The following is a 72,089-nucleotide window of genomic DNA, read 5'->3' as shown; positions in this document are numbered from 1 at the left end:
AGGACCATAGGTATCACGAAATGCGAGGTCACGGAACTGGTTTTCACGCTCGGCAAGAGGACCTCTATTCTTGTCGGGCGAGGTCGTTTCCCTGCTCAGAGTTTGTAACTTTGGTAACTGCAGCTCCTACTGCCTTCTTGGCAGGTTTCACCGGACAGTCTCGAAGAAAGTGCCCTGAGTTTCCGCAATAGAGGCATAATTGCAACTGTTTTCTCCTTTCCCGCTCCTTTTGTGTTAGAGGACCTTTCAGACCCCCTATTTGCATGGGTTCCCCGGAGTCTACTCCTTTGGAAGGAGTTGGCGGTTTGGAAAATACTCGAGCATCAAACTTGGAACGATCGGCCTTCCTGTTCTGCAGTCTGTGATCTATTTGAACGACTAAGTCTATATAGTCCGAACAATCTTGTGGGGGATTCACTACTTGGGCTAACACATCTTTGAGCTCTCCGCGTAGACCTCTATAAAACAGCGTAATCCTTTTGTCCTCAGGCCAGTGAGTTTCCACTATCAGTCTGTTGAAAGACGCAATATAAGCCAAAAGGTCTTGATTACCTTGTCGCAACGAAAGAAGCTCATTGTCCAAGGCCTGCCCCTGTGAATGTCTTGCGAACAGTTTTTCCATACTGAGCTGAAAAGCTTGAAAATCATGGAGGACCGGATCATCTTGATTTACTAGAGGGATCGACCAGTCTGCCGCATTGCCACTAAGGTACGAAAGCACGAAAGCTACTTTAGCTTGATCAGTTGGAAAGGCTGCTGGCCGGCATAAGAAATGCAACCGGCACTGATTGATAAATACTGCAAACCTCTTTGGGTCACCAGAAAATCGTTCGGGCGGAGCCAGAGGTGCATTCCCAGGTAGGTTGATCTGCACTGGATTCATAAAGGATGTAGAAGGAAGATTTCCCCCAGATGCGGGTAACGGGGTCTGTCCGGCTTGTGACTGTAGCATATGTCTAGCGAGATCATCTGTTCGCTCCTTGGAAATAATCAGTTCCCTTCTTAGAGCGTTCGTTTCCTGACGGGCTGCACGCACTTCTGCCCTTAGTTCCCCAAGTAACTGGGCTAGATGGTCGGTATCCGAGGTTTCCATAGCGCCTGGACGGGAGTTTTGTGGTAGGCTTTGCGTTCTGTAACGCTCACCTGATTCCCGTAGAGGCGCCGGTCTTGACTGGGCGTATACCGTATCTTCAAAGGTGATGTGTAACACACGGCTGGCTCTTTGGGCTGGACCTCTGTGCACTGTATGTCTGGCTCGAAGGGTAAGATGTCTGCAGATAGAAAATGTGGGATTAATGAACTGGGTTATTGAATGTCTCTCTCTTCTTCCCTTTCTCTTCTCCTGTAGAACCCCAAAGGTTAACGCTCTCACCTTAGGTAAGTGAACGCCGTGCTCTCCATCTGCCTCGAGGCAGGGTGCTGTAACCAGTTTCTTCACTGGATAAGGGGAGCAGGCCTCTTGACTTCAGAGGACTGCTGTACGTCGTTTACCGCACGAACGGTAAGTTTCGAGTAATTCTAATGTCTTTAAGGTCTTTAGTAATGATGTCTCTTGTTTTGCAGGGTTCCGGCGATGGCGGATGGCGGGCTGAAGTGAGTTGAAGATGGAGCCCGTGTGATGAATAGAAGTGCCTGGAAGCACGTAAGTAAGCGCTTGTTGCCTGCTTCACGATGCGCTCTAACTGTCTTTTTATTTTGCAGGTACAAGTTCGGGGCGGCTGCAGGGTGCCGGAATACCCACTGGGTTAGATGTGGAAAGGAGTAATGGCACGTGAGTATTAAAGTTCCCCAATGTCTTTAAACGCACCTTGTTTTGTCTTTCAGATGCGGGATGCAGTGCCGAAGGCCTCCGGAGCGTGCAAAGAGTTGGTAAGCTTTTGTCTTTCAGATGCCGGAATGCAGTGTGAAGACCTCCGGAGCGCACGAAGAGTAGGTAAGCCTTTGTCTTTCAGATGCCGGAATGCAACGCGAGGCGTTGGTGACAGCCGATGGACCAGGTAAGTGAAGAGCTGTCACTGAAGACCGTAATGCTAACCTGTTCTTTCTTGTCTTTATAGGTGTTGCTGAAGACTGGATTCAGAATGGTAAGCCTTTTTCCTTAGGCCCAGGATCAGATGCAGAAGACACGATGAGCGTTTTGCTGCTGAGGATGCAGAATAATGCAAAGCAAGATTCATCCATCTGGTGTGGTTTAAATAGCCTCCTGTAGTGCTTAGGTGTCTCCTTCCACAGCCACGCCTAGGTAAGAAAAGAGTTCCTGCTTTCCAGAAGAGTTCCAGTGTTCTGAATCTAGGGAGTGGCTCCTGCCCCACCCAACAGGAAAAGTAGTTCCAAACAGAAGAGGATCAGAGACTCAACTGGCAGGCAAGTAAGCAGCATGGTCTGCTGCAGGTAAGTCCACCCAAGCATTATGAGCCCGGCGCTTCCAGCACTGGGACTGGGCATATTTATGAGCCTGGTGCCACTGGCGCCAGGACTGGGTCCAAAAGGTCCCAATTGGGACTGGTTGGCACTCGGAACCTGGGTTATGGATCTGCTTCCAAGGGAGTTGGGAAAACCCTGACCTTTTGGAAGCGTAGATCATGACAGAGTGTTGCTTGTCGAAGTGCTCATCACTATTATTTTTCGCTGATGGCCTTTGTTCGTTGACATGTGTTTGTGGATGTCCTCCCCTTAAAACAGCTGGAGTTTAGGTGCCTTTAAATGTCTCTTTGACAAAGAGTGCTGTGTATCCTGCATTATGGTTAGTGGGTCCACCCCTATATGGACATCACCCCAACAGGTACAACTATGGGGATGGTTATTGACCATTTGCTGGCCTCATCCTGAATATCTGTGCTATTGATGCTGTGCGTTGCTGGGGTTTATTGGCTGGGAATGGCTAGCAGGATATGACAGGTATTCTGATTAATGAATGGAATGTGGTGGCATACCTAAAATGTTGTTTGCTTAGGTCACACTGTGCTCGGTAGAAGGAGAGTAATGGGCCATGGCTTGTTCCATTCATCTTGGACTAGGCATTATGGAACTTGTTTATGGTCCTCATCCCAGTTGAGTAAATAGAGACGCAACAGAGGATGTGTTGTTCCATATTTGATGTCAGGAGCTGAAATGGTTTTCTCATGTGTGTTACTTACTGCAGGAGTTGGTCTTTGCAGAGTTTTGTCACAACCCACAACAAGTAGTTGCTGTCTTTAAGTGCATTCTTGCCCACAGATATGAATCTGTATTGAGAGAGACGTCAAATTTAGCATTCTTTGCGTCCAACCTTTCTATTGACTATTGGACTTCATCTATGGGAAAGCACTTCCATTGAGTGACTCCTAGATATCTCTTGCACCCTATACATTACATTTAGTTTAGGAATTATTCTGTTGCAATATCGCTTGCTGGTGTGGCCTAAGAGTACCTCTGACCTATGTCCCTTATGCCAGTTGTATAGGGAGAATTCAGCACACTTCCTATGTAAATCTACATCAAGCAGAGTGACCATTATGGTAGTGCTCTCATATATTTATAGAACCTGTGCTTTAAGAACGGAGGCTCTTACTATGTTAGCACAGGACACTGAGGCAATACTGCCAACAAATCTAAGTAGATGTCAATTAATCAAAGTTGCTCCCATAATAGAAAAATATGTGTTGGGTTCAATCTGTGGCACTTTTGGTAAGATTATGGCATAATAATGCTGCAAAAAATAATGTATTTACTCTCTTCGACTCTACTATCTGCCCTTTGCAACCAATCCAAAACAAGACTGCAAGACTTATCCTTGGCATCAAACCCAGGGACCGTATCTCTCCAGCACTGAAATCTCTCCACTGGCTCCCAGGGGCTGCAAAGATCAAATTCAAGACCCTTTGCATTGTCCACAAGGAATTCTGGGGCCCACACTACATCCAATGCTCTCTTCCAAAATACCTTCCTTCTCGAGCCCTTTGCTCTACTACCTCCAACTCTCTAAGGGTTAGACACTTCTCCAGGCAGAGAGTGAGGGGTTGATCTCTCTCCTCTGTAGGTGCCTCCCTCTGAAATGGCCTCCCTGCCCCTTTCAAACTTGAGCTGGACCACCTGAAGTTCCAGATGCAGCTCAAAACTTTCCTCTTCTCCTCTGCTTTCTCTCTCTCCCTCCCCTGCTGACCTACCTGACCTACCTGTCTGCTGTACCAACTGGTTGCTTGGCTACCCTCAGAGTCTTACTGGGTATCAGGCTCTTTCTTGCTCAGTCACCCTTACACTGCCTCTGGGCCTACCATTCACTTAGGGGCTGTAACTTTAACCCTTCAGTCCCTTGTTCTCCTTGCACTACCCAGAGTTGCGCTGCCCTGGCTGCAGTTACTCCTCCTTTTTTCCCCCTACCCTCTCCCTTGCACTGCCCCCTCCCTTTCCCCTTGCACTTCTTGTTCTCGCACTTGTACGATCTGAATGACGCATGACCTAGTAAGATCGCTTGTGCTGTCCTCCCTCTGTCTTCACTTTTATTTTATTTTTTAACTTTTATTTATTTTGCTTGGCAGCAAAACATAGGCGAGTTACACACAAGGCAAGTACAGTGTAATTACAGTATAAATGATCCAGGCATACAGTGACTGTTTCCAATGTGGTCGTATCCTTTAGATACATAAGCGGAGTAGATGTGAGGATGGAGGAACTTTGATTCATGAGGGGGAACCCGGGCGAGAGGGGGTAACAGCTGGGGATAATGCATCTGATGCCGCACTGCAATCGGACATATAGGATCGAAATTTAAGCCAGACATCCCTGGGTCTTGAGTGAGTGGGTTGTAGTAAGGACTAGGTTTCTTCAGTGTCCAAAGCCCAAGTGATTGCCCTGAGCTGTTGTGCGTGAGTGGGGTGTGTTGGGCGTAGCCAGCAAAATAGGATGGATCGCACTGCAGAAGCATACAAAGGCCAGCCAGTTTTTTAGAGACCCGGGGTAGTTCGGGGAAATCGTGGAAGAGGCACCTTATTGGGGAGGGGACGATAGGGTGTTCAAGGACAGCGGACATGGTTGAGCACACCATACCCCAGAATTGGGTAAGGCGGGGGCAGGACCAGATAATGTGGATATAGTCGGCAGTATCTTGGCCACATCTGGGGCATCTTGGGGAGTGATCATTAAGCATGAGGTGCAATCAGCTCGGGGTATAATGGAACCTATGCAGTACCCTAAGATGAATCAATTTGAAGCGGGAGTTAAAGGATACCCCGTGTATGCGAGCGCACATATGGTCCCAGCGCTCGTCAGTCACCTCAACCCCAAGGTCGTCTCCCCATGCTCGCCTCAGTTTAGTAAAACCCGGGGTAGATCTGAACCATGGTGTACAGTCTGGATATCGCACCCCTAGTGGGTGTGGGGGAAGTCAGCTCTTCAATAGCAGGGTCGTCTGGCGGTATCGCTGGGAACATGGGGTATTGTTGTTTAAGGGTTCTACGGAGGGACAAGTACTGGAGCCACACAGACAGCCCCCGTCTCATAGACAAAGGGAGGTCCGGCCATTCGGTGAAGCTGCCCTGCTCGAAAACGTCACGGATCAGCTCATATCTCGCCTCGGCCCAACGACGCACCACTGGCGGTGGTACTCGTGGGACTCCTGGGAGATAGTTCCATAGCGGGCGGTTGCCATGAAATGGGTGGGCAGTGCCAAACAGTTTCCAAGTTTTTGTTAATGCCAGAGACGTGCAAGCCACTGGTTCAAGTGAGCCCGGGGCTGATGGGATGGGTTGTATCACCAAGGAATGGATATCCCGGGCGCTAACCGTTAGTTTTTCGAGTCTGACATGTGGAGGGGGGTCTGTCGTGATAAACCAGTGTGATGTGAATTGGATTTGAGAGACCAGCCAGTATTTTAGAAAATCAGGGGCCCCAAAACCACCACCAGCCATCGGGGTAGAAAAGGTTCTGAGTTTAAGTCGGACTGCATCCGAGTGCCACAGGAAGGAGTTGATCGTGCGAGTCAGTGCTCGAAAGAAGCCCTCGCCTGGCCATAGGGGGATGTTGGTGAACCTGTAGAGTAGTTGGGGCAATACTATCATCTTCAGTATCCCTATTCTGCCTGCAGGGGAGATCGGTAGCTTACTCCAGGCCAGAGTCCTGGTCGCCAGATGCGTAAGTTATTGTTGGTAGTTCTCCTCGAAGGTCGACTCGAACTGTTGAGTAACTTCTATCCCAAGATAGGTGATTTTTGACTGAGCCCACGCGGACCCCAGGGTATCGGGAGGAGGGAGAGTGCAATCTGTGAGTGGGAAGAGAGTGGATTTTGCGCAGTTCACCTTGAGGCCCGAGATGTGACCGAAGCGGACAACATCCTCCAATATTGGGAGTAGATTGATGGAGGGAGAACGAATGAAGAGAAGTGCATCGTCGGCATACAAGGACACTATATCAGCCTGGCCCGCAGTTCGCAGCCCTCTATGTGCGTGGGACTGGCGTAACATATCGGCAAAGGGCTCTATTGCTATGGCGAAGATCAGAGGAGAGAATGGACAACCCTGCCTTGTCCCCCTAGCGATCTTAAAGAGCGGTGAGCATCGGTCTTCAGTGCGGATCCTGGCTACCGGGTCCGAGTAAAGCAGTTTGACCCAGGAGAGAAAGGTGGGTCCAAATTTGCACTTCTCGAGGACCCGCCAGAGGTATTTCCATGAGACTGAATCAAACGCCTTTTGCATATCGAGTGTGGCGGCCACCGCGTGTACATTGGGACTTATTCTGCTAATTATGTTAAAGAGGCGCCTCAAGTTTAAGGAGGTGGAGCGTCCTGGGATGAAGCCTGCTTGATCTGGGTGGATAATGGATGGCATACAGGGAGCAAGTCTTGCCGCTAACAATTTGGCATATATTTTAACATCGCAATTTATGAGCGAGAGTGGACCGTACGAGCCGCATTGTGCAGGGGGTTTACCAGGTTTGAGTAATACAGTTATTGTGGCTTCGCGGAGTGATGGGGGAAATCTGCCCGCCTCCACCGATTCTTCCCATAGAGCCATTAGGTGAGGGAGTAGAAGAGATTTATAGTGCTTGTAAAATTCAATCGGGATGCCATCAGAGCTGGGTGCCTTCCCAGAGGAGAGGGAGTCCACAGCATCCGAGAACTCCTCAGGGGTGAGTGGAGAATCGAACCCTATGGTCTCAGGGGAGAGGGCCGATAGGGGGAGGGCATCGAGATAAGAGTAGACTTCCGCCATCGAGGCATCATCTGCGTTGGAATACAGGGCTTCATAAAATGTAAAAAATTCTGAGTTGATATCCTGTGATGAGACAGCCAGAGAGCCATCGGGCCTCTCGACCCCAGGGATGTGTGGAGCACCTACTTCGCGGCAAATGAGCCTAGCAAGAAAGTGGCCAGGACGCTCGCCCTCCCCATATTTCCTTGCCAGGCCAGGTTTATCCAAGAATTTTTGTTCACGATCTGCTAGAGACCGAAATGTGTCGAGTTCCACTCCTATAGCTGCTGGAGTTTCAGGGGTTGGGAGTAATGAACCTTGGGCCTCCAGAGTTGATAGTTTGGATTCGCTTTCAGCAATGTCCCTCCGGATCGTTCTGAGGATGCCACTTTCCTTGGACAGCGCTATGCCCCTAATGTAAGCGTTAAAGGATTCCCATAGAGTAGCTTTTGAGGACACCGAATCAGTATTTATTTCAAAGAACTCCTCGATAGCCACCTCAAGCTCGGAGCTTAACAAGGGGTCGAGGAGAGAGTGGGGTTTCATCCTCCAGTGTCTAGTACGGTCGCGGTCCAGGCCCCATCCCATGGTAATGGTCACTGGCGAGTGGTCGGATTGGGTCCTAGGGAGGATCGTTAGTTGTATCACATTTTTTATCAGTACATCAGAGATTACCCATCTATCATTTCGGGAATAGGAGTCGTGCACCGAGGAGTAGAAGCAGGAGTCGGGGTAGAGGAGTCTCCATGCGTCAACCATAGCGAGGCGGGGAAGGGATGACAGTGCGGAGTAAGCTGCCTTGGTGAGTTGGCAGGGCCTGGACCCAGATCTGTCGAGGTTCACATCAAATATTGTGTTAAAGTCGCCCCCCCAGAGGATTGGAACTAGCGGGAAGCCATCGAGAAGGGATGTGAGATGTTTATAAAATTCAGGGTCATCTATGTTAGGGCCATAGATATTCAGAAGGACCACTTCCCTGTTCTGGAGCGTGGTGTGGAGTAACACATACCTGCCCTGGGGGTCTATCTGTGTGGATATAAGAGTGAATTTAAGACACTTGTGGATAAGAGTCATAACCCCGTGTAGAATTCGGTAAAGTATCTTTGGGGGCCCCACGTTTTGGAAAATTTCACACATTGTTCGGCACAGGCATGTGTCTCCTGCAAAAAGAGTATCTTGGTCCCATGACGTTCGGCCTGTAGCTGGAGTTGTCTCATTTTCTTATGATTGCCCAGTCCCCGCACATTCCAACTCATGAAAGTCAGGTTATTTTCAGTCATCGACGTAACAGTGTTCGTATCAAGAGAGTGTTGACATCCGATGGACCAGTTTAGCAGCCCTGCGGTCCCAATCGTTCAACATTACCCTGTGTTCTGCCCCTGCTGCCAATCCAAGCTTTTTATAACATAACACCCAACATATCCCACCCACATCCCTCCCCCAACTAGAGGAATGACAGTCCCAAAACCCATTAACCAAATCCAAACCAGTGGCATCAACGCCAGGGGGCCTGTGAGCCGGTCTGGTGGCGCTGCTGCGGGCCGGAGGCAGATCAGGCTAAAACATAGTGCCTAAAGAGAAACTTTGTACGTAACTTGAAGAAGGTATTGCACGCATTAGTGTGGCACAGACGTGTAGTAGTGAACCAAACTGAACTTGTTGAGGAGTAATAGGCTAATATATTCCTGGCACAGAGGTAGTCAGTGCAGGCGACCTCTCGACGGGACAGCTTAATAGTTGTAGGAACATGGTTGGAGGGGAGGTTCAGCCTGGAAAGTGTTTGTCGATGAATCTGGTGGCTTCCTCTGGGATTGTGAAAAAAAACACCTGGTTGGCATGCTCAATGCGCAGTTTAGCAGGATATAGCATGGAATATTTAATTCCGTGGTCTCTTAGCCTTTTCTTTACCGCCAGGAAAATCTTGCGTTCCCGTTGGACAGCCACCGAGAAGTCGGGGTATAAGTGTATCCTTGCTCCACCCAACAGAAGATCTCCCTTAATTCTCGCGGCTCTGAGGAGGGCATCCCGGTCTCGGAAGTTCAGAACCCTAGCTATGATGGGGCGTGGAGGCGCACCCGGCTTGGGTTTAGCTGTCAAGGCTCGGTGTGCCCGCTATATAGCAAACTGTCGGGAGAGCTTCGGGGAGTCGAGGAGTGACAGTAGTGTATGCTCGACATAGTCCTCCATCGGTTCATCGATACCATCCTCAGGGAATCCAATAATGCAGAGGTTGTTACGCCTCGATCGGGATTCTAGGTCCTCATTTTTCTTCTACACCTGAAGAACTCAGTGGGAGAGCACGGAGACCTCTGCACGCAGGGCACCCAGACCATCCTCGGCGGAGCTCACTCTTGTCTCGACCTCTGACACCCGACTGTCGGTCCTCTGATATGGGCCTTGATGGAGGATATGGTGCCATTCATGTCGTCTAATTTAGAATGGAGTGTAGTGAAACCCTTGCGGATGAATTCCATCATGTTCTGGGAGTCCGGGGAGACATGGGATGCTGAACTAGTGGGGGCCTGCTCAGGCACTTCTCCAGCCGATCTCGACGGAGTCTTTGCAAAAATGTTAATGGGGCTCTGCTTTTTCTCTGCTCACTTGGTGATTATGGCAGCGACAAGGCTCAAGAGGAGTGAGTGAGGATTTATGGCACCTTAACCAGTGTGGGAGGGGGTCTAGCCAGATACTGCACGCCGGAGGACCGAGCCGTGCCCCTCCGCAGGAAGTAGTCGCTAGGGGAGGCAGTAGGATATTGTATCCGCCCCTCCAATGAGACGGGGGTCCCCTGGATTGTGTAGTAGGTTGAATTGGTGGGTTGCAGTAGGCAGCCCTATTTGCTTATTGTACCCCAGTGGGAGGCACCCAGAGGATCGGGCAGGTGGACGGGGGGGTCCGATGACCGCGCTCACGCCTCTATACTAGGTGTGGCTACCGATGAAGCCTGTAGGATCCCAGGCTGTAGCATGCTGAAGATGAGGACTCCAAGCCACCTGTGTATCAGTAGTAATGCGCAACCACTGTTGGTCACCAAAGACGCAGTGTCCCAATTCCGCGTCACTAGAGGTCAATGACTCGAGGATCAGGTGTCCAGTTGCAATTATAGGGGGTCAAGGAAGGCCACCTCGCCACCTTGTTGTGTTATCCGCAGGAAGGTTGGGTTGTGCACTCAATTGACAATGGATCCCATGACGCCATCCCAGAGGAAGATGATGTGGCCTACGGGAGGTCCCAGCCAGTGTATAGGGCACCCAGCCAAGGAGGGTAGAGGGCCGCAGCAAAGCAATCAGGGACTAGCACCCCTCCAGTCACAGTACAAGAGTCCAGTGCGGTCTGAGCTGCATGTAGATGTAGCGGGAGGATTAGGATGAAACCAGATTGCAGGGGGCACCATGCGAGGTGAAGGAGTGGTGCCGGGATGGGGACCGGGGCACAGTACGCCCTCAGGTGCAAGCCGTCGGGTCCCAGGGCATCCCTTATCAAGTGTGGGCGGGTGGTGTCTCCCCTGGGCAGTACAGCCTGATATTATTATTCAGCCTCATGGTGAGGGATTGATGGCAGTCAAGCTGTTGGTCCCTTTAGGGTGTGTACGATTTAGTGCCCATTAAAGGGGGTACTTGGGGATTTTTATCACCCAGGTACCTTATGGGTGCCAGGGATCCGGTATCCTAACCCACGTTGACAGGGGAGCGCGGCACCTGGTGTCAGTCGGTGTGCCACAGCTCCACCCCGGGTGTTGGAGTCTCGCCGATGGTGGGGGGGAGGCCACCCACCGAAACCGCTCACGCTGCCAGGGGAGCGCGGCACATGGTGTCAGTCGGTGTGCCACAGCTACACACCGGGTGTTGGAGTCTCGCTGACAGTGGGGGGGAAGCCGCCCACCGAAACTGCTCACATTGTCAGGGGAGCGTGGCGGCCGGCCAAGTGCAGGGGCCTCGCTGACGGCGGGGGGAGGTCATCCACCAGAGCCGCTCGCTCATTGAATTGCAGCCACTGAGGGGGGAGGGCAGGATACGACCGACGCAGAAACGATCCGCCTCCCAGAGCGGGCGCCGGCCCACAAGGATCAAGGTCCGCTCCGAGGTATGCAGCTCCGCCGGCCGCTCCAACCTGCACCGGCGGTGTGGGGCCCCAGCGTCCGCGCAGTCCGCTCCTGGTCTCTGCTCGTACGCGGAATGGTGGGAGTCTCCCACCGTCCAGCGGGCTTCCACAAGGGTGGTGGGGCGTCTCGGGAATATGAGACGAATCGACTCATCTCTCCTCCAGCGCCGGATTTTGATGCGTAGCCGCGCAGCCGCTGGGGGATGGTCGTGGCAGCACCCGGTTCCAGGGTTCCCAGCACCGTTTTCGTTCGGGATTTGGCCCGGGTGATCCTTGGGCCAGCAGCCTATGAATCCTAGCAGTCTGGTTCACACAGTTAGACATGGAGGCACAGGATCAGAATCGAGTGATCTGCCAGCCGCGGAGCTCGCAGTTCAGGCGGCCATCTTGCTCGGCCCACAACAGGGCCCCCAGGGCCCCCCCTCCCTCTTCTCTGAATTGTCTTGTCACGCCTAGAAACACTAGTGTACAGACACGTTATAAATTACTTATCATATCATATCATATTCGTTGCATTTATTTTTTGGTAATTATTGGCACTTTTTATTATGTGCTTTATAATCATGGTTTTATTTCCTACAATTAGTGGTTTTTAACTTATGAAATGTCTGTTATCTGTTTTTACACGATGAAGAGTTGTATTTATTATGATTATTTATTTGTAATGCGCTGGTAGCCTGAGGGGATCAGGGCGCTCATTCACACAAATTCACAATCACATAGACGAGACAGTCAGGAGATCTAGAAGTAGCCCAGCAGGTGGAATAGGTTGGTTGGTTACTCAAATAGTAGAATTTTTAGGGACCTGTGAAAATTCCTTGTTTTCATCCTGTCTTAGGGTCAAGGGAAGTGAATTCCAGATTTTAGCTGAACGGACGGGGAACAATCTTCCTAGACTATTGGTGTGTTTGAATCCAGGGTATTTAATCTGTGCTAAATTTGATGAGCACAAGGTTCTGGAAGGATTGTGGCATGACACTAGAGATTTTAGGTAGGATGGGGCAGTTCCGTGAAAACACTGATGGACCGGGGTGGCTACCTTATGGTGTATGCGTGCACGCACCAGAAGCCAATGTAGGTCTCTTCCGTGATTAGTGATATGATCCCTCCTAGGAATTCCTTTAATGATGCATACAGCATAATTCTGAATAATTTGGCATTTTTGCAGGCATGTGTTGTTTGCACCGATTAGAAGAGCATTGCAGTAATCCAACCATGATAGTATGATTGCAGTAGCCATAGTTGAACAATTCCTTTCTGTAAGGAAGGGCCCGATGTTTTTTAGGAGTCAAACGTAGTATGTGGAATTCCTGGTGACCTGGTTGACATGAGTTTCAGCACTCAGAGAGGGTTGGGATAGGTGCCTAGAGTTTTTATCTTGCTTAGAACTGGAATGTTCTGGATTGTGAAGCTCAGATAGTCATGGGGCAATTTGTATCTTGTCTGCAAGGATCTGAATGAGCAAACAGACAATGGCTAAGAATTGTGGGGACATAAGGAGGATAGTGCAGCGAGAGCAGTGCTGGGTGCAACAGAGACAGGTGGGCTTCATGATATATGTGGCAAAGATGGACGAAAGGGGCAGAGGAGGTGATGTGCCGTCTCAGAGAAATGAATGCACTGTGTATTTCCAGATGCACATCAAGTGGGCCCAAGAGACTGGTGGTACACAAGAGTGGGTCAGTGCGTCCAATTTGCAGACCTGAAAATATTGTATGGAAGAATATGGTTTAGAGCTGGAACATGGTGGCACATTAATTCCGAATCGATGTGCTTCAAAGGCTGAAGTAGTAGGACTGGCCCTTGCCCCCCAAATGTTTCAGGGTCTGTCTGTGGCAATAGCATTGCAGGGCACAAGCCTGTGGCTGTTAACCTAATCAGTGATGTGCCTGAGGACTGCAAGTCACCATCAGGGGAATCTGCCTTTTTCTAAAGTGAGTTTCTGGTGGCGTGTAAGGATTTTGCACATGGTAAGTACACCTTCAGAGTGGCATCAGTTGCTTGAAAATAGAAGGCGAGTGTTAGGGGATTGTGCTTTACCGGTCTGGGGCGGCTCAAGTAGCCCCCAAAGTGTGGATGGAGCTGAATTCCCTTGTGTGCTTACCCCCTCCTGAAGATAACAACCATACCTTATGCTCAAGCCCCGTGAGAAAGCCTTCAATGAAGACTACAGTTGCTGGAAGGCCGAGTGGCTGCTGCAATTGCAATGCAGAACTGATCTGTGGTCGATGCCTATTTACCCGCCAGTGCGATCATTTGCTGAGAAAAGAGAAAGTATCAAGGATGAGCTTCTCGCTTACCTCGCATGGAGACAATCAACCGATGGAATCCCACCAGACCTGGTGACACCCAGGCAGTTAAAACGACTGCAATCTACATACATACAATAATAATAATGAATCTGAAGATGTTTCTTTCATTTTCTTGGTGACAACTTTGTCGCTGTGCCTTAGTCATTATGTGAGTGAGGGAGTCTCCCACTCAAGTAATGACAAAGGCACAGCATCAGTAAAGATGTCACCAAGAACATCGGTTGGTGTTGACAGTCTTGATTCAGGCTTGTGGTGTACTCCAAATATCAGTTTAGATCTTTAAGCAACTAGAGCTAAGTGAACAGTGGAGCCCGCTTACACAATTTGTAAAGATACAACTGTTAGTCTTTGGTCTTCAAGTGACTGTGGAATGGCACTGAGCCACGCCGCTGTGTTTCCCCAATTCCGTAATGGTGCTGTTGAATGCCGCTAACGACTAGTGTGCACCTAATAGGCCCACAGGGGAAAATAAGCAGGTTAATCTAAACACTAGCCAATCACAGAGAATCCGTAATAATTATTTTCTTTAATGGTTGACATTAAGAACCCTTGCCGGTCTGACCATTCAGAGTGCCTGAGACAGGTTGCCTTAGGGAAAAGCAAATCCCAAGAAAAAGGAGTCCTATTGCTCCATGGCTATATAAGGGGCTGGGGAGTGTTAGTAGGGATCACAGATCTGGAGAAATCAGACAAGCTCCTCAAAGCTCCTTGGGTGAGAAAGTGGACCACTACTTGGATGTCTGGAGACCCTGCAGAGTGAGAATGGGCAAAGAGTGGTACAACGTCCTTTCATCGCGGGACATTTTTTCGCTGGTGTTTTACCGTGAATTATTTAATGAAAAAACCCATCAAATTTTTGTTCGGGGGTTGGAAAATTATATGTATGGGATGTGGGTGTTTTGAAATAGATAACAAATTAAAGGAAATGTGGGGTTTGGGTGGCGACCCCCCAAAAAGAATTTTTCAAAAAATGAAATGGGATTTTTCGTTAAAAAATTTGCGGTAAAAAACCCAGCGAAAAAACATCCTGCAATGAAATGACATGGAACCGGCAGAGTGTGGTCCCTCTGACAGAGACCGCCAAGAGTAAGAGTGACTGCTTTAACTCACCCCAACAAACCACAGACTCCCTGAAGGAAGTTGGAGAGCCTGATGCCAGGGCTTTCACCTGCAACCCATAGGGGAAGAAATGAGAGCAACAGCAGACCTGCGTCAGAAAAATGAAATTGATTGCCTGACCAGTACCCTTAGGTGAAGGAGGGGTGAAAATTCTCACCTATCTGAGTAGCCCATTTTTGACAGAAAGCTCACCCATCTTTACTATCTGGACATCATACGAGATCACTACTGGGAGGAAGAGTGTTTAAGACTGAGATAGATTGGGGCACAGGATGAAGGAAGCACTGTATTCATTAAAGAGCCAAACTCTAAAGGTGTGATTAATTGCAGGACTCACCCAATTAACTATAAACTGCTTGGAGGAGACTGCAGACCCTAAAGCCTGAGTTCTCCACCAGCCTAAGGAGAGAAAGATAATGCAAAGCAAAACCCTTGACAAGAAGGTTACCTAAGTGAAGAGAAATAGTGAGAAAGGCAATGACTCCCCCGAGAAACAATCCCCAGGAGAAAACCACAACAAATGAAGAACCGTGGTGAGAAGATGTGATTGGCTGCCTGATCAGAACCCTCAAGGGTAGGAGAAAGAATACTCTTCTACCATCCAACCTTGTTTCTGGGGGATTGCCCAACTTTAAATTACCTTTGGAGGGTTAATATCCTGAGGTATAGTGTATATGTTATTGCAGTCCTTTTTTGATTTGAGGACCTGAATGATGGCAATAAAGGCAACCATGGATACTGGACATAATACGGATTAGGGTTGAACTATATAAAACAGGTTTAGACTTTTGGTAGCTAACATTTTGCATACTTTGTTTTAGGGCAGGTTTAACCTGGATTCGAAAAGAGTGTCCATAAGATTAGGTTGAAACATTTGGTTGCCCATTGTTGGACTTTCATTTTGATAAAATTAGGGCATCCCGGGGAAAGAAGACCATCTTTGGATATGAGGACAACACCCTTCAAACCACACTTTTTTGTTAATCTTGCCTTTGCAGATTTGTGAAGTTGTCACCTATTTGTCTTAGGCATAACCACTATGCCCTTTATACAGTTTCCCCTCCTGATCCTGTTTTATCAAATAAACCTAACTAACAATTCTATCTGACTCCAGGTGTATCACTTCTCAACATTTTCTTCAGTACCTACTCATCCAACTTTGAGGCACTCGCTGGAGTCATAACTAAAGGAAATGGTGGAAAGAAGGAGAAAATCTGATTCCACATGGAAGAGCATAGTACTTCCACAACAGACTCCTCACAAGAGGAGGGCTTTCAAATGCAGGGATAGCTAGGAAACTAGCTCAGATGGTTAAGCTCCACATGGTTGATGGCAGGGTGCAATTTCAGATACTGTTTTCTACGTTCGGTGCCATATAAATGAAGTTTAAAGATAGGGTATTTTTTCAAAATATAAACATCGATTTACAGCTCAAAGATTTGTGCGGCTAGCAATGTGTAATTAAAATAACAATGGAGGGTTTCCTGCGGGTCAGGCTACAGTTGGCACGCTACTGTGCCAGCTTGATGCTTTACAACTGGATTACCTCCAACAATAGCCTGTTTCTCTAAATGGCTGAGGTGGCTACTTTTCATTAAAAAATGCATTGCTAAGGGCATCAACCAGTGCTGGTGGGTGCAAACGTGCTTCGTTAGCTCTTTGCGGGGCTGATCCTGCTGTACCCTGGTTGTGCCCCTATTGGCAACATTTGTATGAAGTCTAGTACTGAATCTCAAAGCTATGCTTTGTTCCTAATAAAGACTGAGTGAAACATTGAATGCTGCTATATATGGTCATGGCCGGTGCCTGCCACTGAGAGTGAGGTCTTGAGTGACCAAATCCAGATATGACTGGTTCAGTGACTGGGTTCCTGGAATACGGTTACAATCCATACTTGAGAGAAAGCCAGCAAAATCCAGATTGTGGTTGCCCCCAATAACTGGGTCACTGCTGTAGATTTGAAAGTATGTACATATCCAACTGGAAGCTGACATTTAACACTGCTTTCAAATTCCATATTTAAGATAAGAGTTTTCCACCTTGTTTTGTTGAACAACAGAAAGAGAAGGCAATGACAAACTGGAAAAGACCCGGAGGATGAGATGTGTGCATCTTGCCATGAATGATATGACGACAAGGCTCTGCCAGTGCTCACAGACACTGGACTTCTAAATCGACAAGGCATCCACCCTCATTGCCCTTAATTCAATGGGCTCAGTCAGATCACAAACCTTAAGGATTTAATGACTTCAGAAAAGGCCTTGCTGCCCATCCCTGTGTGGGCCAGAAACAAAGAGGTATGTGCATCCATAACTGGAGCATCAGAACTGATCATAGCCTGACGTCTGCCTCTACAGAAACAACACAAAATGAAACTGTTTTGAAGAACTGTCGGGGCTCTAAAAGCTATTGACTACCTGAACTGCAACTGCTGGTCTCCAACTACATTTTCCAGTAACCAGAATCGCAATTTCGCATCTGGACTGTTGCACTTATCATGGCGAGAGCCACACTGAATAAGACGGTGTGCGGACCGTAATTTACAGTCCTCAAGGCCTTACACCAGGCTGGAAGCACACCTGACTGTTGCAGCGTAACTAGCTGATCACTTTGATACCGTGGACAATCACTAAAGGGCCGATACCTGCTCTGAATAAGGAGTTTGTGGAAGAAAGTAGACCTTCCCGCTTAATCTGTCCATTTGTTGGACTTTTTTCTCCTTCGAGGTACCGACTGCACAAGGGAACTTAGTATAACCCTGAGAATATTGATTGAGGCTTCACTAAAAGAAGATTATGTATCAGTTTTGTATAAACTCTAATATAATGACCACTCCTGACGAAAGTCCCATTACCATAGAGAGGACTGAAACATGTTGAGTTGATAATCTAGGAGTCACACCAGATTGTGCAAAAGTATTTAGAGATCCTGAGAGATCTGAACCTCACTTGAAAGGAGAAAACCCTGAGGTTGCATTAACAATTGATGTATTTTGACATTTTATTCCCTATTTTCAGAATTATTGTGTTATGTCATTGTCATATTTGTATACGCTCTTAGAGTTTTCTGTTGGTGTTTCTTATGATTACATTTGTATTGTTCTCATATTATGAGATTTTCTACCTTTAAATCTTGATAAAGAATTTTTTATAATTGACATAGGTTTTTTGAAAGGGCAACTGTTGATAAAGTCTATTTTTCTACCTTTCCATTTATTATTGATTTCTATTCTCCCAAAATTAAGGTAGGAGACCACTCTGGTCTGCAGTGGGCATTTGGGTTCTCCCAACTAATCGTTATGAGCACTTCTCACTAACACTGGCAGGTCACCCTCCCTCTCATCCAGCAACTTTACAAACCAGACAGCCATCCAGGTTTCTTTCTGCATCCTCACAGGGGCTGTCACTGGATCACAGCAGATTGAGAACCACTGCTGTTGACATCCAACAACCAATCGAAATGTTGATGGCTAGAAATGTCAGAAGATTTCTGACCAAGCGAGGTCCCTCTTCATTTTATTTCCAGCTGGAGAGGCATGTGAATATAACCAAACATGGCCATATCTTTAACATTGGGTGACATTTTCTTGCTCCACAGCATTTGCAGTGCAATTCTTTTTCCCGGCTTCAAATTCAGTGCAGGTCTGTACCGTGGTGCGGGTCTGAGTAGTGGGTCAGGTAGGCAGTATGGGCAGCGGGGGATAAAATGTGCCATCAGAAAAGGGGATGTGATTTTTGGTGTGCAACTGCCAGAAGAGAGGGAAAGATAGTGTGCAGGGCAGATGCTCTCGGTCAGTGCGGCTCAGTGAATGGGGCAGCTGGCAATAAATAGAATGGGGCGGGGGATGAATAGAGGAACCCCCCTTCTAGGCAGGGAAATCAGTGCAGGGATAAGAGCCCCGCCAAACTATATGTAGGTACGGAAAATGAAATATGGGAAAGGCCTGCACAGTGAAAATCTGCATGGAAGATTCTTGCAACCTTAATATTAAGACTTTATTTAACATTGTGGTATCTGCAATATCAGGACAGTATCCCACTCAGCCAATCAGAAGGTCGTTTATCTCTACCATTGATTCCAATCTGTGAGCTGTGGTCAGGGCACTGAACACAAAGATATGAAAAACCCAGCCCAGCACTGGATGATGACTGTGACGGATTGCCATCTGGCGAGGCTGCAGAAACCCTGGCTTTTATGGTTTTATTAAATCAATAAATTAGATTCCCCTTTCATAAAGCTCAATGCCATTATCATAGTGTACAACTGTGCCCTGCTGGATCAGTATCCTGATCTGTAGCACCTTCTCTCCAGTGGGACAGAGCAGGTTCAGGTGTCACAGGTGCCTGTTTGGCAGCTGCTGTGACAGCCAAGTGTCTGCAGCACAGGGGCTGCATTTAAGATATGCACTTCTTTTCCAAAATCCCATAATTATGAGTTTACTGTCTAAGTGAGGTAAGTTGTGGTGGAAGCTATTTACCAAAATGATTACAGCCACATCAGAATGGTATCAGACGTGTTAGTCCTGTGAACCCTTCTCAGCTGTGGAACGATTATGTACATTGCCCCCAGCCAGGCTGTCTCTGCTTTTTCCAGAAAGACAGTAGACAATTGATCCATTGTGAGGGCAGGTAACACCTTCTAAAGTGTGACAGCCACTCCACAGGAAGTTGTCCTGGAAACAGGAATCATAGGGCACGCACTTCACAAAAAGGACTAGCATCACAGCAGGCTGCTGCATATCAAAATGACCTTTGATGCTATTGACAAGTTAAGGGGGTTGAGGTTAGCCTAGACAGAGGGAGCTCAGACCAGTTGAAAAAACCTCCACCATGTTGGTTTCTCTTTACCTCTGTCCTTCCTTCCTGTCCCCTCCATGGACTGGACACCTAACACAGGCCTGCTTTTGTCCAATCACCTGTGGATGCTTGCATTTAAGTAAAGGAGTCTCCCACTCATTCTTGTATTCACTTTTGAACAAAATCCTGAGGAAGAATTCATTAGACTTCTGTTGGGAATCCCTCCTTCGTAGGTGAAAACAAAGTGTTCAAGGCAGAGGCAAGTTCCGCTCCCTCCTAACCATCCCCAGGGCACATTGGGGTTGACCTGCTAAGGGGGCAAGACCTTTCTCTCTGCGAGCCACAACTATGCCCAGGACCTTGCCTTGATGAGCAACCCCTGCAGCTGTGTGACTGATTCTGCCATGTTTGGAAGCCCAAGAACAAGGACTAATCTTGTCCTTGAATCCCTGAATTGGGATTTACAATAATTTGGTCAAGACAGACAGGACCCCTGTGTTTTTGCTGTCCACCTGATTTGGACTGTGATTCAAGCTCATTTGACCCAGCGAACCAACAGGACATGCTGATGCTGCCTTAGGCACTCACCTGATCTATGAACCACTGTGTTTTATCTTTCAAAATGTTGCTGTCGCACTGTACCCGATGAGCGCGTCGTTGCCTCTACTCGAACAAGAAGCCAACGCTCTACCCGCGCGATTTGAACTGCTCTTTCAAACCAACAGCATCTTTCTTGATGATCTTCATTGCAGTTGACCAGACCCTTGAGGACTCATCAAACTGCAAACTTCATACATTACACCAAACCACCCAACTTGAACAGCATCTTTGCTATTGAAATGACTGGCAAACAGACCTTGGTGGCCCTCACAATCCGCACTTCATTGAGTATCTCTTCAAACGGCCGAGCCCGTCACATGCTTGGCTTGAACCAGCTGCTCGATGCCGCTGGAAGCTTAATTTCACGCATCCACCCCAGAGGGTTATTATGAGGGAGGTCTAAATGGGGACACACTGCCCCAGGCTTCGATCTCTGCAGGAGCCTCGCAGTGGGGCATATTGTCTCCAGAGTGTCTGCACTGAGCAGCAACACAGTTTGAGAAACATTATTGAGATGCAGATTCCACTTCCTCAGCAACCATGGATGTTTTAGCAGGATAATGTGAAGTCAGCTCCTGTGACCATCAGCGCTACAGGAGGTACCACTCAGAAAGTCAGCTGCTGCCACATCAAAGCCATTAAAAAGTGTTGCCTAAATGCATCACATTTCTTACATAGACCTGCCTAGAAGTGTTTATTTTTCATCTGCTACATTGACCGTTGCACTTTTTTCATTTCTCGTGGACGTGCAAAAAATCAAGGGGATGTCAGCAGAAAGAGGAAAACTACTGATTATGAAAAACCTGAATAGAGGTTTGTACCTCTCTCCACTCCCATAACCAGTGGCCAGGAAAAAACTATGTATAGATTGGTATCATCCTAATTCTTGTTCCCGGCAAGATGGGTGAAGGAACCATCACCTCACTGCCAATGCATTCAAAACCCAGTCACATTCAGCTTCATACATACCAGTATAAAATAAGATTTGCAAATATCTCAAGGAAACTATGAAATACTTGGATATGAATTTTATACATACATGTCTCAAACTGAAGAAGAGTCAACAGAAGTCACTCTTAAAGCTACATTGATTTAACGCTATGTGCCTCATTACAAGTTTCCCGGTATCCTTTCAGTAATTCTGGCGGGATACCAGGAAACTGTCCTTACTGTCTCTGCCGCCTGATATTACGGCATTACCGGGATATTACGGGCAGCAGAGAGCCGGTAAGTTCCCATTCCCATGGAGTCCGATCGGACTCCATGGGATGGGATTGCTTGAAACACCAGCACTGGTATTATCGAATCTGCTGAATCAGGCATTTAGTTTCCAGTAGGGGCATGATATCCCTGCAGGTCAGGCCTGCGGGAGATCTGTGGCCCCCACCAGAGAACTTGAAGCATGCCGGTCTGGAAAAAATGCCAGAGATAGAATTACCAGTATTTTTACTGCCATTTTTTCCGGACCGGCACACTTCGAGTTCTCTGATGGGGTCTACAGATCTCTCGGCAGGCCAGATCTGAGGTAATGAGGCCCATGACAATATTCTGCCTCTGCTTGGATTGATTAATGTTAACATTTAAGCATTTATAATAGTCCATTACTTATGAAGCACTTTCATCAAAGCACTCATATACAGTTATTACCTGACAACTGAAATTAATACTTGTCAACATCAGAATGATGAACGGTTAAGTAGACCTTGCTAGGATTCAAAACGGTGACTTGTAGATCATACATGGATTCCAGAAGTAAGCACTTAACTTGCGGAGCAATCTTAGCAGCTAATTCTCCTTCAAGTTCATACCACAACATTTGGCAATGCATTGGTTTAGGGTCAATTTCCTATTATTAGAACACTTATTACAGTGCTTAGAAATCAGAGTATTATGTCATGGCCCACTACTAAACATGATAATAGTAGGGTACTATTTAGTTTGGGCTATTAGGTGTTGCTTGCAATATCTATAAGCCTAAACTATTGCATTAGAATACAGATAGGGAGGAATGGCATATGAGGAGGGACACCCAGTCTATAGGTGTTGTTTGGTTATGAGCCCACCCATTAACTGCCCAAGTCTATGCTAATCCCTATGGCCATTCCCACCCATTTCTGCTTCTCCCTGTCCAAAACTCCTCCTCATGGGAACTCTTTTAGCTCGCTTTAATCAAGCCTTGCACTCAGACTCTGCACTCGAAGTGCCTGCCAGGGTCTTTTCAAAGCAGTCTTGTAAGGGTTAATGAATTAATTGGAGTTGTAAACATGCTGCAACTTTTTACCAGGCCTGCCTTCAGCCACTCGATTTATAAGCACTCTGCGTGTCCTTTGCTGAAGTCCTGTTAAAAAGTCCAATTTAAACAGGGCTGACAACCATTGGTTGTATGGAATGGAAGTTCCACAGGGAACCTCAGCCTCCAATGTCCCCACCACCATTTTTCTGCTCATTCTTACATGTTGTGCAGGGGAGAGGATTGGGGCATCCGAAAACGATTGCTGGCACCATTTGACCTACAGCTGTCGAAACCTGCCTGTATATGTTCACAAAAAAAAGGCATTTAAAATGCAAACGGGCCGTTCAAAATGGTAAACATGTTTTTTGGGGCACAAGCAGTTTCAGTTGGTGAGGTTCTTTTTTAATTCCATGGGGTTGGGAGTTTGGTGTTGCGATGGCCGGTCCCCTGCACACACGTTCAGTTTGAGGTAAGTGTCTTGCCTGCAGCCTGGCACATGGTTTGTCTGGGAACCAAACTCCAGGATTCCCGAATGGTTTGGTACTGGGTGGGGTGACAAAACCTTGTTTGGTGTGGACCCTGGCAGTTATTGCTGGTCCAATATATGAAACTTTTGCTACTTGTTGCAAATTATTGACAATTCCAATCTTGGATTAGTGTTTGAACATGGTATTTTTAATTATCTGGTACAACATGACACGTGTGGCATCTGGTGCCAAAAGTGGTGAAACAACAAAGCCGACGTGCGTTTCGACTGTAGTCTTTATCAAGGCAAAGGAGTTTGTTAAGTGGGCTCCTAGTGGAGTGGAAGGCAGTTGTCCCTAAGTAGGGTGCTGACTAGCGGCTTGATAGCTCATCTGAGTCTGGTGATGTCTGTTCGTTCCGAGTGGGACCAGCAATAACTGCCAGCGCCCACACCAAACAAGGTTTTATCACACCACCCAGTTCTTTTTTAATATTTTATCGCAAATCCATGTATCATAAGGAATGGGAATCGTGAATTCAGTGTAAGCTAGGTAAAGGACTTCTGTTAGGCTAGGCAGCTGTGGGGTGCATAGTTTATAACAGGAGAATGTTTTTCCTAATGTAAATTGTGAGTGATTTCCCTGGGTTTAGCTTTAAGGTTGGATAGCTTGATGAGTTCCACTGTTGAACTTTATTAATTTCCCAAAACATGAGATACCCCCCTCCAAAGAACTACAAGAAGGGTGAAACATGTCTGTGATTAGTGAACAGTTTTTGGAAAGTGCATACCTTCCGCTCCACCCTGTGACCTCATCCTGTGGCAAACCCTAGATGTAGCCATAGAGAGGATGGTAAAACTACAGATTATCACAGGACATGTTTACTGGCCTCTGCATAGTTTTAAGACCCAAATGATTGCTTAAGAAAATCTATTAAGCTTTCTTGTCAAAATCAAAGGGGGGGGAGGCAAAGAGTTGAGTCCCATTCTAACTGAATAGCTTGAAAGGGCCTGATGCCAGGACTGATTCTGAATCACCTTATTATTCCATTTTATAATGTTCAGCATCTGGAAACTTATGCTGCATGGACCCAGAATCCCTAGGCCTCCTCTGGGTCAGGGCCATGCCCCGTTATCACCATGTGAGTAACCTCACCAGGCTGGCTGCATGGCTACTGAGCATAACTGGTTTCTGGAAGTATTTCTAGTTCTTGGAGTACAGTAGTGGCTGTTGTTGGTGCACTGGATTGTTTAGGAAGGGCTGGTTGGATCCGTTCTATAAAGCCTGCCCTGACCCCATTTACCCTTCCCTGCACTGAGCAACAGGAGGCCTAGCACTGGGGACGTGCAGCACACAGAAACTGTGTTTGTGACAGATTCTAGTTAGGTGTAGTGTGAACACATTTTATTCAATGCAAGCTGCAGTTTGACATTCACACCACATTCCCTCTGCCAGGACCCTTCCCCATTGCATGCAAGATTTGGCTTTCTTACAGTGGCTAATGTGCTTCTTTTGGGTACTATCATTTTGAGCATGCCAAAATACTCCATGTCGATGCTATGGTGGTCTACAGTTTCCCTAATGCTGCAAGAATATGTTGTTATATCACATGTTTATGTATAGCGCTTCATGCTTGAACCCTCCCACTTTTAAGTGTTGTAGCAACGCTGTAATTACTACCACGTGATGGTACTCAATTGATCAACCTCAGAACGTTGAAGGGCTGACTAGGTGCTGCCAAGATTTGAACTTGGAAAGTGAAGACAGGCACATGTCACAGTTTTATGCAAAAAACAAGAAGGGAACACGGGGGCGCACCTGTTTAGTAGTTTAAATGTGCAGCCCCCATCCCTTCCTGGTCATTAGAACAATTAGTCATAACAGTGGGGTAGGGAAAGATGAGACCACTAGCGGCAAATAACTTCCGGAATAACCAGCACAAGTACCAGCGGTGCTGGTCACTACGGCTGTCCCGTCCCATCCCATGGAGTCTTATGGGACTCCATGGAATGGGAACTTACTGCTGTCTCCCACTAACACCGAGGTATCAGGAATTACCTGCGAGCCCCATAGTCTTAAATCAGTGTTGGCAGTGTTGATGTAAGTGTGACTGGTGCAATTCTTACTTTGATTCCATGGTATATGTACTAATCGAATGAGTCTAGCCTATTAGGTGGCACTTGCGCACCTGTAAACTGAGCCTATTGCATTAGTGTATTGACAGGGAGAAATGCATATTAGGAGGAATGCGCAGCTTCTAGGTGTTGTTTGGTATGTGCCCACCCATTGGCTTCGCTTGGCCATTCTAATCCTTGTGGCCATTCCCATACAGTTCCTGCCCGTACCTGCCCAAAAACTCTCCTCATGGGAACTCTTTGTCTTTGCTTTATTCAAACCTTACCATCAAACTTTGTATCACTACCTGCCAGTGTTTCTCCAAAGCAGTTGTCTGAGAGTTAATGACATAATTGGGGCTGTAAATTCACTAAATGACCAGATTGCACCATTTTGCACCCGCTACCATCAATGGCCATTTAGTACCACTATGACGGCACCTAGCAAGTGCCCTTCCTATGCCTACACGAAAGCCCAAAAGGTTGGTATTGCCAATGCATGTTAATAAAAGCACTGGAAGAGACAGGAGGTGGTAGCGGGTGGGTATCGAATATATGTTTCTTTATAGCTGCACAGGTGATTAAACAGCATATTTGTATCACAATTGGATAATTCAGCATGGTAAAAGCCCAGCTCTAACATGTGCCAGCCTGCACTATCCAGGTTCATGTTTCACTAGGGCTGAATCCACCCTTCATCCTTTTGAGGTTCATAAATTAAGTACTAATAGTGCTAAGAAACCACGCAGGTGGCAACAGTGTGCAGTAAAAAAAAACCTTTAACATAACATAACATACTATTACATTTGGCAGTGATAATACCTAGTTGTGCACCGCTTAGAGCTTGATGAGTCAGATATGAAGCTCCATACATAGACATATGATATAATGCCTATTATACCTGGATATGGGAAAATCTAGGCCACGTTGACATGAAAATGTGAAGTATGTCTGTACAAAATGACAGGCCTCTGAAGCATAAAACAATCAAGTTGACTCTGAATAAACTCTAGGTCTGTGGCATCCAGTCTAACTGGCCTGTCAGTATAGACAAACACTACTCTCCACGTGACCCTTTGTGAACACAGCTCATTAGAGAAAGCCAAAACACATATCAAATATAGAAGCCTACTGGCAGGGGGTATTGTGATGGAAATACCATACTGAGCTCACATTAGCAGTGATTTGCACACAGTTCACGTGACTAGAGTGTACAAAGTAGGCTCATGGTCCATGACCCTAGATATTGAGATATTGGTGGGAGGTGACAAGATTTTCAGTGTCTTCAGTCTCCAGATTTTCCCCACAAATCATTTTGATGGGCAGTGCAATTGACCAACAGCAATATTTTAGCCTGGCTGCACCTGGAAGGGCCTCAGCAACCTATCTATGCCCTCCACACATAAACTCAAAGGGAGAGTTTTGTGTTTCCTATTGGTGGTCCCTCTGGCACAGTGCGAAAAATTACAGAGGAGGTCCTCACCACATTTTTTTGCCTCTGGCCTCACCAAAACCTGTGACAGCGCTGTCAATCAACCCAGTGGTTACTGAATGGCTGGAACTGGCTCAACATCAAATTGCTGCCTCGTCGAACCACACCTCGGATCATCAGGATCACATCAGCAAACCTCTACTGGAACTGCTGGAGGTATACCCGTTCATCCTAACCAGCAATGCCCATGTCTCGAACCGGACCTTATCTTCTAACCAACCCTTGTGAGCCATCTGAACTGCCTCACTCGAAAGCCTCCCTTGAACTGCTCTGAGCCACTGTTTTGAACCAGCTCAATGCCCCTTCCCTGCTTGGTATTACACAAACTGCTGCTCCCGCACTTGGCTTTGACAGCTTGCACAGCACCAAGAAGCCTGGTTTGATGCTGTAATTCTTTTTTCACTAGAACATATCCTTTTTACAAACATTTGTGGTAATTATTTGTCTATCACCCCTTATCAATTACTTAGAGAGTTGCATCTTGCTATCTTTGCTTATTCTGAGTTCTTTCCTTAGGACTGGGTTTCATGTAGTGTATTTCTATTTCATTATTCTTGCATATGGTGGGTTTAATTAAAGCATATCCATTTGTATAGAACTTTAATGGGCCATTCCTTTATTTTGGATGGTTATACTTTGCTGTTTGGGTTGCTACTGATTCACATTCACATCCCTCGTGAGAGTATTGACTTCCCTCGGCCCACGTTACCACAAAAGGTGAAGGCGCTATATCTCTTAACTGTGCCTGTTTTACCTTTATGATTGTGTACACTCATGGTTTGTAGAAGTGTCAGGGCTGATAGTAGGCAAGATTCTGAGTAGTACCCTTAGGGTACACTACACAACCTTGGCCTCCTGGCAATAGCAACCCAACCTTTGGTATAAGTCTGTACTACACAGGTTGGCAGTGTGGTTGAGCAGCCAGGCTTATCTCAAGAGGGGTCACTGTGAGCAGTAGGGGAGTTACACAGAGATTCACAGTGACAAGTATTCAAATAAACACTTATACTCAAGGTTTCTTGGTTAAACAATTATTAATTTATTCAACAGTCAGTTTGAATAAGCCTTCTTCAGAAGGGGCAATACAATAGTAACACACAAATACACTCCAAAATACACACTCTTAGTTTCTCTAAATCAGCAGGTACCCTTTGGGGATGGCACACAGACACTTCCTACACCCTCAGGTGACTTAAATTGCTAGGTCACTGTGGACATTAATACATTTAGAGCATTACTTAGATGAGTGTCAAAGAAAAGGTTATCAGAACAAAACAATCCTCCAATATTGGTGAGACACGAGATTTCCAGCTCCTCAAAATAATTTTTTTGCAAATAGAAGCACCTCTGAACAAAAATTTCTTTTCTGATAGTGAAAGGTCTTCAAGTAAATCATCGCAGCCTAGCACCATCATTTTAAAATCCAAGTCAACATTTTGGTTCAAAACCCCGAGACAAAGAATACAAACCTCATGCCAAAACCCACAAACCCTCACACAATCCCACAGCAAATGTTCCATACTGCCTTTCTCACTCCAACAACACCAACAAACATCAGAATCAGACAAACCTCTATTTTTAAGCCTTTCCGGGCTCCAAAAAACTCTATTGAGAATTTTAATTTGTCTCGAACGTTCAGTCAAACTTATCGAACAAAGCTTCACATTCGCACACATCACAAGCCACAGGCCAGAAGTGATTCCACAACCCACTCTTCTGGTTGAGTGAGAAAAAAAAAAAAAAAGGTCTGGGGAGCTTTTCTGAGTAGGTACTAGTTCATCGTTAAAATTGTATATTGATGTCTCTTTTTTTTTTTTCTTTCTTTTTCTATTCCTACATGTTTATATCCTTTATGCTGTGTTATGATACTTGATTTATTGTTCATTCCTGTTCTAATTACAAACATTTAAATAAAGAATTAAAATATATATATATATTCTGAAGCAGTTAAGTACTTTTGAACCCCCCAATGCAAAGTAAGTTAACCCCTTCCTGGAAGGAAAGGTAAAGCACAATTTCAGAGGTAAGAAGAGTTATTCAGGGAGCAAGGCCAGCCAACCAATGTTTAGTTAGCAAAAGTCTAGGTGCGCTGAAGCACTTCTTGCAGGTAAGTCAAAATCTTGCACAATGTTTTAGAAGTCTTTGTAGAAAAAGGAGAATCAATGCAGGGCCACAAGTTTGGAGGCTTGTGAGGGGCAAAGATGCAAGCAACTCTGCAAAAGCAGCCGAGACAAGTCTGAACTGAGAACAAGTAAAGCTACACAACAAGAGTTCAGCTCTCTTAGACTGTTCAGTACTTTTGGTTAGAAGAAATGGTTCCAGCTGGCTTCCGTTCCTGTGCAGCTCTACAGATCCTGTTGTTCCTGGGCCTCAGTCATGGGGAGAAGAGGGAGGACTTCTGGCGACTCCTGCTCTGCAATGGAACGGTCAGCGACAGCAACCGACAAACTTCAAATCAGTGGCACATTGCGGTTTCAGCTCCTCGCGTCTCAGCAGATAGCACCACCACGGGTTCTTGGCTACCACGCTGGACTTTCCTCACATCTGGGGTCCAGCACTCTGTTGAGATGGCTCAGGCTTGGTCAGTCCTGCTTCCTGGGAGTCCGGAGGATCTTCCAGCAACTCAGGTCTGACTTAAAAGTGATGCACTCCAATCTGGTGTTCCTCTCCCTGGCACTTCGGTTCCTGCAGCAGCGAGGAAGTACAGCCACCTCCGAGAAGATGTCCAGATGAGTTCACTTTGGAGATGATTGGTCCCACCAACTGAAATGGAGGAGTCGTCCTTGCAGGGCTTCTCTAGTCGAGGGGAATTCGGAGCTTCAGCACAGCAGCAGGGCTTCAGCGGACACACTAACGTTCCAGGAGTTGCAGCAGGCATCTCTTCCCAGTTCTTCTTCGGATTCCTTCGTCCAGTGGTCGACTCTTCCATTCAAGCCAAAAAGCTGTGTCTTTTATGCAGGTTTCTCCCATTCATTCCAGCCTAGCTGTCAATCACCCAGCAGGGTGGCTGTCCTTGCCAGATAGCCCGCCGGCCAATCACCTTTGGGTGCATTCCTGTAACCAAGGGGATTAAGCACAGTGAGTTTCGGGCACCTCCCTCACATCCTGTCTCGGCCAGACACTCTCGAGCCAGAGGCAGGCTTCACTCATGAATCCCACCAAAGACTAAATGAACAAAGGGACTAAACCTGGTTTGGCGCGCAGAGTAAATCTCAAGAAGGACCTTTACAACAAGAATTGATGGAAAAAGAAGGCTGGGGCCATTTTTACAAAATGGGCACCCATGGGTGCTTCACTGCAGCTGCAAACGCAGCCCGCGGTAAAAACACACAACAGTAGGTAAACGTAAAACACTGCCACCAGCCATTAATTGTAAAAAGGGTAACATAAAAATGTTACATGAGAAACTAGACAGAGGGGATACTAAGTAAACCCTCCAGCACCCTATTGTAAGATAGTGTGTGCTGGGTCTAGAAATTTACAAATGTAAGTAAAGTAAATTTCACTTCACTGCTCTTGGAAACAGTAGTTTATCCAAGAGAAGGTATTTAAACCTTTGGTAAATCTGAAAGATTTCCCTGTGTCACTGCACTGAAGTTGTTGTGTGTCACGATGTAAAACGATGATACCTATGGAGTTTGTCAGACTCCAAAACCAAAAGAAACAGAGTTGAAATCACTGAAAAACACATGAGAGATTGGGAAAAAGTTCTCACTCTCTCCAGGTTAAAAAATAAAAGTCCTAGAGTCCAGCAAAAGTGCTGGGGTCTATAAGATAGAGAGGAATTGGCACATTTCTGAGCATTATCCCAAACACTCGTCCCCCCCACACTAGGGTCAGGAGGATTTAATTCACCCCTGGATGAATCTCCTTACTCCATTCGGTCTTACATTCTGAAGAGACCATCAGCATTTTGGTGATTACACCCTGACCTGTGTTCTATGGTAAAATCAAACCCCTGCAGGCTGATAGACCATTTTAGCCATTTCATATTTTCCCCCTTCATCTGTATTTGTATTTGTATTTATTTAGTTTACATAGCGCTTTCATCCAAAGCGCTTTACATTAAACAACAGTATACATGCATTAACCATCTTAAGGGTTAGTAGTCTGATTGAATTACAAAAGTAGATCCATACAAGTATGGCCTAAACTTCTTCAAAGACCACACAATGGCAAAACATTCACGTTCTATGGTTGCCCACCTTGTTTCAGGGTCCTTCAGTTTCCTATTGATGAAGCAGATAGGGTGTTCCCTGCCTTTCTCATCCAGCTGACTCAGAACTGCACCTATTCCCGTATATTTGAAGCATCAGTTTGTACAATAAAGGATTGGTTGTAGTCAGGAGCTCTTAAGACTGGAGCTTGACAAAGGGCTTTCTTGAGTCCTTCAAATGCCTTAGAGCACTCCTCATTCCATCTGACCTTCTTGGAGAATTTGGGGGAGGAGATCACATTTAAGGGAGAAGCTATGGTCCCATAGTTCTCAATGAAGTTCCTATAGTAACCTGTGAGACCTAGAAAGGCTCTGACTTGGGTTTGAGTAGTAGGGGTGGCCCAGTCCTGTACAGCTTGTACTTTGCTAGTCAATGGCCTTACTTCACCTCCTCCTACCTCATTTCCAAGGTAGACCAGTTTACTCTGACTACTTTGACATTAGCTTGCCTTTATGGTCAGATTGGCCTGCTCAAGAAACTGCAAAACGCAGCCTAGGTGGTTAGTATGTTCTTTCCAAGTAGGGCTGAACACTGCAATGTCATCCAAGTATGCCATGCAGAAGTCCTCCATCCCATTCAGAACATGATTCACCATCAGTAGTGGGCCCTAGACAGGACTGTCACTTAATTTGTTCCCTAACTAAGCCTCCCAGGAATCACAGAAATATTTTTTAATAAGGGGACATAAAGGTATGTTTTAGCCTTTCCCAACCACAAATAATTTCTAGGAAGCATATCATTGGGGAGATATGAGTCAAAGGGACATTTAAGGTCTCAAAGTTACAAGATTGCCACCTTTGTATAATTGAGCGGCTGAAAACATTTTGGCACATGTCCTTTCGATCCAAGTTACCCATTATATAGTCTCGCAATCATGCAGGGTATCTTCTGCTTTCTCAGCTGGGATATCTTCTCCCGGCTGCCTCCTCTATGGCATATCCTTCTGCCCCGCCTTGTGTCGGCACCTCGTCATTCACTCTACACTCTGGTTTTGGCTCCACACCTGAGGCTCCCATCAGGGGAACTTCTTCCTCTGGTTCTCCTAGTCGCTCTTTTTCACCAAACCTTCAAAAACAATGGGAGTTTTGAGTCATTTTCCCCCTTCGACCAGCGGCAGTCACCATCGATCCTTTGACCTGGACCACCCCCATGTGGAAGGGCTTGTAGGTGAGGGATAATTTCCCTTCTGCGTGACGATTGTCCCCAACGGCTATGTCTGATGGCTTGAGATGCTGTCAGAGGTTTTCCTCGTCGTTATGTATCCTCCGATCCTCGGACGTTCAATCATCACCAATGGTCCCCGGATACCGTCCCTCTGCCTCCGGGCGGAGTCCTCGGGGGCACCCTTGGAAAAGTGCCTGTGCATGGGCCACACCCATGGACCGGTGAGGCGTTGATCTGTATTACCTCAGGAATTAGTACAGAGTTCTCCTTACTTCGTTTCCTTGACCCTGCGCTATGCAGAACACTTTATTCTATGTTCTCATAAAGCGTTTAGCCTCCCCATTGGCCCTGGGCCAGGCTGGTGTGACTCTCCAGTGTGTCATCCCACAGTCTACCATGAATTCAGCAAAGTTTTCCCCTTGAAATGGTGGCCCATTGTTCGAGCATATGATCCTGGGGAATCCATGTATTGCAACATCTTCTCCATGACTTGCACAACTTGGTCAAATGATGTGGACTCCACTAGCTCGAACTCAGTGTATCGAGACCATTGATCTATCATCACTAGGAAGTGCATCCCCCTGCCCATGGATCCAAATCTGCGTGGACAATGTCCCACAGCTGGTCACTGTGAGGCATGGACTCTATCCTTGGCTCTTTGAAATAGTAATGTTCATGCAGACAAAATAGAGCTAGACATTATCTCTTTATTTTTAAAAGGTGCAGCTTGAACACTGCATTGTTTTAGTTAGTTTATTCACACTTGAACCTACCTGATCTACACTTCCTATAAGCACGGTTGTTCTCTGTAGTATTTCCCACCCAACGGGTAAGACAGTACCAGCATGACTGGGTCAAGCCGGTCTGTGGCAGTCTGTGGTGTACATGGAGTGTTTTTCCAACTAGATATTTCGTTTTAATCATTCATGTAAGTACTGGTGTGTCACTATTATTGTCTCACAGTTGTTCTGTGGCTATATGTAGTCGGGTGTATCATATATACTAATATGCTTCACTCTTATACCAGAGACATGCTTTTTTCACTTAAGGACACAGGCTATGGCACCCTGTTGTTGCGTACACTAAATAAAATAAAAGGAGTCATTAGTATGCTTCAGAAATCAGCTATTAAACCTGATGCAGTTTTTATGACTTACAAACTAGCGCTTATTAACGCCAGATCAGCAATTAAAAATGTGTCTGTCATGAATGAACATATCATAGACCATAAAATTGATATATGTTTGGTTACTGAGACTTGGTTTACCCCCTCATGTTTATTTCATCTCAATTTTTCAGTTCCAAATAATTATCTTATAAAATGGGTGAATAGAGATTTACAACGTGGAGGTGGAGTTGCCATTATCTTTAAAGACACTATAGAAATGCAAAATGTCCGCACCCTAAACTGGGATAATGTTTTCCAGATTCTAGCATGCTCCTACCAGATCATTCCCAATGATGCTATTAAAATAATTCTGTGTTATAGACCTCACTACATTCCTGGATAATATGGATACTATTTTAGGGGTGGAAGCTAGCACCCAATCGAAGATTCTTATACTGGGAGATTTAAATATCTGGTGCAATGCGCCTGATAATAATGATTGTAAACACTTAACTGACATATTGGACTCTCATAATCTTCGCATTCTTTCTATTCTTCCCACTCATTTAAGTGGACACTGCTTGGATCCAATGTTATCACGAGGGATTATAATACAAGAACCATATGTGGAACTATGAGTTGGTCTGACCATTTTATGGTGCGTTTCACCTGGACCCGAGAAGTGAATACTGCTGGAAGTAATATACCACCTATTATCAAATCCCGACATCGGAAGAAAGATTTGGATTGTATTTCCGACAATGATGTTTTGAAGGGTATCCCCATTATATTTGAAGGTGAAGCGGGGATGGATACCTATACAAGGCTAATGCAACAACTCCAAGTAAACTATGATGCTATTGCACCATTTAAAGCCTCAAAACTGACATTGAGGATTAGGAATCAGTGGTTTGATGGAAAAGTTAAGTGTCATCAAGCAGCATATAGGAAAGCAGAAAAAGGGGCTTATGACCAGAATCACTCTAGATCATGTAGTAGCCAAGCAGGCTTTAAAAATGTTTAACATTGAAATTGTGTAGGCAAAAGAACAAAGCCTGCAAAGACAAATAAACTTAGCAGCCAATAAACCCAAGGAGCTTTTTTCAGCTATAAGATCCATTTCTAATCCTAGCTGTATAAACCCCAGTATAGTTCCATCTCAGAAGATGGCAAATGATTTTAATACTTTCTTCCTTGACAAAATCAAACAGATTAGAACTGACATTGATGTGCATTCAAATATGAATGTGTCGTTAAATAAATTAGAATCAGGGGTCGAGAAATAGACCTATCCAGCAGAGTTTAACTTTACGCCAGTGGGTAAAGAAACTATTGAAAAATTATTGCTACATCTAAAACCAACCAATTTTGTTTATGATCCATTTCCAGCATATCCGGCAAATAAACATGCCCAAGCTCTGAGTGACCCTATTCAAGCATTTATAAATGCCTTATGTATCAGGGCTTTTTACCTGAGGAGTTAATAAATTTGACACTGTGGCAAAAAAAGAAAAAAAACAACCCTGGATCCTAAGATCCTAGCTAATTATCACCCCATTGCAGGATTATTATGGCCAATACAAATCCTTGAAAAAGAGGTAACCTCTCAGCTTCAGGATTATTTGGAAGCCAATAATATCCTTGATGTCCATAAATCCAGCTTTAGGCCAGGACACGGAACAGAGACTGCCTTGGTAAAAGTCTGGGATGACTTACTGGGAAATGCAGACAAGAGGGGATATCAGCATGCTGGTCATGCTAGACTTTCCACTTTTTCTATAATGTCGAATTTCACCAGGTTCTGCAATTCCAGATCTACCTGTTGTCTGAGATGAAAAGGGATCCGACGGCGTTTCAGTGCGGTTGGGCGTACATTTTCATCGATGTGCAGCTTGATGGGCTAATCCAGTAGTTTGCCAACGCCCTCGAACACCATCCTAAACATCTCAAGGACCTCCTTTATGTCTTCGGCATAAACGCTAAAAGAGAAATATACATTTCCAAGGGACTCTGCTGCTGCACAGCTCAGTAGAGTGTGAGTGCTTATGTCAGTGACAAAGAATTTGGCCCTAATCTCCTTCCCTTCATGGGCCACTTTGGTAACGAATATGCCACTGAGAGGTATCGGTCAGGCGCCGCCAAATGTGAATATTTTCGCCTGGACTTTTGACAGTGCTGGAGGCCCTGGGAGTGCTACGTAGTGACGGGTCGCCATCACACACAGTACTGGTGTCTTTGCTCCATCCACGTGCACATGGGTTGTCTCCTCTTTTTCTTTGTGGAGTCTATACTTGATATGAAAAAGATCTCTTCTTCCTCCTCTTCTGCCAGATCATGACTTGGCACCACCTGCTCGACAACCGCTATTTGCCTCTGTGACCATACAGTGTCACTGGGTGTCTTGTTGGGCCCTCTGGGAATAGTCACAGTTGTGGGGGCTTTACACATCTGTGAAAAGTGACCCACTGTTCTGTAGGACCTGCATACTCTTCCTTTCGCTGGACATTCTCTTACGTGCGGAACGTCAGAGCCACACTTGGGGCAGGACAGCAGTGTTTCAGTTTCCTTGTGTTCCATCTGGGCCTTGTTGAACTAGCACTTTGTGGGCGCCCTATTGCGCATGCATCCTCCACATTCAGTGAACGAATCGCAGTGTCCATCTTTGTTGCGCGGCTCTCTGCCAGCTCATACGATATGCCCATTTCCAGAATACGACAGACCAGGCTCACGCAGCACTTGGTGGCGCAGCTTCCTTGAAGCGCACCCTTGTATCAGTTGGTTTCTCACCATTCCATCCTCATTCTCCCATGCACACGTACTTGCAAGGTGATGGAGCCTGCCATAGAACAGGTCCAGAGATTCTTCCTCCTTCTGTTTTTCACTAGACATAATGAACCTTTCATAGTCCTGATTAGCTAGTGGCAAGAGGTGTTCTTTGAGGCTGTCTTTTGCTGCTGGATAGGAGTTGTCGATGGGAGTGAGGGACTTGAAGAAATTCTTGTGAACCTCCAGCCCAGCAGAGTATAGGAGGGTTGCGATTTTGGCCTCATCATCCGTTTCGCCGGTTGCTCTAAAATACATGTTTAACTTCACTATCCAGAGCAACCATATCGGTCCCAGCTTTGAGGGATTACCTGAAGTTTCTAGTTTCCTAGTGATCGCGGTCAAACTCTGAAACACCCTGCCTCTAACACTGAGGACTGACAAATCCTTGTGGTCTTTCCGAAAATGCCTTAAAACTTGGCTGTTCAATCAAGATCTGAAATAACCGTCACCTAGTTTATGATCCCACACCTAGCATAGGATTCCCCATGCTTAAACTAGTAACTCCTGTAAATTGTACAATAAAATAGGGCCTTTATATTTGTGTAAATTGTGTAATCTCTGTTAATAATGTATGAATGTATATGATATTGATTGATAAAAAAGCAGGATAAGATGACAACTTGCACCTCCGCATTCATTGTAATAAGCTGAATTTATATGTCTGTAACCAATCTCGTAAAATGATGCGCCTAGATACCTCTGGATTTTGTGCGCTGTATACATTTTCAAATAAATAAATAAATAAATAAGTGTCAAATTCTGGCATTGGGGCCAGTGCCCCTTGTTGGCGTGGTGTCTTTCTCACCGGAGTGGGCCTTGCAGCGCCTAGACCAGATCCCTGGAGGACATTTTCATCGCTAATGGTTGCAAATAGCACAGGCACACCCTTCACAAAAGAAGGCCGCGATTCGCACCCGTGGATGCACTTCTGGGACTTCCAGTGCTGCAGTGTTCACACTCTGCTCCTCCCAGGAGACCACACCCTGATGTGAGGCACGTCAGCCCCTCCAGAGAGCAACTCAGTGTGACTGAGAAAACATTGAGGACAAAAAGAAAAAGAAAAAATAAGAAAACTCCTTTTTTTCTTTTTTTTTTAAAGTGCCCTTGTGCCCCTGCCTGTAGTTTATAGCCCTTGTGGGTTCCAAAAAGTTCCCACATAGTGCACGGGCACTCCATGTGTGGAGCCGCTGCCATTGGGACCTGAAAATGGCGGTGTTTGCCTTGTCATGATGATTGATGCACCTGACAGGTTTCAGGAGATGTAATCAGCATAAGAGCACCTTCCCCCTGCATCCTCGTCGCCAATGTTGTAACCTGCGTTGCCCCAGGACCCCGGCATGCAGGCTTTGTGCCACCTATCCCTGGAAGGAACACACGGACACAGGCTCCCGGTACGCACTGGCGTGTTGCGTGACCACCCCATTTGTTAATTACAAGGCGTAACAGCAGAACGTTGCTGATGCTCCACGTGACAACATCGCACGTGGGACCAATCACAACACTTTGAACTGCATTTAGAGCATCTGGGAAGCTTGCGGTGCACACAAAGCATGTTGCCGTCATCCAGAGGGCAGGCTGACAGGATGACAGAGCATTCATGCACTATTATGGTGCCTATGGCTGCTCAATATGTGGAACCTGGAAGGCTGCACTGTTTGACATCTCCTAAGCTGCCCACTGTGAATCTTTCAACCTCTATCCCCATGTCCAGTATTGAGAGTTCTCCCTGTCTGATGCTTTACCCCAGGAAAAGGGTTGTTCCTTGCAAGATTATTAAAATTCTACTAGATGTTGTAAGGAGAGCACGAGCGTCGTGGCTCGTGCCCAGTCGCATGTTGGGGCCACGTGTCTAGACATGCGTCCCGCTCTAATAAAAGAGCATGTTGGTCTCCCGCTTTGCAGCTGCAGTACCACTAACAGGCTGTCTGCGTTGTTTATTGCAGCCCGGCTCTGCAGGCTGCATCATGGCGCTACTGTGCCACCCTGCACCGAACAGCACCATCACCCATAATCTGGCGACGAGAGGTCCACGGACCCGAGCACTGCACCCGGGTTTCTCTGGCGCAGTGAAGCAAAAAAAGAGGATGAGGAAGTGGAGAACGTGGAGGGCTGTGTCCAACGCAGCCTGGGAGCTGCAAAGGGGACACGATGGACACCCTGGGGAGGACCGCAGCAGTGCTGGCCTCCCTAGCCTCATTTTTGACCCCCACGGGTAGGGGGAAATAGGGTGCGTGTCTCGCGCCATAGCCAGGACAACAAGCGGTAGGCCCACCGCTATAAAAATTTGAATCTCCCGCTCATAGGATTCAGAGACCCCTGGGGAAGGAAGCAGCAAGGCCCACTGCATGGATGTTTCAAATCCTCCACCATGCCATAGAAAAAAAAGAAAAGCAGTCCGAGTCCAACAGGAGGGAGAGCATGTGGCACGGCACGGCTCCTTCCTGCGCCGCAGAAAAAAAAATGATGCAGCAGAATTCTCCCACATGAGGGTGAAGGGGGAGAATGCAGCGTGCTACCTGCCATTCCTTCCCTGGGGAGAGACAGCGGCTCATGCCGCCAGCAAAACACAATTATATGAGTCACTCCTGCCTGGGGGAGAAAAACAGCTCATGCTGCTCCAGCAAGGCAAAGACTTCTTCCTGGGGGAGAAGAGCAGCCAATGGGGCAAGCTCCTGCCTGGGGGACAGCAAGAAGCCAACGCTGCTACAATTACCTTTGGGCTCCTACCTGGGGGAGAGCAAGCGGCTCATGATAGGTGAAGCTCCTGCCTGGGGGAGAAAAAGCGGCCCACACCGCTACAATGACTTTTTGAATTCTGCCTGGGAGGAACAAGCGGCCCATGCCGCCAAAGTAGGTGAATCTCCTGCCTGAGGGGGAATAGACAGCCTGCACCGTGACAGTGCTAAAAGCCCCTGCCAAAAGCAGAGGAGCATACTGGCCCAATGGACACTCGAAGCAGGTTCTCCCATCGGGGGGAGAGGTGCACTGCCTCAAACAAGGCACTCCTGTTGGGTGGAGAGGTGCACTGCCTAAAGAAGCTCCTGCCTTGTGGAGGGGCCCAGGAGGAGAAGAGCGGACCATGCCACCACAGTATTGGACACTCCTGCCTGGGGGAGAGTCCTGTTAGGAGAAGTGCAGCTCTGCAAGACCTGGCACAGCAGTGGCTTTCGCCGGAAGCCACTACCCTAACCCTGTCTATCCTTGCGACCATTGAGCCATGAGCAGGCCATGCATTGAGGCACGTCCCCGACACCCAACGGGCTAAAAGCAGCATGGCAAGAACTGTTGCCACAGTGGCTGTACCACGGAGCCCACGACAGTGAGGGAACATTCCTCCCGAGAAGGGAGCGTGCAGATGGCACGAACTGGGCCACGGCCTATCCTGCACCCAAGCACCTCAAACTACTCCCGCCTGGAAGAGAGCCAGCAGATGGCACGATATGGACCACTGCTCATCCTGCACCCAAGCACCACAAATCCCTGCCATGATGCTGGCATGACCGCAGCACTCCCCAAAGAGAGTGCGTGTACGGTCAGGCAGAAGGTGAGCAGGAAAGCACACCTGGATGAAACAGGCTGCCGTCAGCCCCTGCCCAGGAGAGAAGAATGGGGTGGTAACAACTGGCACCACCATGGCTTCACGCAAGCGACCACAGTGACTCTACCTATCCTTGCGGCTGGTGGGCCAGGACGGGTCATGTAGCTAGTACATTCCCATCAACATCAACACCACAGAGCGTGTGGCAAACTCTGCCGCCGCAGTGGCCATTACAAACTCCTGCCTGTGGGAGAACACAAGTGGACAACAGCCTTAGCCAGGCCGTGGCTCGCCCCAAAGAGAGTACTCATGCGGCCAGGAAAAAGGCAAGCCAGGAAGAACTCCTGACTGACAAGCAGAAGGAAGACCTGGGCATTGCATGGCCCTGATCGCTGCACATGCCAACTACTGCAGCAGGGAGCCTCAACATGGTGGGGCTGCCGCCACGCAGTTGCGAGGTAGAACTCGCACCTGCAAGGGACCCTGGGCACAGGTCTGCCCGCTGACGTTTAGCAGCTTCACGCCTGGTGAGGGACAGAAGGAGCGTGTTCTCCTCTTGCCCCTATTTTCATGGGGGACGCCCGAAAGACTCCAGACTACGGTTTGCTGCAAGGGACAAAGACCACCCACGCCCACTGGAGGACCATCCTACAGAGACCTGCTGGTAATACAACAGCCGATGTGGCCCCCAATGTCTCCGGGCATAGCTTTGCCAGCTAGTGGAGCATACTCCACCTTGGACAAATAGGGACAGCCCCGTGATCATCTGCCGATGTGGCCCTTGTATCCCCAGTGGGGCTTTCCCGGCCAGTGGGCCCACTTCCCTATTGGACTAATAAAGCTATTAGTGACCCAGCCCCAAAAGGTGTGTCTCCCACCAATGTTTATACGTATATATGTGCAAACCAGTGCTTCCTAACGACCCACAAGTTCAGAGCAAGTTCAGTGATTGTTGCAACACATGCCATCTTAAATTGTTGTATCATTTGTTTGCCTTTACCCCTGGCATGGAATGTTGCAAGCTAAGCATGAGCGCCGTGGCTCGTGCCCAGTCACATGTTGGGGCCACGTGTGTAGACACCCATTACAAGGTTGAAGGTAGCCTTGCCAGTAAAACCGGCAAGGCTACCTCCAAACCGACAAGAAAGTCTGGCACCCACGAATGGGCAATTACCGGGGGGTGGGGAATTCCTGCATCGCTGGAGCCAGTAATTTCCCTTTTGTGGATGCCGGAACCGTTATATACCCATTCCCATTGAACCACATAGGGCTCAATGGGAATGGGGATGCCTGTAGCACGTGCCGGTGCTACAGGCTTGCTGTGCTCATGGGTGCCTTTCTTTTTTCTGCCAGGGCAGACTGTGACGGAAGGAAAGTCACCAGTAAGCAGAACTCAGAGTTTGCCGTTCTGGATACAATGCGTAAGCTTACCGGTACCGTTGTATCTGGACCGGCAAACTCGTAATGAGGCCCATGGTCCGCTGTAATAAAAGAGCTGATTGGTCTCCCGCTAGGCAGCTGCAGTACCACTAACACAGGTTGTCTGCATGTTTATTGCAGCCTGGCTCCCCCGGCTGCGTCAGGGCCCTGCTGGGCAGCCCTGCACCGCAGGGCACCATCACGCACGATGGGCCCGGCATCCCCTTCCCTATAACACTAGGTGTCCTGAAGATGGTAGTAACATTACTATTTTACTGCTCGCATCATGAGCGAGTCTGAGCCCCATGATTCTTCATTAAGATGCTTTCTTGCATCTTCACTAAGTTGCGTGGGGAGGAAACTTGTTGATTCTATCATTAATGGCTTGGAACCTGATTTTGTGCACACCAAGGGGTGTTCAGGTGCCAGCATGAAAGCTTTTTCTCAAGCTAGTTTTGGCAGGAAGTGCCAACTGTCACCCCATCTACTTCCGGTCCTTAGTCCATTGGCCTTGCTTCTGTTCCAGAGCTTACTCAGATGCCTGTTGCTGCTCAGGTTCTTCTGGATACTGATGTGGCAATTCACTCCAATCCCCTTATGCCCGATGAAGGTTTGATACAATGTCCCAACTTGCCTCTGTTGAATTCTTCCTGTAATCCACTGGCGGGAGGATCTCCTCTTGACATGCATAGCATTCCACCAAACTTTGAGGGCTTGAACAATAGAATTGAGCAGCAGGTAGGAAAATAGAATTGAGCAGCAGGTAACTCTTTGCTCCGTTGAACATTAAACGAACAGCACTGTGGAATCGTCTCATCTAGAGTCCTCGAAAAATGTAAAATCAGCTAAAAGAACCTCTAAGAAACCCCAGAAGAAAAGGGTTGCAAATACTTTGGATGGTTTGGTGCCCCTTTTAGAACTCAGCTGTGAGGAGGTTCTTACCCCTGAGCCATGTGAATTCGGTAGAAAAATGTTGGCTCCTAACGATGATATTGCTTCAAACGACAGATAAATGCCTGTACTAGCAGGAAATGCGCTGCTAATAAAAAATAACAAAAGGAGCTTGACGAAGGCTGGTTGTTTCCTCAATAGCCACTTGCAAGAATGCTGGGGGGTCACAAACGTAAGGGCAAATCAAGTGAGGCTGTAAATGACAGCCTGATAATTCTAGAAGATATTCATGACTTGTTTGAATCTAGCCCTCCCCTTTCCACCTCTACTGGGAACTGTGAACCGCCTGCACTCAAAACGAATATTTGCTGCTGTAACAAAGCAACCAATACGGTGCACATACCACCTAACAACATGGTAAATGCACGTGAAAAGATTGCTAACCCGAAAGTTGACATGGACAATCTCTCCTTGAGTGATCCTCCTACCTTGACCAGTCAGGCTGGCCCGATAATTAATAGGAATGTGTGCAGGGCAACATCTAGAACTATCAAGGTTCAAAGTCTCTTCCATGAAGTGGACTATCTTACATTGAATAGCTCTGCCTTTTTAGACCTTTGTAACTTTGTACTACAGCTTCGAGTTATCACTCCAGCTGATGTTAAACTAGTCATAACTCCTGATAGTATTAGGCTAGTGACTATTTACATGCACTTCAATAGGGATTCCATGGTTGATTTCATCCAGACAGCTGAGGAGGAATTTTATAAATTAGGTTACTCCTGCAGTGTTGATTTTGCCCCGGAGAAGTCTGGGGGAAATTCCTTACACTTACTGCCATACTCTGAGCCATTTTGTCGGGCAGGCCTCTCTGTGAACTGTGCTTTGGGCAGACTTCTGCTTTCTCTTCCGCTTTCTAGGTGACCGCATGAGAGAGGCCCTGTTGCTAGGGATGGTGATAATTATTTTCAGACGATACGTGTTGAAACCAGTGTGAATGGTAGAAGCGGGGTTGCTTTACATAATAATTAAGTCGAGTTTGGGACCTAGAGAGGACGACTGGGCCTGGTTGACTTCCTTCCTCCCTTGTAAATCTGGCGCACGCCCTTAATCATGGCTTTAGAATAATATCTTGGAACACCACTCACTTGTTTGCCTATAACAGTCTTTTTCAACACGTCCCTTTTTAGCCTTGTCGAACTTCAAGAAACATGTGTACTAAAGATATTACATTGGAGGATAGGATCACAATCCCATAAAATCCTATACAAGGTTCTATGGGTCACCCCAGAGGGGGTCTTTTAATTAAATGTCTTTCAAGTTACTCTATGGTGTATATTCAGGTGGATTCTGATATTATATTGGCATGGATTTTAACTTGGGAAACGCCTGATTTTGGCCATATAAAATGGCTCATTATTAATGTCTATGATCCCGCGGGCGCTGCACACTCCCCTGTGTAGGTGCCTTTGCGAGGAATCTGGTGTTGAGCTTTGACACTCAAGGGTGTGTTATGCTCCTGAGAGATTTTGTAATTCTAGAATCCCCCCTAATGGACATGACCCCAATGTTTTTCCTTTGGCTGAGTTCGGGCAAACCTCTATTGACAACAAGGGTAAAGCCTGGTCCATTAGTTAGATTGACCTAGATGTTTTCATGTTAAATGGCAGATGTAGGTCTGACTTTCCCTGTAGTTGTTCCTGTGTCTCTGCCAACTCAGCTAGCACCATTGATTATGTGTTTATATGTTTTCAATTATTCTTCAGTGATGTTGACCTATATTTAATACACTGTGACCAGAGTGACTATTACCTGCTTTTAGTCTCCATGAATATTGCCACTCCCAGGGAACAGCAGGACCATGGACATAATGTTGACGTGTACTATGCCAATAACCGCATTTCTTGGAATGCCAATTTTCATTTTTTTTCTCTATTGTGCTTTAGCCAGCATTCAACTTTTCATAGTTCACAACAAATAAAACCGACTTGGTTATAACTTCAAATATCATATTAACAAATCATTCACAATTTGATAAAACACAGTTCATTTAACACTTTTAAAAATTCTATAGACAAGGAAGCTTCATGTCCTGCTGACAATCTCTCTCAAAAATTATCTGTCGATAACCATTCGTCCTTGTCCACAAAGTGTCTCAAATGGTAAATTCTCTTCTCCTTGCTAGCTCGACATTCCAGCAATATATGTTTCAAGGTCTGTTTTTCACACTTCCCAAACAGATTACAGAAAGTATCCATCCCTTGGGCTTTTCTTCGAATAAACCTAATTTCACCCATTGCAATTAGGTTAAGGCGGAACCTTAACAATTCTGATCTCCAATGCGAGTTTGGAAAGCGTCTTGGGTACTGTGGGATACATCCTCTCGGTTTGTCTAGGGCAGATAAGGACTTTGCTAATACTAAGGTACGCATCTTTGATATTGTGCTAATCCAGTTCGATCTTACTAAAGGTCCTTTTACCCCAAGGGGATTTTAGACTAGATCATCTTCCGTGCGGTCACAGTCCATCAAAATGTTACATACATTCTTTTGCAGCTGTGTTAAGAAAGTATTCCACCGACCCAGCTGCGACCTGATGTCCTCATAAAAAGAGTTGTTTTTGGGCACCAGTATCATCCTATATAATGAGATGATCTTCCAATTAATATGAGCTTGCAGAGACTGCAGGCCTAACTCATACCGTAAGCTGGCCATCGGAAGCCTCTGGGGAAGACTAACACCCCTCTCCACAATTTCCCTTCCAATCTTGTCCAGTTAATGCCACAAGCAAGAGGTTTTTCATCCAGATCATATAAAAGTCCAGGAATTACCTTACCCTTATAGAACCTCACCAAAGGGATTATGGAGAATCTACAATAGGTATGAAAAAGATTTTTCATTTGACAGGCCAGTTGGTCCAGTTTGGTCTCCATGTCCTTCTCTACTCCATTGACCGATGGATTGGGCCTTAGGCTGAGGCCCAAGTACACTACTTCCTGTACAACTGGTACTGTTCAATCTAACAAGTTCCATTTAAAATCAGGAACACGCTTTAAAGGATTTCTAAAATGCATCATATTTGACTTCGCTGGATTGACCTGAAAATCGTTTAATATTGCGTAGTCCCAGAACCCTCCAGGTGATGTTGGAGGCCCCTGGGTGTGTAGTCCAAAAGGACTATATCATCCACATAGGCCATCCATTTTATCACCCGAGATCCCATTTTTGCACTACCAACTGTATGAGGGTCTAATGCATCTCCCAGATCGGCCAAAAAGAGGTTAATGAGGCAGGGGGCCAATATGCTCCCCTCCTCACACCTCTCTCTGTACGAACCCGTGAGGATACGTTTCCTGTGCACCCAACCTTATCTGCAATCAGAATTATTGTGAAGATTCACTATGATTGCTAATCCCAGTGTTGTAACTTTGCCCACAGGCGTTGTCTATTAATTGTATCAAACGCCTTTGAAAGGTCATTCCATGTCCCATATAGTATAGGGACTCCATTCAGCCATGACTAGTCCTTTTAGTGAGGTTGATAGCCCCTTCCCGAATCTTATTTGGTGCTTTGGCAAAATGCCTTTGCTTTCCACCCATGACTCCAACTCCTTCAATACCACGCCCATGAAAATGTTGCTATCCTCATCTAGAAGGGCGATCGGCGGTAATTCTCTGCATCCAACCGGTCACCCTTCTTATTAATGGGGATCACTATAGCCAAATTCCATGAATCAGGAAAACACCTGTTTCTCAAAATTCCAACAAACAGGCTATGTAGTATTCTCGACCTTAGCCCTAAAACTGACTTGCATATGTAGCTGCTTAAACAATTTTGGGCTGGCCGCTCTTGAAGGAATGCCAAACACTAAGAGATTGCTAATCAATGTATTATAGTAAATCCTATTGGCAACTTGTTATGTTCTAGTCATGGCCTTGATGGAGTATTAAGTTACAGAGAGGCATTACATTTTGTTGGGGCTGACTATCCTGATATTGTCACGGTTATCATTAATTGCATTTCCCAGCTGAGTTTACGTCCCTTCAGAATGTAATCATTTTAGCAAACGTTTCATTAGGAATATCAGAAATGCCAAACGTGACTTGCATAAAGATCTGAGGTGCATTGCACATAAGGTTAGCGACAGTGAGGAAATGGCGAAATAATCTTGTGCTCGTAAACAAGTATATCGGAGATGGCTTAAATATTATCAAAAGCTATAGAAAAACGAGAGATGGAGTATCTTAACCACTGCCATATTAAACCATAACAATAAACAGTTCTGAGATCTGGTCCGTGATATTAATCATACAGTGCTTTCCATCTCTAATATAAGTAAGGCTGAACGGCATACTTACTGGAGTGCCAACATTGGTAAGTCTCCTTTTGAGATTGTTAATATCAACCTCTCAGCTGCCACTTGGGACTATGATCTTACAGCGCAGGACATTGGTAAAATCATCTGGTTGAAATCATCTTGTGCTCCTGGCACTGACAGCCTTAGCAATGCTTTGCCGAATTTGAATCTGGCATGGTGGGGTATCCTTCTACACAGGTTGTTTAAAGACATACCAATTAGCAATGTACCTCCTTTGTCCTAGTGACAGAGTATGATAGTTCCAGTACACAAGAAGGGTCCAAGCTAGGACCCCAAAAATGATCGCTTGCTAGCAATGTTAGATGTGCCGTCTTAGATATTCACTAGGGTTCTATTACAAGAACTCTCTTCATGAAGGGAGCAGGAACCTTGATCAACCTATTGACTCTGTCAAAAAGTGTTCATTACTCCTGGAATGTACGCAAATGTTACGTCTATGCTGTGTATGTCGATTTTTCAGTGGCATTCAACACAGTCTCATGGGAAAAACTATGGAATAAACTTAGCACATGGGGTATCCCTTTCGGTCTACTAAAGATGTCGATCTCCCCGTACTGTAATATTTCTGTCAGTGTGAGACTAGATAACCACGGCACATTGAATGATCCTATTGAGAACCACATGGGTCTTAAAAAGGGGTGCATTTTTGTACCCATGTTATATAATTTATTTTTGAGCAATCTTCCGTCTGCTGTAGTGGGTGTTTAATCGGCTGCCCCAAGGAAGGGCATGGTGAAAGTGCCATGGTGAGGATATGCGGATGATTTGATCCTGTTTGATTTAACTCCTCAGGGTCTTCAGTGTTTGTTTGATTGTCTGACTCATTATTGTGATGAAAATGGACCAAATCCATGTTTTTCTAGTTTGTAGCCCTAAAGAAATTGTAATTAAATCATTATGTTAAGCTTAAAAAGCGTATTTGATGGTAGAGGAAGTTCACCAATATGAATATTTAGGGCTAGTTTTCGATGATCATATGACTTGGGTGTCTCATTTTGAATGTGTACAAGGGACAGTTAGACCTGCGTTGACTGGATTGAAGAGATTTGCGGCGAGGAAGGTTGGCTACTTTTGGATCAGCTTGATTCATCTTAATAAGGCCAAGGAATACATACTGTCACTATATGGGATTGACATCTGGGGCTCAGAAATCTATCCGAAGGTCAAGTCAGACTTAGTATTCAACCGTTGCTTAGGCTACCTTCCTGTACTGCAATTGCGCTTATCCTTTTGGAAACTAAATTGAATTCTTTAGATAGTGCAAGGTTATCTGGTATTAAGCTTTATTTAAAGGTTAGATGCTGTGGGGGGAACGACAGGGGTTCCCTGCTCTATTATAATGGCTTGCTCACTAAAGTGGTATTTCTGAATGTAAAAAGTTGCTGTTCAGCTTAACCTACTTAGAGGCACACAATTGGATGAGCAGCAATGGGAGTGCATCTGTTATCACATACTCGGGCATACTGAGCTCCTGGCTAAAAAGAGCCTATTAGTCACTGCGTGATGGTCATCAATACGGTTTTCCCATCCCAGCCTAATTCCAATATGGCCACCACTTCGGCACTTAACAATAACTTCCTGTGCAGTCTAGTTGTTCCTGATTCCAACATGGTCGACGCGTCGGCACCTAACAATATCATAATGCGCAGTATAGTTGTTCATTCCCAGGAGGCTCTGCAAGCCTCTCTGATCACTTCCTGTTCACTCGCTTATTGCCCAGCAATACCAGAGGGAAGACGCATTGCTACTCTCATAGGAGCCAGCAGACGCTTCGTAAGTTCGTTCGTTAGGACTGCGAGTATTCCTCTATTCTATTTGTGCCTTCTTGTGTTTTCACTTAATCTTCCTGTCTCCTCTCTTGTTACTTAGAAGTCAGCTGGGTATCTTTCAGCTTCAGGACAGGACTCCCTCTCGGGGGAACAACGCCAGGGTGCATGTAAGCCCCGCCCATTGAATGCACGGTTTGCGTCTTCTTGCAGGGATCTTTCAGGTGATATATCTGTCTACTTCATCACCCGCGTTTGCAGCAATTAGAAACCCGCCTTCACAGAGACTCTTTCCTTACAGCTAGGTCCCTTCTCTGGAATACTTCAGGCAAACCCTCTAATCCTTCAAGGCTGGCTCAAACAGGTTCAAAAGTAGAAGGGTAGGTTTTCCTCGTGACAATTACTCCCACCATTTGATTAGGATATCAAATTTCTATAACTGGTTTTCTCTGTCTTTTTCTGTTCCTTAAGTGCAATTGTACCTTCTGCTTATCCTAAGGGAAATTCCTTAACAAGACGCATTCTTTATGCTCACGTGTGGTAAGATCCCAGAGCCCTAGTTTGTGATTCACTTAAATTCAGGCAGGCTACTAGGATTAACTTTATATATTCTCTTCTCTACTTAGTGACAGTTCCGTTCCGGAGCCGAATCTTTAAACCTGCCAGAAATATAGTCAGACCAGCCTTCCACGCCTGGTCAACTCAGGAAGACAACGTACACTAGCAGCTCTCCAAGGGTTTTATTCCCCACGAGTGTTTCCCTGGGAGCTTCCCGACGGTCAAGGCTAGAGCCGGCCCATCGGGGGGGTTTTCTATTGCATGAAGAGGCTACACGGAACTCCCAGAAACACCAGGCAGACTCCCAACACCAGTCTCTCCCATTCCTGAAGCCCAGGTAAGTGGTTTTATGTTTCTTCCCTATGCATGCTTGGGACAAATCGTGGTTTAATCATAACAGATAGCAACACCCATTTCTATTGCTTGTCCTAAGTGTTCTGGGGCGGAGGCATAAAATCACTGCAATGCATGGAGCAGCAGCAACAACAAATACAGCAGCTGATTGCTGCAGTCCAGTCCCTAACCAGCGAGGTACAACAGCTGAAACAGGAGAATGCCTCCTTAAGACAGCTCCAACAACAGACTGCGCAACAGGCAGCAGCCCCTCGTATTCCACACTGCTCGGATGTACCTCCAGGCCCTTTACCGGGAGGTCAGTTCAATGGCAACCCACTTAAAGTCAAGGAATTTTTGGATTCCTGTGCTGTACAATTTACGTTTAAAGCAGCATACTTCCATACCGATAGAGATCGTGTGGGATATATGATGTCACAAATGACTGGACCAGCACTGGCTTGGGCCACTCCATTAATCACCAACAATAACCCTATTCTAGACTCTCATACAGCCTTTTGAAATAGTATCCGCACCATGTTTGGCCGACAAGAGATCCGAGTGGCTTCACAGGAACATCTACTAGACCTCAGAGAAGGAAGTTTAGACATACTAACCTACATTACAAAATTCAAACAGATGGCAAGCAGGACCACTTGGTCGGACGATGCTCAAGTCACCTTATTCAGAAGGGGTCTGTCGGAAGACCTTAAAGACGAGGTATCCAGGGTACCACGTCCCACAACACTTACTGATTTTATTGCATTGGTAATGCAAATAGATTACCGTATGAAGGAAAGGTCAATAGAGAGAAGAGGAAGGACACCAAGAACATCATTCGCACCTTCATCAGCCCATCCACAGACCACTGATGAACCAATGCAATTAGGTGCTACATCCCGAGGTCCCTTAACCCCTGAGGAACGGAACCGTAGGAGAACCTTGGGTTTGTGTATGTACTGTGGTGCCAATACTCACACCATTCAGAATTGCCCGATTACACCACCTTGGCGTTCGGAAAAACACCAGTGCCCGGCCGTAAGGGGAACCACGGTACAGGAACCACTGCCTGAACAGGGTTCCTCACAAACTTCATTCTCATCTTTCTGCACTAGCCAAACTAACACCCACATGGTAGTACTCATTGTCTCCTTCTCTATTGGGAATCGATTACTTCAGAACATACCAGCACTAGTGGATAGCGGAGCTGGCAGTAATTTCATTGATGACCAATGGTGCCGCCTCACATGGTATTCCCCGATCCGCTAAATTGGAATCTATACCAGTGGAAAGTGTGGACGGAATTCCCTTGGTTTCTGGACCCATCAAGGACCAAACCAGTCCAATCTTAATGGCCATCTCTTCTCATCAGGAGATTCTCACGTTGGACATTATTCGGGCAGCCCATCATCCGGTTATCTTAGGCTTACCGTGGTTAAAGAAACACAATCCTTACATTAATTGGACAGCAGGATCCTTTTTTCTGGGATCTGAATAATGTGTTACACATTGTGTTAAAGATCAACAAAAGGTGATGGTAGACTCGGCCCCAGCTCCAATGAACCATGAGGGGATAACTTCTCTTAATCATGTTACTGGTCTCCCCGAAATCTATCACAAATACCAGGAAGTGTTTTCAATTTCTGAAAACACCCAATTATCACCTCACCGGAGGGATGATTGTTCTATCGAGTTAGTTCCGGATCAACCTTTGCCGTTTGGACAAATGTATATTTTGTCAGACAACGAAAAAGAGGTCCTCCGTGAATATCTTAGAACCAACTTAAAGCACGGCCTTATCACAGAATCCACTTCACCTGCAGCCGCTTCTCTATTCTTTGTTTCTAAGAGAAACACGGCTGAACTTTGTCCATGCATTGACCTCCGTGGTCTGAACAAAATCACAGTCCCGGAAAAATACCCAATGCCATTAATAGCCAGCATTCTGAAAGCCGTCAAAGTGGCCAAGGTATATACTAAGTTGGACCTAAAAGGAGCTTCCCATTTCATCCGAATAAAGCCTGGTGACGAGTGGAAAACGGCATTTAGAACCCTGTTTGGACATTTCCAATATAGAGTGATGCCTTTTGCTTTATCTAACGCCCCAGCAATTTTCCAAAGGTTTATGGACCACATCTTTGCCGATCTGCTGCTTCACAATATGGTTGTTTATTTAGACGACATCTTGATCTTTTCTTTCAATATCAAAGAACATCTAAAACATGTGGAGGAGGTATTACGACGGCTTCAACAAAATCATTTAGTTAGAAAAATGTTCCTTCCACCAAACTCAGGTTACGTACTTAGGGCATGTTCTCTCGGCCAAGGGAATAGCAATGGATCCTGAAAAGGTGTCCACAGTCCAGAATTGTCCCACTCCCACTTCAGGCAAAGATATCCAGCGTTTTGTTGGATTCGCCAATTTCTATCGGAGGTTTATTCCCGAATTCTCTAGGCTTACACAGCCTTTGACGAATATACTTAAAAAGGGAATTAAGTTTACATGGTCCACACTCACAGATCAAACATTCAACAGACTCAAAGAGTTGTTTACCTCAGCTCCTTTTCTGTTAACTCCAGACCAAACCCGCAGATTCATTGTTGAAACCGATGCATCACAATATGCCCTCGGGGCAGTTCTTCTCCAACTAGACAACTCCAACCAAGAACGCCCAGTAGCCTACCTATCTAAGACACTGGCTGCAGCGGAGCTTAATTACACTGTTCTAAAAAAGGAGCTCCTAGCCATCAAGCGAGCTTTTGAAGAATGGCGTCATTTACTCCTAGGAGCTAAACATCCAGTAGAAGTCCGGACAGATCACCACAATCTCAGAATTCTACAATATGCACAAACCTGTAACAGCCGTCAAGCCCGCTGGGCTCATTTCTTTTCACCATATAGGATAACATTCTCGTTTATTCCCGGAAGGGAGAATTCAAAAGCGGATGCTCTGTCTCACAAGGAACACCTCCCTAATGAACTCTTCAAGTCAGAACCATCTTTCCTCATATGGCTATGGGACTATACACAACTCCGGATTTTCTGACATGACTTAAAACACAATCCAAATACACCATAAAGAATCAGCTTTCACGTGCAGATAAGATGGCGTTGATCAAGGAAGATGATTGCTACTTTCATGGAAATAGAGCATTCATCCCCACTCGTTCCCTCACAAATGAAGTTCTAGACATGTGTCACACCTCAAAAACAGCTGGACACCGCAGGTTTCTTTCTACTCTCGAATTTATCTCATGTTTCTTTTGGTGGCCTACGGTACGGAAGGAAGTTAAGGAATATGTCAGATCATGTCCTGTCTGTTTACAGACCAAAGTACCTCGACAAGCTTCCCTTGGGGAATTGGTAAAGATGCCATTACCTTCTCGCCCCTGGCAGATAATATCAACAGACTTTATAGTGGAACTTCCGCCGTCAGGGGGCTGTTCCACCATAATGGTTACTATTGACACACTAACCAAGATGGCTCACTTCCTCCCTCTGGTTGTAATACCATCGGCTGCACAAATGGCTTGCACCTTTATCAGTAACATCTTCATCCTACATGGCTTACCCGAAACAATTATCTCTGACCAGGGTTCACAATATACTTCGCGATATTGGAAACTTGTCTGTACACACCTTGGGATTTCTCGGGCTCTCAGTTCGGGTTATCACCCCCAATCAAATGGCAAAACCGAAAGGCTTAATCAAACACTGGAAGGCTACCTCCGGAGTTACATATCAGCACCCCAGGACAACTGGAAAGAATTACTACCTATGGCCGAATTCGCATACAATAACTCTTATCATTCCGCCATTCACACAACTGCTTTCCATTGTCGCTCAGCATTGGCTGCACTGCAATGTTCACAAGCAAAGAGGAAGTATTTTGCAGATCACCAGAGAACTCCAGCGCCGGTGATCAAAGCAGGGGACTGGGTATGGCTGTCCTCTCGGTTCCTTCCATGACATTTGGTGCCATCAAAACTCTCCCCTCGATTCTTTGGTCCTTTCCAGGTCATTTCAACAGTTGGTACAGCTGCCTTCAGACTTCGGCTTCCTAACTCCTGGTCACGTATCCATCCTGTGTTCCATGTATCACAACTAAAACCTGATAATCGAAGTACTTTTCACCCGGTGGTCTCAGTTCGTCCTCCACCGGCACTGTATACCTCAGGACCAGAATACGAAGTCAAGGGAATCTGTGACTCCCGGCATCACCGGGGTCGTTTACAGTATTTAGTTGATTGGAAAGGGTATTCCCCTGCTGATCGCACCTGGGAACCTGAAACTGCAATTCATACACCTCGACGGGTGAAAGATTTCCATCTGAAACACCCGACCAAACCGGGAGGGAACAGACCTAAAAGGGGGCATACTGTGATGGTCATCAATACGGATTTCCCATCCAGCCCTAATTCCAAAATGGCCGCCACTTCGGCACTTAACAATAACTTCCTGTGCAGTCTAGTTGTTCCTGATTCCAACATGGCCACCGCGTCGGCACCTAACAATATCGTAATGCGCAGTATAGTTGTTCATTCCCAGGAGGCTCTGGAAGCCTCTCTGATTACTTCCTGTTCACTCGCTTATTGCCCAGCAATGCCAGAGGGAAGATGCGTTGCTACTCTCGTAGGAGCCGGCAGACGCTTTGTAAGTTTGTTCGTTAGGACTGCGAGTATTCCTCTATTCTATTTGTGCTTTCTTGTGTTTTCACTTAATCTTCCTGTCTCCTCTCTTGTTACTTAGAAGTCAGCTGGGTATCTTTCAGCTTAAAGACAGGACTCCCTCTCGGGCGAACGACACCAGGGTGCGCGTAAGCTCCGCCCATTGAATGCACGGTTTGCGTCTTCATGCAGCGATCTTTCAGGTGATATATCTGTCTACTTCATCGGCCGCCTTTGCAGTAATTAGAAACCTGCCTTCACAGGGACTCTTTCCTTACAGCTAGGTCCCTTCTCTGGAACACTTCAGGCAAACCATCTACTCCTTCAAGGCTGGCTCGTACAGGTTCAAAAGTAGAAGGGTAGGTTTTCCTCGTGACACTTACTCCCACCATTTGATTAGGATATCCATTTTCTACAACTGTTTTTTTCTGTCTTTTTCTATTCCTTTAGTGCAATTCTACCTTCTGCTCATCCTAAGGGAAATTCCTTAACAAGCCACATTCTTTAAGCTCACGTGTGGTAAGATCCCAGAGCCCTAGTTTATGATTCACTTAAATTCAGGCAGGCTACTAGGATTAATTTTATATATTCTCTTCTCTACTTAGTGACAGCTCCGTTCCGGAGCCGAATCTTTAAACCTGCCAGAAATATAGTCAAACCAGTCTTCCACGCCTGTTCAACTCAGGAAGACAACGTATACTAGCAGCTCTCCAAGGGTTTTATTCCCCACAAGGGTTTCCCTGGGAGCTTCCCGACGGTCAAGCCTAGAGCCGGCCCATCGCAGGGTTTTCAGGGGGATTTCTATTGCATCAAGAGGCTACATGGAACTCCCAGAAACAGCAGGCAGACTCCCAACACCAGTCTCTCCCATTCCGCAAGCCCAGGTAAGTGGTTTTATGTTTCTTCCCTGTGCATGCTTGGGACAAATCGCGGTTTAATCATAACACACTGATTACGAACAAGTATTGGTTGACTTATCTACAAATACTTCTGCAGCTGATTATGTCTCTTGTCAAATACTGGAAGTAACAATTATCTGACTGCATACAGTTATAATCATATTATAACCAAATTATAGCTGTATACTGGCCATCAAATTAAATCTACAGAATGTACTTTTCTAGAACAAGGGTATTAGCCCTATTCTTGTTAGTTGTAGACTTTGTGGAGATGCATCTTAATGTTAATATTAAAGGTATTTATATACTGCACCGTCACCAACGGAGTTGGTCTCCAGGCGCTCTGGCAGATCCATAAACAAAGAGGTGGGGGTTGGGTTAGTGGTTGAAGAGGGTGTAGGAAAGTGAGAAGGTGGTGTCCTGTTGGCAGCTTCCGTTCAGTTTTCACTGTGCACTGAGCTTGGGTGTGAATATAGGATCGATGCAAGTCCTCGTGTGCTGTTGTTATGTGTTTATTGTTGTTGCGATGTGGTGAAGTGCGTGTGGTTTGCTGTAAGAGAAGTGGTTGTGTGGGTTCCTGTGAGAGTTAAGTATGCAGAAATTTGAGGTTTTGGTTAGTGGGTTATATGTCTCTTAATCCTTGTCATTTTGTTTAAAGTATGTGGTTGTCATCCTGGGTAGGTAAATTCTTTCTCTTTTTTTCTACTGTCTAGTTTCTAGGGCAATGGCGTGGCTGGTTCCTAGCTAAGTTATCTGAGCTTAATACACCCGGTTGGGTGAGCATTATCCCTAGTTCGATAGTGGTGTTATATTAACATTCCCTGCTCCTTCCTATCTATTTACTGTTGATGGTCCATTGGGTAGGTATATTCTTTCTCTCCCCTTTCTTGACTGTCTAGTTTCTAGGGGAATGGCGAGGCTGTTCCCCAGCTAGGTTATTTGAGCTTAGTACACCCAGTTGGGCGAGCGTTATCCTTACTTATGTAGTGGTGTTATATTATCATTCCCCCGCTCCTTCCTATCTATTTGCTGTCAGTGGTCTATTGCTGCCTTTGATTGCAATGTGGGCCAAGGTGCTATTGCTAGGTCATACCTAGCCTTCCTTCCCGATTGGTCTGTGGATGTTCTTTGGTATGATTCTACGTGGTTTATCTTTCAATTGATAAGTGGATATGTTGTATATCATTGTATCCTTACTTCTAACAATGGTATAACGTTAGGGAATGGGGATAGGTTCCTATCTCAGCCTGGTTCTGCTGTGTATGTCCCAATGGGCATTCTTTCTAGTTATGGAGTGAAGAGCCAGGATTTGAGGAGTTTCCTGAATTGCAGGTGATATCTTGTGTTATGTATGTACTTTGGTAGCTTGTTCCAGGTTTTTGGTGTTAGGTGAGAGAAAGAGGATCCTCCAAGTTTTCTTTTGATGTATAATTTGGGCTCCAGACAGATGTTGCTACGGGATCTGAGTGGCCTCGTAGTGTGATGTACGTTTATTTGTCTTCTAAGGAACTCTGCGCCTTGGTCATGGATTGCTTTGTGCGTTATGCACATTGATTTGAATTTGATCTGCTGTTTGATGGGTAGCCAGTGTAGCGTTTTCATCGCTGGTGTAATGTGTTCTCTTTGAGGTAGTTTAAGAAACAATCTGGCTGCCGCATTTTGTATGCGTTGGAGTTTATTTAGGAGTCGTTCAGGCAAACTTAGATATAAGATATTGGCATAGTCTAATCTGGACATGATGAGAGTGATGATGGTGGTTGTTTGGTGGGTGAATGAGAGGAACGGTAGAGGAATGGTAGCTAGAAGCATTTCTTGATTAGGGAGTTTACTTGTGGCTCTAGAGTGAGTTTGTTGTCCATCAGGACTCCCAGGTTTTTTTTTACAATCGATGAAGGGGCTGGGGTTTGACCAAGTTCTGTTGGATATGGGATGTAGAGGTTTTCTTCTCCTTTGTTTGTGATAATCATTATTTCTGTTTTGCCTGGGTTGAGTTTGAGGTAGTTTGAGTTCATCCAGTTGTATATTTCCGATGATTTTAATTAAATGAGACAAGTAGATGCTGAATAGTAGTGGTGAGAAGTAGATCCTTGTGGGACTCGACATAATGATTCTCTTGGGCTTGATTTGAAAGGTTTCATTCATATTGTTTCTGTTCTGTTTGTTAGGAAGGATTTGGTCCATAGTAAGGCATTGTCAGTGATTTCGAATACTTCCAGTCTCACGATGAGGATGTTGTGGTTAACTGTGTCGAATGAGTTTAGCTGGGTAGGTGATGTTGGAGATGGGTCTGGAATTGGAGAGGTCCTCTACGTTTCCTGCTGTATCCTTGAGGAGTGGTTTGATGTATGCTGATTTGAAGGATTGTGGCACTCTCCCTGTTGAGGAGGTTCCTGTAGTATTCCATTGGTGTTCCTTGTGAGAGGATTGATTTGTAAATGTCAGGGGGGCAGGGATCCGCGGGGGAGCCTGAATTGTTGCTTTGATTTACCAGTTTGACGAATGTCTCCACTGAAATGTGCGGGAAGTTTCAGAGTTCTGTTCCGGTGTACCTTGTATCAGTGGGTGTCTTCAGTGTTGTGGTTGCATGGTCTGTTTTGTATGGTCTATTGGATGGTCATGATTTTATTTTTGAAATGGTCTGCAAGGTCACTGCATAGTTTCTTCAATGCTATCGGAGTGCTGTTGCTTCGGGGTGGATTTTTTATTTCGTTTATGATTTTAAATAGTACTTATTGGGTGTTTGGTGCTTTGAGGAATTTGTTGTCGTAGTATTTCCTTTTTGCTTTTTGTATTTCCTTTTTGTATGAACGGGTATGTTGTTGAAGTTTGAGTTTTTTTCCAGTCTTTATTGATCTCCATTCTAGTTCTAATTTTCGTTTTTTCCTTTTCATTGTGCCTAGTAGGGGGTGAACCATTTTGCCTTCACTCTTTTGCGGGATGGATTGAAAGGTTTTTCTTTAGAGATCTCGTCAATTGTTGTGGTGATCTATTTTAGTGTTTAAGTGTCATGTTCTCTGGTAAACATTGTGGGAATTCTACATCTGGAGGGGATTCTGGGTGTGAGTTATCCACATTCAGTACGAGACAGCATGATTCCTTCTTACCGCGACTGCATCTCCACGTTTCACTGAACAAACAAACTATGGCAGACTCTGTGGTTGCTGGCGGTTACCTTGGAGACGATGGCGCCCCTTGCACAGGTATGGGACAACGTCTTTATGAAACGTGGGAGGTGGTCAGGGGACTAGGGTATATTAGCTCCTCCTCCACAAGCCTAGCTGCTTATGAATCTACCTACAAACTTCTCTGTTTCATTCAAGTTGCTGACGTGTGTATTTTCTCTGTTGACCTTGCCTTTGCCTACTCCTTGCCTGCCTTGCTGATATTCTGTTTGTTACGACCTTGGATTACCTTGTAGATTTGTCTTGCTCCTCGTTTTTGCCCTGTTCTTGACCGCTGCCTGCTGACCCGGACCGCTTGCTGGATTTCGCTGCCAAACGTTTTGTACTTCACTGCTCGCCGCCTCACGACTCAGATTGATACTTGGACTTCTTTTGTATAACGTCTTCAAAACTTCCATGACATGAAGATACGGACTCTGCTGTACCCTCTCTATCAACGGACACATGGTATGAGACTTTAAGGATTGCTGGACGTCAATCTTTCCCGTACACCCAACATACCGGAGCACGTGGACTAGAGACTGCCTGGTGTGCACTTACCTTTAGGCGTTCGTGTGCCATCGTGACAGGTGGCTAACTTAGGCGTCCTTGTGCCGGCGGTTTAAGGCATCTGGATAACATCAAGCTCAAGACTCCTTCAAGAATCATTTAAGACTCTTCAGGATCCAGTACGGTAAGAACCGTTCTTATTGACTCTGTTTATGCTCCTGCTTATCTTTCTAGTACTTATCTGTCCTTATGTGATTTACAGAATCTGTACTCCTACCAATATCCCTGTGTCTTATGATCTTATGAACACCTGAATTCTTTATGCTCCATCCTATACTGGCACAGGTTAGTTTGAGGGATTTGGGAGTTCTTTGTACTGTTTTTCTATTCAGAGTACTAAATCGTGCATTACCTTTCCCTTGCAGCCATTGGTGTCTCATCTGGATCCGGTCTTTCAATGAATAGATCTCTCTGTATGTTTATTTGACCATCCAGAGAGGTACATTAGTGGGAAGAATTCTTCTTCTTCACTACGGGTTCAACAGATTGAAGGATAATTCTGACATATTCAGAAGCCTTCAAAACATGTACCCAAACAAGACTTTGGCTAGCATTCTTCAGGTGGTTGCAGAATTAAGAGCTGACATGGTGAACGCGCATGCGGCCACTCAGCAGCGAATCAATGATTTACAGGCCAGTATACAAAATCAGGGGGTTCAGATTCCGCCACCTGCTGTTGCCTCTGCTTCTGGTAACGCCTCTTCTAAACAGTAGACAAGTCCTGTATATGTAACTCCTCAATTTCCACTGGCCCCACCAGAGAGGTTTAATGGGGATCCCAAATCCTTCTGGAAATTCCTGAATCAGTGCCGATTGCATTTTTTATGCAGACCTGGTTCATTCCCGGATTCCACCACCAAAGCAGCTTTTGTGCTATCTCACTTGGGTGGCACTGCGGCGGCCTGGGCCAATCCGCTTCGGGAAGAAAGCAGTAGTCTGCTATAGGACTGTGACGCCCTGATTGACGCCATGAGTAAAGTTTTTCACACTCGATATAAATCACAGGCTATCAATCTCGAGCTTTTGAACCTACAACAAGGTGATTCCATGCTCTTGTCCTACTTGGCAACATTTTATCATTTGGTTGCTGAGATGGGATGGCCTGATGATAAGAAAGCCTCTTTGTTCTACAGAGGGTTATCTGATGCATTAAAGGATACCCTCGCTATGGTGCCAGTGGTTCCAGAACTCCTTTATTCAGTACTCCAAATTGACACCCGAAAGGCTGGAAGGAAAGGAGAAAAAAGAGCAATCACTCCTGTTAATATACTTGCAACCCCTCCAGTCATGGGTAGTCCAGAAAACATGCAGATTAGGGCAGCCACTCTGGGTCCGTTGTCCACAGAAGAAAGGGAACACAGGAAAAAGAACAATCTGTGTTTCTACTGTGGTTCTCCCGATCATTTACTGAAATCATTTACCAAAAACCCACTAAGAAGTCAGGAAATGCTCGGGCCTGGCAATAGAGGGAGTCCAGTTGCCGGGTTGTCTTCCAGTTGGAGACTCCCACATCATGAGGCCTTTCACAGTTGCTGTCGTCTTAGGGGACCTTCATGAGGTTCTACGTTCAGCTACTGCTGTTCTTGTTTCTGGTGCGACAGGCAACTATATAGATAATCAGTACGCACGAGAGCTAGGGGTAAGTATTGTCACCAAAGAGCACCCTGAACTCGTGAACGCTGTGGATGGCACTACTCTCTTGTCTGGGTTGGTCACAGAAAGAACGGGGGATCTTGTCATGAACCTTTCGCAGGGTCATACTGAAACTATTTTTTTGACCTGATTACTGCACCCCAGTTCAAATTGATACTTCGCTTACCTTGACTCAAAATGCACAACCCAGTGACTGACTGGCAGTCAGGAAAACGTGAATTCCTGTCCACGCATTGTAAAAACAACTGTTTGTGTTCTGATCTTAGTCAGTCGAACCTCTGTCGCCCTTTGTTGGAGGTGGATCCTACTGTAGGCGCTGTGATCACTACATCTCTTCCTTCTGAATAAAAGGAATTTTGTGATATGTTTGACGAAGGGGTCACAGGGGATTTACCACCACATAGGCCGTACGATTGCCTGATTGATCTTGTGCCTGGGGCTAGGATTCCTTCCGGTAGGATTTATTCACTGACCAAGAAAGAGGACGCAATCCTCAAGGACTACATCGATAAGGCTGTTACATCAGGGTTTTTTCGGCCCTCGTGTCCTCCGTCCATGTATTGATTATAGAGAATTAAATGCAATAACGATTCAGAATCAATACCCGAACCCTTTGATATCTGTGCTACTTGATCAGTTAGGACCCTCAGTAATATTTATAAAACTTGACCTAGGGGGCGCTTACAGTCTGGTTAGAATACGCAAAGGCGATGAATGGAAGGCCGCTTTTAAAACCAAATATGGTCTTTGTGAATATTGGGTAATGCCCCGGCTACATTTCAATATTTTATCAATGACATTTTTCAGGACATGATGGATCTGTTTCTTGTCACTTATTTGGATGACATATTGATTTATTCCCCCTCATATGAATTACATGTGAATCATGTCACAAAGGTTTTGCAAAGGCTGCGCGCTAACCATCTTTTTTCCAAGTTGGAAAATTGCACCTTCTCCATGCCTCCGAAGTTGAGTTCCTAGGCTATGAGATTACCAGCAGAGGGGTGCGGATGAGTGACACCAAAGTGAAAGCTGTCTTAGATTGGCCTAAACAAGTTAACCTGATGTCACTCCAATCCTTCCTGGGATTCGCAAATTTATATAGGCGGTTCATAAGAGATTTTTCCACTGTTGTGGCTCCCTTAACGGCCCTTACCAGCTCCAAGAAGGTGTTCCAGTGGAACGATGAAGCCCAATGTTCATTTGACGCCTTAAAGGCTGCGTTCACAACGGCGCCTGTTCTGCAACATCCTGAACCCACTCTGATGTTCATTGTTGAGGCAGACGCTTTTGATGTCACTTTAGGAGCCATTCTCTAACAAGAATGTCCTGATGCCAGTGGTCTTTATCCAGTGGCTTATCACTCTTGGAAATTAACACCATTTAAAAAGAACTACACAATTACAGAGAGCCTTTTTGGTCTGGTGTCATCATCTCTTGGGTACTAAATTGCTTGTTCAAGTCTATACAGATCATCGGAACCTTCTTGCTCTCCAATCAGTCAAATGCACTACGGCACATCATTCTAGGTGGCACAAGTTTTTTTCTATGTTTCACTTCGTGATCACTTACAGACCTGGTTCATTACATACTAAGGCTGATGCACTTTCTCACTTAAACAGTGTTCCAAATTCTGATAGAGAGGAAGATCCTATTCTTCTTCCGCACCAGGTTGTGTGTAGTTGCACAGTACAACCTCTTTTACGTACCTCTCTCCAGGATTGGGTGAAAACTAATCCTCAGGATTTCCAAACACACAAATTGGATATAGTGCAGTCACTCCCTTATGCACAAGGCTGTATTTACTTGCCTGATCATTCCACGCATTGCCATGCAATACAATGGTGCCATGACTCATTGATTGCGGCACATCCCGGCATCAGGAAACCATGGATCTGCTTCAACACTGGTGTTGGTAGCCTACACTAAAAAAAGATGTTACTGAATATATAGCCACTTGTGCTATTTGCACTCAATGTAAGAGCCTTCTTTCGAAACCTTGCAGCCTGTTACAACTTCTTCCAATTCCAGACCACCCATGGACTATGATCCAATGGATTTTATAGTAGAATTGCCCCCTGTTAATGTATTTGATACCATTTGGGTGGTCGTCGATCACCTCACCAAGTTGGTCTTGTTTGTTCCCTGCCATGGTCCCCCTTCTGCACCAGCTTTGACAGATCTGTTCTTAAAGAACGGTTTTCACTTCTTTGGTCTTTCCACATCATAATCACTGATTGCGGTTCCCAATTCACGTCTCACTTTTGGAGGGCTCTCACTGCATCATTTGTAATAGATGATAGGTATTCCAGCTCCTACCATCCACAAACCGACGGCCAAAAAGAGCGTTTAAACGCTAAATTGGAACAGTACCAAAAGTCTCACACTGCAACATCAAGACACCTGGCTTTCTGTGTTGGTGTTAGCTGAGTTCGGCTACAATAATTCTCTTCACACCTCTACGCAGTCTTCACCTTTTTTTGCCCTTTATGGTAGGCATCCAAGTTCTCTTCCTTTGGCCTCTACAATTCATAGCAACAATCCAGCGGCCAAATCCTGCATTGAACACTTATCAGACTTACATAAGGACATACACCGCCATCTGATGGATGTACAGGAACGGAGCAAGGCAGTTGCTGATGCTCATTGCTTTCCCACTCCTCCATATCTTGCGGGGGCAAAAGTATGGTTGTCCACAAAGAACCTTTGCATACCTGAGCACAAGGCTCTTTTGCCACACTACGTTGGTCCTTATGTCGTACGAAAAGTAGTTAATCCTGTAGCGATGCTTCTTGTTGCACTGGAAAGTACATCCGGTGTTCCACGTATCTCTCTTGAAACCCTATCATCCAGCTACCAGGGTTCTGTCTCGCCCATCTCCTATTCTTGTGCAGGGTGAAGAGGAGTACGAGGTGCATGATATCCTGGATACGAAAGTATCTAGGGGAATTTATCTGTACTATTTGGATTGGAAGGGTTAATGGGCCGGAAGACAGGACCTGGGAACCTAGTAGTCAGATTCATGCTCCCCGCTTGATCGCCAAGTTCTGGGCTTTTAGGAAGGTTGTCCCTTTGAGGGAGGAAACTGTCAGGTTCTCTGGTAAACATCGTGAGAATTCTACATCTGGAGGGGATTCTGGGTGTGAGTTATCCACATCTAGTATGAGACGGCATGATTCCGTCTTAACCGCGACTGCATCTCCACATTTCACCAAATGAACAAACTATCGCAGACTCTGTGGTTGCTAGCGGTTACCTTGGAGACGATGGCGTCACTTGCACAGGTACGGGATGATGTCTTCGTGAAACGTGGGAGGTGGTCAGGTGACTACACAAGCCTCGCTGCTTCTGAATCTACCTACAAACTTCTGTGTTTCATTCAAGTTGCTGACCTGTGTATTTTCTCTGTTTGACCTTGCCTGTTCCTACTCCTTGCCTGACTTGCTGATACTCTATTCGTTACGGCCTTGGATTTCCTTGTGGATTTGTCTTGCTCCTCGTTTTTGTCTTGTTCTTGACCGCTACCTGCCGACCTGGACCGCTTGCTGGATTGGGCTGCCAAACGCTTTGTACTTCACTGCTCGCCGCCTCATGACTCGGATTGATACTTGGACTTCTTTTGTCTTACATCTTCTAAACTGCCACGACACGAAGATACTGATGCTGCTGTACCCTCTCTATCAACGGACACACAGTAAAAGACTTTAAGGATTACTGGACGGCAATCTTTCCCATACACCCAACATACCGGAGCGCACAGATTAGGTGTTTGCGTGCCATCGAGACAGGTGGCTAACTTAGGCGTTCTCGTGCCGCGGGTTTTAGGCATCTGGATAACATCAAGCTCAAGACTCATTCAAGACTCATTTAAGACTCTTCAGGATCCAGTATGGTAAGAACCGTTCTTCTTGACTCTGTTTATGCTCCTCCTTATCTTTCTAGTACTTATCTGTCCTTATGTGATTTACAGAATCTCTACTCGTACCAATATCCCTGTGTTTTACGAACTCCGGAATTCTTTATGCTCCATCCTGGCACAGGTTAGTTTGAGGGATTTGGGAGTTCATTGTACTGTTATTATTTTCAAAGTACTAAATTGTGCATTACCCTTCCCTTGCAGCCGTTGGTGTCTCGTCTGGATCCGGTCTTTCAATGAATAGATCTCTCTGTATGTTGATTTGGCCGACCAGAGAGGTAAATTAGTGGGAAGAATTCTTCTTCTTCACTACGGGTTCAACAGATTGAAGGAGAATTCTGACACTAGGTTAGCTTTGTCCATAGTTGCTGCTTGTGGTTTGCTGATCTCCAATAGTTCTGTTAAGTTGGAATTTTGTATGGTTCTCCAATTTCTTTTCATGATGATCGGTAGCTTTCCCTGTTTCTTGGTTATTGGGGAGAGTAGTGTGATTACGAATGGGATGATGAAGTGGTCGCTTCAGAGGATCTGAATCAGTGGTGCTGTGGTAATTTATTTTCTGTTGGCGACGATTGCGTCCGTGTGGGTTGCTCCTTTGACCAGCTGATATAGATCCATTGTGGTTAGTTTGCTGGTAAGAGTTTTTTGTGAGGTTGTGGTTTCTTCATCTAACCAGATGTTGAAGTCTCTGAGGATGATCAGGTGGTTATGCTTCTATGAAGGTGTCTACCAAGGCTGCATCATACGTTGGTGGTCTGTATACCAGTATGAATTTCAGGTTTGTTTTGGGATTTGTTGATAGACGCATGATTAGCCATTTGCTTTATTGATGTTTAATGGGTCTTCCACTTTAATTTCCAAGTGTTCCTTGTGGATGATTGCCAGTCCACCACCTTTTTTGGTTTTTCTGTTTGCTTGGGTGCATTTGAAGGTATCGGGATGGCAGTTATTGAGGGTGATCTTGTAGTTGTCATCTAACCATGTTACAGTTACGAAGCGGATGTCGATTCCTCCTTCACTTAGGAGGTCGCAGATTTCAGTGTATGTGACAAAACTTTGACATTTACTGTTTGACTCTGACTGTGAAGCATTGCGAACTTCTTACCCGCAGGAGCCAATATGCAGACAATTGTATGGCAATCTTTATTGAACGGTGATGATGTATGTCTTATATATCATGCAACTACATTTTGGGATGGGGTATCTGAGATTCTTCGTATGTTGCAATGACTGCTTGTTTGTGGCAATGAGTTTGTATATTTTATTGTATATTGATTTTACTGTTTCTTGAGGAGTGGCTCTAATTTCTATGTATATAAAGCCTAAAGGCTGCTTTAAACATAATTAAACAATTAAACATGAAATAAGAAAATCCGAACACCGTTCAACTAACCTTATGAAGTGCACTGAAGTGTACTGCTTGGCTGGTTTTGCTGCCCGTGGTTCCCCGGAACTGTCTGTATGCTCAAGAAGAAGGATTGTGTTATGCCAAAATTCGGCAGGCTTACGGAGTGATTGACTGAGAAAACTACGTCTCAACGTCTCAAGTAATAACTTGGATTCAAAAAGCTCTTGTCTGGCTCCCGCTTAATGTTTAACGTTCTCTGTTTGCTTAACTCACAGTCTCCCTCTGGCCCCACCCACCATCTCCCAGCAATCCTATAACCTCCACGTGCATGCACACCAGTGCGTGTACCAGACGTGCACCGAAGTGTACTGTTTGGGTGTGCGGGGCATAGGGGGCTCTTGGGCTCGATTTTGCCGTTTCTGTTCAAACTTTAGCAGCCCCATTAAATGTGAGCAGGACTTCTCCACCCACATGGTAAGCACACAGCGCATAGAGCTTGGGAGGCCGCGTTACTTATGTCAAGCGCTGGACCAAGAGTACACGTTGTTGTGAGCTGGAATGAGCGTAGACGTTTTGGATTGAAACAACATTAGTCCATAACCTTGGAGTTGTAATATTGGTTTTTGTCAACACTCCACATATACGTAGCTTTTTGAGTACCCTTGGAGGATGTGCTATATGAAGGCTAGCTTTCTACAGGGGCTGGAACATCTGCTGGTTGTACTTATACGGTGGGTCTGTCTGGCATGTATGTATGGTAGCGCGTCAGAAGCATAGCGGCTCATGCAAGCACACTAATATACTTGCTCTCACTGTACCTGGAAATCCATCTTGCACCCCATTAGGGAAGCTAAAAAATCTCACCTTTGATAGTCCCGCAGCCTTATCCCTTGTGTAGAGCTCCTAACTTCTGACTTGGGAGTGGAAGACGTCACGTTGATATTGATGGATACGGCTGGCTATATCCCACCTGATAAACTGTAAATTATAGCATGGTGGGTAGCCTTAGAAGCTGCAAGATTTGCAAATCGCAAATTTAAAAAAAAACACAATGCATAATTGTACATACCAAACTACAGCTATGCCCTCATTAGATGCTAGCACAACTGAGATGCAGCCACACTCAGTAATTGCAATGGGAAATGAAGATGCACATGACATTATTGCACAAAGCAAAAAGGATGAGTGAATTGTACAAGATGCAGCCTTCTCACTCATGAATGCGCAAATATATGCACCATATGATGATGTACGAGGAGTGTTATCGTTTCCTCTCAAAGAGACCTATAATGTTGATTTGTCTATACAGAACATCTTTCTCAGTATCCGGGAAAGTGCGCCACATGTTTGTCCTAGTACGCCCTTTCTAGAAATCCCAAATCTATCCATTTCCAACATCTCCATGTTGGCCCCGGCTGTCATGGCTGAGTTAGGAAAAATAATGAGACTCTCTCTTGGTCCATCCACCCCAGTGGCTGTTGCTTGTGGGGGCATAGACAATGTGCACTTATATAACAACAGGCAGAGAGAGAGTAGTAACCCAAATAATGCCTTGCCTGGTGGGATACGGAGTGCCCCGTGTTCAGCCGTACCATTGGATAATTTTCCCTTTTCCAATGTGCCCAACGTCCTAAAAGTGAATCTGGACCGTACTCAGGCTACCCAGGTCTGCTCTAGTCCAGAGCAATCAAGACAGATTCCCTTACGAACACATGAACCCTCACACATCGCCTTTCCTCTCATGATACCCAGAGTGCTGAAATGTAATTTGCTGTATTAACGCGTTTATTAAACTTGCTGGACAAAGGCCATGAGTTAACACATTATGAGATCAGAGACCTAAAATGTATCTCATCAGGCATACTAGCGAAACCAACAAATTAGAAGGCTTCATCTGTGGTAAGGCAACTGTCAAGGCACTTAATGATAAAGATGTAGAATCTTCTAACATGCTTTCAAGAACCCAGGGTTTGCAAACCACTAGGTCTCCTGTATGTGCGAAGTCTACACAAACGAGTTGCTCTGAGAAACTAATCACGCCATCCACTCAATCGTATGCCGAGGTTCTGGCCAGTCCAGCACATATACAGCAGGATGGAGAAGGCGGCAAACTTGCTAAATTAAAACTAAATGTTAGTAGCATATCGGCAAAAATTGAAAAACTTGAAGCTGCAATTTTGCAGCTCCCTACCAACCCCATTCAATCAAATTATGTTGCGTGCCCACAGGATATGGATACAGTATGCATGCCTGCAAGTGACAACCCTGATAGCCCCTCGGCTCTAACAAATCTGATCAAACAGGAAGCAGGTGGAACGGGAAGTTATGCATGAGGCATTTAGGGAGCCCATCGAAGATAGCTCTTCTGGGCACTTAATGTCACACAGAGATGAATGGCTGCACATTAGAGAACTCAAAAGAAGGGCCTTGAGGAAATTGCAGACCAGTGAGGCCGGTAAAAAAGCAAGAAATCTCACTCTTCCCAAGATAAAGGGTCACAACTCGCACATTAGAAATCTTTGTAATATTTCAAATGAAGATGTTGTGTTGGACTTGAACCAACTTGACGAAGAAAGTAAAGAGGTGCTCCAAATGAAGAAGATGTTGCCCAAATCTGCTAAAACTACTGACAAAAATAATAAGAATAAAAATAAAAAAGGAAAAAATGCCAGTACTAATGCGGATGCTATTGGGGTAGTGAATGCCAATGATATTGAGGCATCTGTAACTCATCAGGCTCATTCCAGGGGATGATTTTGATTTTTTTGAATTTAAGGAAAGTTATGCCAAAGGAAAGGTTTACATCACTAAAATGGGGAACACTTTGTTTGGTTGGAGGGACCAGAAAAGACTAATGGTAGGATTGGATCCCAATCAAAATGAACAGGTGATCCATATAAATACTTCTCAGTGTGTGGAATATAAGTATGAAAAAGTGTTTAGAAAATAGATTGGTAAAGTGAGAGGTATTCAGCATCAGATTGTGGCAGGGATGTGTTTCGGTGAGAGCAAAGTTGAAATCTGTTCCTTTCCCTTTGATAGAGGAAGTAAAGAAAGAACTGGAGAAATTGACAGAAATGGTTGTGATTAAAAGAGCTGTGGTGTGGAATGGATTTCTACACTAGTGATTGTAAAAAAGCCATCTGGAGATTTGAGATTGCTTGTGGATTTAACAGAAGTAAATAAAGCGATTATGGTTGATAAACATCCATTACCCAATATGAGCGAAATGTTATCCATGTTTGGGCAGGGAAAAATATTTTCCAAACTTGATATGGTGTCTGCGTATCATCAGATTGAACATGAAGAGAAGTCCACAGTTTTCATCACTCATGAAGGTGTATTTCAGTACAAGCGTATGCCATTTGGGCTGGTATCTGCATCCTCGGTTTTTCTGAAAATTATGGATAGGTTGTTTGGCAAAATAAGTGGTGTATTTTGCTTTCAAGATGACATTCTGTATCCGGAGAGAATGCGGAGAAACATGATCAGAGGTTAAGTGAAGTGTTGAAAATTTTGAGTGAGAGTGGCATAACTCTAAGGAATGAAAAGTGTGTATTTCGTGGTGACAAGGTAGAGTACCTGGGACATGAAATATCTGTCCGAGGTATAAAACCGAAAGACTCAATGGCCACTGCCATCAAAGAGGTTGCAGATCCCAAGAACAAAGGGGAATTACGATCTTTCCTTGGAATGTTAGAGTTTTATGAAAAATATATGAAATATTATGCAGAAAAGGTCACTGAGATGAGAAAGTTATTGAGGAAAACTGAAGAGTTTGTGTGGAACGATGCGTGCCAAATGGAATTTAAAAAGATTAAGGAGGAAATAAATCTGGCTGAACCTTTAAATAAATTTGACACAAGAAGAAAGAGTGTGCTCACCATTGTTGCGAGCGATGTGGGTTTAGGGGTGGTTTTGCCCCCAATTAAGGCTGAGGGAGGTGAAGAAATTATAGCGCATGTCTCTAGAGCATTGAGAGGTGAAGAATTAAGGTAATCATTCCTGGAAAAGGAGGCCTTAGGTTGTTTATGGGCGATTGAGAAGTTCAAAGGTTTCGTATGGGGCACACATTTTGTGATTAGAACCAACCACAGGCCATTAAAGTCGATTTTTGAAAATAAAGGATTAGATAAGGTATCTCAGAGAGTTGCGGGATAGGTTACCAGATTACAGTGTCATAGCTTTGAGGTGGCGGTCATATCAGGAAAGGAAAATGTATATGCTGATTATTTTTCCAGATTAGCGATGAAGGAGAATAAAGAGACTCAAGATGAGGAAGTAGAAATGGTTTTTGCCAACATTGATAATGTGATATGTATGGAGGAATGGGTGAGAGCAGTAGGTAACGATGAATTGTTGTCAAAAGTGAAAATGTATATCCAAAGTTATTGGCCCAGAAAAAGGGAGTTGGTTGTGAAGGAAAGGCCATTTTGGGAAGTTAGAGAGGAATTGAGTACTGAAGACAGCATTGTGATTCGGCGGGGCAAAGCTGTGGTGCCAGAGGAGATCTGCAACTGGATGATTGATATAGCCCATAAAGGTCACATAGGGATCAGCAAAACAAAAGCAGCCACAACACAAATGACAGGAGGGCTTCTGGTGATTTGGTCTTGAGCAATGGACTGTACTGTGGAGCTCCAACAAGTCTGGACCACAGGGACACGGTCTTCGTGGTTTGGTGGCAGAAAACCCACCGGCAGACACTCCTCTGCATGCAACAACTCTGGACTACATAACACAACAAGATAATGCTGCAAAGCAAGAAACAGAGCACTCAGGACCTTGCCTAGTGTGCTGAATTGGTGGAGGGCCTTTCAGTAATTGGGTTTTTTTCTTGTATCAAATCCCACCCCTAATTACAACCATATTCATGCATGGTGAAATATATAGAAAAACAAGATGACCACATGTACCACAACATTTCCAGTGTATAATTTATACTGTTTTAATGCTGTAAAAAGTTGCAAACAAAGATTACCATATGTTGAATAACAGAATTAAAAAAACACAACAATTATACATCGAATTGTAAACATGGAGAGGGGAGATGAAACAATTATTTACATCATTCATCAAACATAAAGTCACACATAACCAAGGTTAAAGAATAAAGGAAACAGATGCTGATAAGTGCAAGTGTGAACAAACGAAAAACCCAGTGCTCAGAATAAGGGGAAAGAGCAAGAGAGGAAAAGCTCCTCTGATTAAAAAAAAGGAGGGAAAGGAAAGGATAAATGAAACAGTTTCATAGTGACAGTTTCATGTATTCTAATTTGAATAACAATCTAAACAAATCAAATAGAGGTTGGAAATCCCTCAAATGTCTAGTATTAGTATATCATTTATTTCAAAATAAGACTAAAGGTCTTTTTAGAAAAAGTTTTCAGAGATCTTCTCATAAGACTCATATAAGGGAAACCCCCACTGGTTTTGCCAATGCATATAGGGGAAACAGAAAACATATATGGATACACCAGATTTAGACAGAAACAGTTTTCCATATATCGTGTCTGCTGCCAAGTTATTTAATACGTTCCAAAAAAGGGAACACATGTCCAAATGTTCAAAGGCCGAGAATCTGGAAGCCAATCCCCCTTATCTTTTTATAGCGTTTCGGTGGTTGTGTGTTACCACCTTCTTTGGGGCAAATTCATGATACCCTATAGGGAAAAAGAGAGAGAACACAAAAAGGAAAAACTAAGTTTCCAACTGAAAATAATGGGCTATAGTGGTCAAAATGCATGCTTGAGTGTACATCTGCCATTCCACCCCAAGCTTGCTTTAAAATTTAGAAAAGCCATGAAAGGTTCTGCCTAGAACACGTATGTGTGACCAAACAAACAAAGGAGAACCCCTAGGGAGGAAGAAATTAGGATTTAACCATTCCTCACCTGGAGGGGTTCAATTTGTCCAGTCCCCATGGATGTTGGACTGGAAAAAGAAGAAAATGGCGTGCTGTTCAGAACCGACTCGATAAACCCACACCGGGACTGCAGAGAGACACACGGTAAGCCTGAACCCAATCAGGCATAGATGCGCAGGTACTGCGGTGCGACGTGCAGGCTCACAAACTATAGGGAAATGAATAACAGAAAACCCATTTTATAAATTGAAATAATAATGAACAATAAAATATAAATTAATAAATAAATAAATGAGTAAATCTACATGCTCGATAGAGCAACCATTATTGCATATTCGGGCTGTGCTGTTGCGACTGGGGAAAGGATACATAGTATAGAAAAAGCGGTGATCAGCCTACCAATGCACCTCCTCCACAAGTGAAGAAAAGATGACTGCTGTGCGAAGAGCGGCGAGTGAAAACCCTCAGTCAGGTGGACGCAGTAACGAATACTGAGAATACTGAAAATGTAGTAGAGAAAGGGAGCACATTAGTCTCAGTGCATATCAACCTGCAGATAAGTAGTGGCTACCTCCCAGGGCAGCATGGTGTGCGGTGAAGACTACAGCCGTAGAGGGGAGCAATGCGCATGTTGCTTACCTTTTAATTAGCAGTCAGCCAAAATACGGCTCGCTCAGGGCTGCACAGGACGCTGAGTCAAACACATGCAGCTATCGGGAACGTCCTGTGGCTGCAAGCTTGACTTGGCTTGGCCGAGGCTGGTTGCTAAGTGCAACAGGGAAACGGACTTGTCACGGGTCACGTGACCCGGAAGTGTCGGCAGCGCGACACGGGAAAATGAACCAATCACAATAGTAGGTGGAACCTCCAACAACTCTGGACTACCTCAACTGAGGAGAAGTGGACAGATGTCATGGTTGGAGTGTCCCTTGAAGATTTATTTTGGTAGGTGGAACTTGGCAAGCTCTAGGCGTTGGGCAGTGCTATGCCAGAGTACCCCATCTTCTGGGCTATACACAGCAATCTGGCTTCCCAGTGGTGATGAACGACCTCCACACCCTGGATGATGCAGATGGACTTCTTGGGCTCAAGATGTCTGAGCACTCTTCTTCTGGACTCACAAAGGTACCTCTGCAGGACTGTAGGCACTCAGGACTGGCTTCCAGGACACCTTGAGTGAATAACAGCAGTTGCACGTGGTACCCTCATCGCTATGGGAAGAGATCATCTCTCCATGGCCTCTCTGCTTCAGTCCTCGAATCAGCAAAGCAGTCTTTGGATTTCTTGAAGAGTTGCAGCAACAGACCTCTTCCTCCATCTGGGTTCAGGATGCAAGCATCAGGAATACTACAGGTATCTTCTTCTGGTTTCTGACTTCAGCTTCTGAGAAGGTGGAGAGTGAGGGGCTCCTTGTTAT

This window comes from Ambystoma mexicanum, chromosome 12 (genome assembly GCF_040938575.1).
Source record: "Ambystoma mexicanum isolate Mex_15411 chromosome 12, UKY_AmexF1_1, whole genome shotgun sequence".
Taxonomy (NCBI): Eukaryota; Metazoa; Chordata; class Amphibia; order Caudata; family Ambystomatidae; genus Ambystoma; species Ambystoma mexicanum.
Note: the sequence above shows the minus strand (reverse complement) of the source record.